The 72,089-nt window shown below is 43.0% G+C and overlaps 4 protein-coding genes across 4 annotated transcripts in view; 1 reads left to right on the forward strand and 3 right to left on the reverse strand.

The window, feature by feature from the left end:
* Positions 1-14,938: 14,938 nt before the first annotated feature.
* LOC133452383 (tripartite motif-containing protein 16-like) lies at positions 14,939-16,743 on the reverse strand. Its single transcript, XM_061731653.1, has one exon. The coding sequence runs from the start codon at positions 16,645-16,647 to the stop codon at positions 14,980-14,982; it is 1,668 nt and encodes a 555-aa protein (XP_061587637.1). The 5' UTR covers positions 16,648-16,743; the 3' UTR covers positions 14,939-14,979.
* A 3,399-nt stretch (positions 16,744-20,142) lies between these two features.
* Positions 20,143-41,048, reverse strand: saga (S-antigen; retina and pineal gland (arrestin) a). The gene is made up of 16 exons (XM_061731654.1): positions 40,966-41,048; positions 37,652-37,734; positions 36,073-36,133; positions 34,424-34,468; positions 34,106-34,305; positions 33,827-33,886; positions 31,701-31,768; positions 31,454-31,589; positions 30,516-30,600; positions 30,358-30,430; positions 24,910-25,047; positions 24,755-24,832; positions 23,671-23,685; positions 22,304-22,356; positions 22,158-22,167; positions 20,143-20,464 (listed from the first exon to the last, which is right to left on the reverse strand). The coding sequence occupies exons 2-16, from the start codon at positions 37,697-37,699 to the stop codon at positions 20,338-20,340; spliced, it is 1,197 nt and encodes a 398-aa protein (XP_061587638.1). The 5' UTR covers positions 37,700-37,734; positions 40,966-41,048; the 3' UTR covers positions 20,143-20,337.
* An 8,912-nt stretch (positions 41,049-49,960) lies between these two features.
* Positions 49,961-61,200, reverse strand: cldn15la (claudin 15-like a). Its single transcript, XM_061730969.1, has 5 exons — positions 60,803-61,200; positions 56,174-56,338; positions 54,507-54,588; positions 51,344-51,457; positions 49,961-50,479 (listed from the first exon to the last, which is right to left on the reverse strand). Exons 1-5 carry the CDS (start codon positions 61,017-61,019, stop codon positions 50,401-50,403), a joined length of 657 nt encoding a protein of 218 aa, XP_061586953.1. The 5' UTR covers positions 61,020-61,200; the 3' UTR covers positions 49,961-50,400.
* A 7,758-nt stretch (positions 61,201-68,958) lies between these two features.
* The window catches only part of LOC133452172 (uncharacterized), a 9,733-nt gene continuing 6,602 nt past the window's right edge, over positions 68,959-72,089 (forward strand). The window contains 2 exon segments of the mRNA XM_061731392.1: positions 68,959-70,668; positions 72,008-72,089. The exon segment at positions 72,008-72,089 is cut by the window's right edge and continues 22 nt beyond it. Coding sequence (XP_061587376.1) covers positions 68,961-70,668; positions 72,008-72,089 — 1,790 coding nt within the window. The 5' untranslated portion in view covers positions 68,959-68,960.

The following is a 72,089-nucleotide window of genomic DNA, read 5'->3' on the forward strand; positions in this document are numbered from 1 at the left end:
TTGGAGGCAGGGGACAAATATTTTGTGGTGGACATGGGCGGTAAACCGGAGCGCCTCTCCATTGTCTGCCTCAAACCAGCTCACTTGGACGTGGGTAAGCCTGTGGAACTCGCCCAACCCCCCACGACGCGGGCGGCCTCCCGCTCGGCCCCCACCCCTTTTTCCCAGCTTCCCACACTGCCTGGCCATGTGTCACGACGTGACCCCTGCCGCAGTCAGCTCCCATCAACCTCCGGTACAGCGCAGCCGCTGTGGACGGTTGATACGCCCCCCTCCCCGGTGACTGATGTGTATTTCTTCAAATATGGTGAATTCTGGGGGGACCTGTGTAGTGAATGTTACGGACATAATTCACCTTATTTATTAAGTGTGGTTCTACACACAGTTCATTATTAAATGCAGCATGTTGTCCTTCATGCAACTATGACGGTTCAGGGATGAGGCCGCTTTAAATGTGGTCATGACGTTGAGCTCCATGCGGTTTTAGCTGCTGGACAGCTCCATTTTGTGTTTTCAGTGTTCTGAGGTTTTCTAATAAACGACACACGTTTTTGAATGGGAAATTGTCTCCGCATTTTCCTGCAGTTCCCACAAGTTCATTATTTTTAGTTTATTTTTCTACTACTTTATTTACACTTATACATACATCACACTCCCTTCTTTACTTTATTCACAGTAACTTATCCAACTGTCATACAGTTGTTATTCATTACTGCTACTGTGATACAGATTACTTATTGTTTACTTTATTCACAGTAATTTATCCTGTCATACAGTTGTTCATTACTGCTACTGTGATACAGATTGCTTATTGTTTATAATAATGTATGGGATAACTGCTGTCACTATGCAAATGCCAAAGTTCAAGAATTTTTCTATTTTCTGAAAGGTTTGTAAATAAAAGTCTGTCTAGTTTTGCACAAATGTCTTTATTTTGAACACACACAAAAACAACTGTACAGGAAAAAATGGAACAAAAAAAAACAATATCAAAATATTTGCAGTAATCCTCATAAAGTTTCCATTCTGCAGAAGACGGCGAAGTGGCGAACCCTGAAACCACTGTACTTCCTCACTTTCTCCGATTCCAACTATGCTTTTACTTCTGTTTTATTATGTGTCTTGATTTTATTCCTTGTTGTTTATTTTGTATCTTTAGCACTTTGAGATTATTTTATGAAAAGTGCTTTACAAATAAAATGTATTAGTGTTATTATTATTATTATTATTATAGCCGAGCCTGGGCTGCCATAAATTGACTGCGGCCCTTCCTGTGATTTGGGGTCTATGCCAAATGAGGGTGCTATTTATCACAAAAGGCTGTAAAGGCAAAGCCTGCTGGGGCTTTGAGTCATTTTGGCGGATCCTTTGTTTCAAACTGTTGAATGGTGCTCTCAGTTATTGTTTATTTGTTTATTTATTGATTATTATAAGTATTTTATGTAATCAGGACATTGACGTCACCTGTCTGAGGGGCGTGGTTAATAAAAGAGTCCTTCTGCTATAAAAGGACGAAAAACGCAGGACAATATCAGACGAACCCTCCATATTACAGAACATAATATATAAATAAACACAATATAAGCGCTGCTCTGATCAGCTTCGATGCTGAAAAAGCATTCGATAGGGTCAGTTGGGCCTTCCTGTATAAAGTATTAAAGAGAATGGGATTCAATGATAAATTAATGAAATGCATAAAGGCATTGTATACTGACCCATCAGCTAGAATTAGGATAAATGGACATCTGACGGACGCTTTTAAATTGTACAGAGGGATTCGACAAGGTTGTTGTGCTAGTCCCGCCCTCTTTGCGATTTTCTTAGAGCCGCTCGCTCAAATAATAAGACAAAATGAGGAATTGAAAGGAATCACGATGGCAAAAGAAGAACACAGGATAGGCTTTTTTTGCTGATGACATAATTACCTTCCTTCTGGACCCAAATAAGATGTTTATCAAATTAGTAAAGACTATGATTATAATTATAATTACATCCGAAGATGCTTCTCCTTCACTCACTTTTAGTGAATGTAGCCTTGACCAGGAGGACTTGATGTCATCAGGTGGTAACCAAGTTCATCGGATGTTTCGACCCTGGACCACAACACCCTCCCATTGGCGGGCCGGCCGTGGTGGCCAAATCACTGCCCATCTCCTCCTCCTGGCTTCCAGCTAAGCTCCTCTCTCCTGCTCCAATACCAGCAAGAGGCTCTCTCTGCTGCCTCCCCCATCCTGCGAGCTGCTGTCTTTCTCTCCCTCCCTGTCATTCCAATGGCTGAGAGCATCCTCCACACCGACTGGGCAGGGAATCCTCTACAGCCGACCTCGACTGGGAACAGCCATGCCTGCCATCCTTTCCCCCTGCAGTCATTCAAGAGATCCTGGTATTTGGCGCTCTTCCTCTCAAACGCCTGCTCACAACCTTCTTCCCATGGGACTGTCAGTTCTAGGAGGATGATCTTCTTTGCCTCTTCAGACCACATTACCACGTCTGGCCTCAGGGGTGTCTGGACAACCTGGGGTCCGTTTCACAAAGCAGGTTCAACAAACTCTGAGTCTAATCCTGAACTCTTAGTTGATCTACTCTGAGATCGGAAACTCTGATTTTTTGGTTCCAGAACAGCGGATTTGAGCTAATTTACTCAACTCTAAGTAGTTTCACCTGGAGTTCAGCGCGTGAACCACAACTACCAAAAGCCAGCATCAGTTGAGCGCTGATACAAGGATTCACCATGGCAACCGGCGACAACAAAAGAGCGACATACTTTTTCTTTTTTTTTTTTAAACTTTATTTAACATTTCAATTTACAAAATCTCTTTGAGGAAACATTACCGGTAGTTTGCATCTGAAGATCCACAGATCCACATACTTCACGCCGAGTCCTTTTTCACCCGAATGGAATTAGAGATTTTAATGCGCGCATACGGCGAATTTGAACATTTTGAACAGTTTTTCGAAAAAAGAGTAATATAAAATGAATTTACTGTAACAGATCTCTACATCATTCACCTGCAATTCTGTGGAACTCCTTTTATGGCTTGGACAGGTTTATGTAGGCTTGCCACCCATCCCTTGAAATACGGAATTGTTCCGTAATTGGGAATTAAAAGTTGCGTTTCGTATTCAACCAATACAGACACATATTATGCTCTTATTTATGTATGTAATAATATACAGGTGGAGGTCGGAAAATGTGAATATATTGCAAAACTTTATTCGTAGTAAATTCAACTTAAGGTGAAACAAATATTATTTCCCACTACATGCAAAGTGAGATATTTCAAGCCTTTATTTGTTATAATTTTGATGATTAGCCTATGGCTCACAGTTTATGAAAACCCCAAATAAAAAATCTCAAAAAATTAGAATATATTATGAAATCATTAAACAATTCAATCATCAAAATTATAACAAATAAAGGATTAACATATATTGCTTTGTCTGTAATGAGACTATGTATAATGTACATGTATTACGTGGTCTGATAACCATCTCCCGACGAATATTTCATTCTCTGCGCATTAATTCTGCACCTTCATCAATTGTTATTCTTCATCAAGGACATGCCATGTTCGTGACAATGGACTTCTAATATATATACTGACTCTGTTTTTAATGACAGACGGCAGAACTTCGCCAAAACTCGCCTGCTGACTGAATGAATGAGGAAATCAAATGTGCGTGCGGCTCTGAAAGAGGCGGAGACGCAGAGAAACGAAAGTTACGCCTGTAACTACGGTTCTATGAGTCCCGGATGACCGCCAGGCGGTGCTGTAAGCACTGGATATCTCCCCCTCGCGCATGCGCATGTCGAGTACAATACCAACAATGTCACGTCACCCGTGACCCCTGCATGACCCCCGGAAGGGTATATCTTCCGGCGTCAGCATGGGATCGGCTCCTAGAATCTTCTCGCGAGAGCACGAGGATTCGGAGTGACCGGCAGGCCTGGCGGTCATCCGGGACTCATAGAACCGTAGTTACAGGCGTAACTTTCGTTCTATTTCGTCCCTACTGACCGCCAGGCGGTGCTGTAAGCACTGGATGACGAATACCAACAATGTCACATAGAATCCCGGTCACATACCTCACTGATCAGGGGCAGAAGGACCCGGGAGTAGAACCACGCCCAATGGTTGGGGAGTGGCGACATTGATCCGGTAAAACCTGGAGAACGTGTCTGGCGACGTCCACGAAGTCGCGGTGCAGATGTCCTCCAGAGGCACCCCCTGCAGGGCAGCCAAGAAGCTGCGACGCTTCTGGCCGAGTGGCACCTCACCCCCACTGGTAAGGGGCGGCCACTGGCCCTGTGGGCGCGCTCGACGGTGTCCACCACCCAGTGGGACGGCGCTGTCCAGAAACAGCACGCCCCCTGTTGGGGCCACCATGGCAGAGAACAAGCTGCTCCGACCGTCGCACAGGCGCGGTAGCATAAGCAGCAAGGGCCCGTACGGGGCACAAAGGGCTCGGCCCACTCTCTGCAGGACCTAGGGCAGGAACGCCACGTTCGGCCACAACATAGCCCCTGAGCTGACTGACAGGGCATGTAACTCATCGACTCGCCGATGTCATGGCGAGGAGAAAAGCTATCTCCGTAGAGAGCCACTTCAGGCCCACCCGGGCCAAGGGCCCAAAAGGGTGGAGAAGAGAGGGCACCTAGCACCATGGGCAGGTCCCACACTGCTCGGGGATTTATATTCATGTTTATGTTCAGGTTCTCTGGAAAGCGTCTAGAGACAACATCTGTTGTATTAGACGCTATATAAAAATCGAATGGAACCGAAAACTGGGGCCTTTGGGCTCCTCGGGGGGGGCAGCCTCAGAGCCCCCCTGAGAAAGAGAAACCAGCCGGTGGCACCCCACGGTGGCATTCTCAACCAGGGCATGTTGCGATGAAATGACCGCCACATACACCCTTAAAATGGACTGAGCACGGCCACCATCCAGGAGGGACCGAAGGGACCCCAGGATCGTGGCCACGGGGCAAAGAACAGGGTCCTCTGCCCCGTCTGCACACCAGGCAGAGAATCTCCCCCACTCGCACTCATACCAGAGGCGGGTGGGAGGCACATGGGCATTCGAGATGCCAGCCCTGACGGGTTCAGGACAGCTTGACAACAATGGGTCGGGCGCCGCAGCGGCCAGACTCAGAGCCAAAAGCGACGGGGTCGGGGTGCAAAACCTGAATCCCCGGCTGGAAAAGACGGTCCCTCTGGGGGGCGTCATGTTGTGTCGCAGCAGAGCCCCCGCAGCAGTGGAAACTATGTTTCCCCGGTCGGAAGGGGGCCACCAAGAGGAGCCCGTGAGCCCTCTGGAGGACCCTCTGCAAAGGCGGCTTGCGCCGGGAGAGGAAGTCCGTCACCCGGTTCCTGTCTCCAGGCAGGAACATCGCCCGAAGGCCGGGCAGGCGAGGAGCTGTCCACTCTAGGAGGCCCCGGGACACCTGCAGCAGCTGTGCAGAGTCGGGGCCCCCTCTGGTGGCCGATCAAGGAACAGTGGACACACTGTCCGACCGACCCGGCACGTGCCTCTTGGCATCCAGGCGGGGCTGTCCAGCCACATTGCAGGGGGCGTAGCGACAGCAGGCCCAAAGGTATAAGAGGGGCAAGGGTTGCCATCACGCACCTGGTGAAAAAAATCCTCGGTGACAGGGAGAGCCCGCACAGGAGCACCCTGAACCGACAACGGTGGCCCCGGTAGGCGAGCCCCCGGAACCACCGGTGACGTGCCGCGACCGGCACGTGAAACAAGCGCCCTGTAGGTCCACAGTCGCAAACCACTTCCTCCTGACCAACGCAGAGCATCTGCTGTGGTCAAGCCTCCGGAAGGGCAGGACCTTCATGTATTCGTCGAGGTCCCTCAAGTCCAAGATGGGACGACGTCCGTCGTCTCACTTGCTGACGAGAAAGTAGCTCAAGTAGAACCCCCAGGCCGCGGCGGGGGGTCCACCGGCATGATGGCGCTCTTGGCCAGTAGGGCGGGCAACACCTGAGCCCAAGCCGGAATGTTTGCCGGGTCTCTGACGATGGTCATCTCAACCCGGCCGGAGATAGGAGGCCGGTGTCGGAACTGCAATACGTACCCCCGGGCTAGGGTGGAAACCACCCGGGCCCCGATGAGCAGGCAGCCCAGTAACCGAGCTGCTGCCGGAAAAGTAGCTGACGACCGGCTCCGTGGCCTTAGCGCCGTCTCCCCCGGGCTCCGGACGTCCCGGGGGGGCGACGGTCGGGATCAACGCCCCGACGCTGGTGGGACGGTCCGCGCACAGGGGGGCGAAAGTCACCAGCAGGCTGACTCACAGACCGCTGAAAGCCGCGCCGGCCGCCGTGGGCAGGCGGCCGGGGGCGAGGCCCGGGGGCCGGTGAAGGGCCTCCCGGTGTACAGGAGGCGGCCGCACCCCTGTGAAGGTACACCAGCCGCTGCCTGGTCTCATCAGCCAGGGCGGTGCGGTTCAGAGCTTCCAGGGCAGTTGCCCCAAACAGCTCCCCCGGTTCTGCCGGTGCCTGACGAAGAACCCTACGAGCAGTCTCCGTCAGGGGTGACTGCGCCAGTCAGACATGACGGCGCGTGTGCACCAGGGTGGACATCAGCCGCCCCAGTTCCCTCGTTTGGGAGGCAAAAAGCCTGTAGGGATATGTCACACATGTCCTGTGTGGAATCATCCACCTGTGCATCCTGCAGGGAGGTGGAGAGAGCCAGTAGCAGATGAAAAAAGGGTGTTCCCCAGCCGGCCGATGCGTGCCGCTGTTTCATAAGCCTTACAAATATGCCCATCAGTAACCCTACTCTGGGTAGAGGGGCACTTGGGATCTGGCTTCAGAGCCTCATCAGGAGCCACTATCAGTGCTGCAATGGAGGGCTCGATGGGGGGGGCATGTGGTGGAGACCAGCCACAGCAGCGTCCTCCATCGCCGTCAGAGCACGGTCATCAGCCGGCTGTGACATCTCTCCAGCATGAGTGCAGCTCCCTCAAAAAACTCCGACAAAGACGGAATGTGAATTCCACCGGAGAAGGATTGCGCCTGTGGAAGGCGCTAGAGGCCACCTCCGCACGCGGTGCATTCGGCTGCAAGTGTGCCAGGGCAGTGCGGATAATGCTCTGCACGGAGGAACAAACCGTCCCCTCCCGAGAGCTCTGGGCAGATGAGTGCGAGGAGAACCCCGAGCGCTGTGAGGCCGGGTCCCCTGACGACACGTTGAAGTGGCTCGCCGAGGCTGCAATGGAGATGGCGTCCTCCGGCAGCGGCGGTGGCGACCCCAGAGCAAACTCTGGCATGGCAGGTTCCACCTGGCCAGTACCAGGTTGCAGATTGAGGAGGGGCGCCGTCATCTGCTCCATGTCGGCAGCCAAGCGATCTACCTTCGAGGAGAGCTGGCTCGTCATCCGCCGTCGTTTGGGGGCCCCCACCACTCTCTTTGCCGATCGCTTCAGAGAAGACCCCGGCTGAGATGAGGGGAGGCTGGCCAACGGCCCCGCTGCTCAGGGCCGAGGCACGACACGCAGAGGTCCTGGTCATCCGCAGGGTCCAGGGCGGCCATGCACCCTGGGCATGAACGCTCCATCACAGCGACCGGTGGGAGAGGGAGGGGACGCGCTGCCGTCGCCACGGATGTGCTGGCAGGAGAGAGGAGCGGACACGCTGCCGTTCACACGAATGTGTCGGTGGGAGCGGTCACGCTGCCGTCACCACGGATGTGCCGGTGGGAGAGGGGAGCGGACGCGCTGCAGTCACCACGTAGGTGTCGGTGGGAGAGGGGAGCGGAAACGCTGCCGTCACCACAGCGAGTACGCCGCCGTCACCACCAATATGCCGGTGGGAGAGGGGAGGGCCACGCTACCGCCAATACGGATGTGTAAGTGGGAGAGGGGAGCGGAAACGCTGCCGTCACCACAGCGAGCACGCTGCCGTCACCACCAATATGCCGGTGGGAGAGGGGAGCGGCCACGCTACCGTCAGCACGGATGTGTCAGTGGGAGAGGGAGCGGACACGCTGCCGTCACCACGGATGTGCTGGTAGGAGAGACGAGCGGACACGCTGCCGTCCACACGAATGTGTCGGTGGGAGCGGTCACGCTGCCGTCCACACGAATGTGTCGGTGGGAGAGGGGAGCGGTCACGCTGCCGTCACCACGGATGTGCCGGTGGGAGAGGGAGCGGACGAGCCGCCATCACCACGTAGGTGTCAGTGGGAGAGGGGAGCGGAAACGCTGCCGTCACCACAGCGAGCACGCTGCCGTCACCACCAATATGAAGGCGGGAGAGGGGAGGGCCACGCTACCGTCAACACAGGTGTGTCAGTGGGAGAGGGGAGCGGAAACGCTGCCGTCACCACAGCGAGCACGCTGCCGTCACCGCCAATATGCAGGCGGGAGAGGGGAGGGCCACGCTGCCGTCACCACGGCTATGAGAAAAGGCAAAAATAGGCGTCTTTACTCAAAAAGAAGAGAACAATCCTCTCTCGTTTCTTTCCTTTTTCTTTTTTTTTTTTTTTCAAAAGAAAAAAATAATCTGCAAGGAAAAAATAATGTCGTCACATTAATAAAGTGGGAGAGGGAGCGAAACGCTGCCGTCACCACAAATGAGCCGGTGGGAGAGGGGCGTGGCCTTCACCACGGCTGTAAGCAAGACCAAAAAAAGGTGTTCGTATTGTTTTTTCAAAAGAAAAAAATAATCCTTTTCCGTCTTCTCTTTTTTTTTTTTTTTTTAAAGAAAAAAAATTATCTACAAGGAAAAAATAATGTCACATTAATAGAGTGGGAGAGGGAGCGAAACGCTGCCGTCACCACAAATGAGCCGGTGGGAGAGGGGCGTGGCCTTCACCACGGCTGTAAGAAAGACCAAAAAAGGTGTTTGTATTGTTTTTTCAAAAGAAAAAAATAATCCTTTTCCGTCTTTTTTTTTTTTTTTTTTTCAAAAGAAAAAAATAATCTGCAAGGAAAAAATAATGTCGTCACATTAATAAGTGGGGAGAGCAAGCGAAACGCTGTCTCCCTGCGCAGATTGTGATCAGGTGTCAGGCGCAGCTTGACAGCTTACCTTCTGTCAGCTGGGCAGGGGGGCGGGGAGGGGAGACGCCGCCGCCACCCGACACCATCAATACCGCGTCGGCCACAGCTCCTCGGAGGACGAAAAAAAAAAAAAATCGTTACTCCTACCTTACGGCACGAAGCTGCACAGGGCCGGCGGGTTTCTTAGGGAGGAAAAAAAGGAGCTTCACAAAGCTCCTATTTCCGTCCTGTACTTCAGACGCGCGATGCGAGAAGAAAAAAGGAGCCGATCCCATGCTGACGCCGGAAGATATACCCTTCCGGGGGTCATGCAGGGGTCACGGGTGACGTGACATTGTTGGTATTGTACTCGACATGCGCATGCGCGAGGGGGAGATATCCAGTGCTTACAGCACCGCCTGGCGGTCAGTAGGGACGAAATAGAACTCCAGGTTTCACGATATAAACCTGGTCCCGACCAGGTTAGGTTCAGAGCGTCTGTTACTACGGTAACTGACCGAGAGCTTAAGTTACCTCTCTTTGTGAAACAGGCTAGAGTTACCTCTCTTTCTCTGGTTTGAGTTACCTCCCTTTGTGAAACGGAAAACTCAGAGTTTCCCTCATTTCAGGGTTAACAGACTCCGAGTTTTCACTAAACCTGCTTTGTGAAACGGACCCCTGGGGGGATTGGAAGAATACGGATTGATGTCAGGCTACAAATTGAATATATCAAAAACTCAGGTATTGACATTTAATTATAAACCAAGTAATGAAATCAAGAAGCAATATAACTTAAATTGGAACACTAAGGGCCTGATTTACTAAAGGTTTGCGTGTGTAAAAACGTGTGCAAACTTGACAGTACCCGCAAACCAAAGTGCCAGGTGATCTACTAACAGCGTGCAAAGAGGACTGCGCCTCTCAAATGTGCAAAATAGCACACGCAATTCATTTAGTACTTTTGCCCTGATGAATAATCAATATGGGGCGTACCCGCCAGAAATCGCTAAATACTGGGAGGGGAAGATGCAAATAGGGTAATTTACCACACGCAATGAGATTTACCAAGCCTGAAAGTAATTGCGCGTATTGTGATTGCGTCTGTATTTAATACGTTCGAAAGGAAGGTGCTAATCTGCTGCTGCTGTTATTGTGGCAAGGAGGCGACATCCAAAATCAAAGAATACGAAGAGAGAGAGTATTTATTCTGCTGCATGCTATTTTAAAAATGGTTGCACAAGTTTTATTAAAGGCCACTTTTTCTTTAGTTCTTCGCCTTATATCTTGCCACCTTCTTTTATTGTGCCCCCCTCCACTCGCCCACAAGCAGGCCAAGCCTTTGTGCCAAACTTTGTATTTTATTGATTACTTATCTTATTGAACGTGAAATCATCCTTCGTAAATTACATTTAATTAAAACCCGTGCTTATTAATCACAAAACACAGGTTAAACATCATGACCAAATCCGCTCCGACCCGGTGTGTCTGTGATCAGTGCAGACAGACTGCAGCTTCACCTGAATTATGGTTCCGCGTTAAATCAACGGCGTAGCCGACGGCGTAGGGTCGCGGTGCGGTGTGCGTCGCCGCGTACCCTACGCCATCGGTTCTGCGTTGGTGTGACGCGGAACCATAAATCAGCCAATCAGGGAGCAAGGGGTTGGGGGAGCTGGGTTGATGTTGATCCGCGGACCAAACTTGTTAAGGAGCATCTAACTCACTCTTATCTACGCGGAAATAACGCTAAAATATAAAGAAGGCTTCCCAAAGTGTGATCTATGGTGAAATAGGAAAATTAAGATGTGCAACTCTTCTAAAGGTGAGACATGCATTTAATTGACTTCATGGCGCCAGCCTTGGCTTTTATTATTACGCAAATGTGGAATGTTTGGGTCTGTCTAATTTCGTCAAATTAAATTTGGAGATTCACCGTTCACATTTTTATGTGTATGCGTTGTATGAGAGAGAGATGGAGAGGGCGAGGGAGGGAGATACGTGGCCTGTACCTCGTTGTTTTTTGTTTTTTTGCAGTTTGGGTGCACAATACACTTGTGTGTGTGTGTATTAAAAAGAGATTTTGCAGTATGTTGTGTAATTGAAACTGGTTTGCTGTGATCGTTGATGGCAAACTCATATTAAGCATTTACATCTCTGGTTATTATGTGCCCCCCAATTAGATCTGTTCTGCCGCCGACTCTGTTTTAACCTCATCTGCCGTTCTTTTTGTCTTATAACTGCATTTATTCTATCGCAGATTTTCTCCGATATTGCGTTTCTTTTGGTAATGTTTAAATTTCTTTGCTGTAGTTCATGAATGTTTTTATTTGCCTCTTCCACTAATATTTCTAACTCCACCGTGTCAAATTTCATTTTGCGCTTGCGACTATATCCTGCTTTCCATCCAGACTCTCCATGGCGCAAAGTTTGCGCCGAAAACCGTAAGACACGCAACAGCTCATTTAAATACTGCTGTTTGCACCTGTTATCAATTGCGCACGCAATCTTAGTTGATCACCCGCAAAACACACAACAACAGCACGTGCAAACTTTTTCAGTGCAGACGCAATTTAGTACTCTTTATTTAGGATCTTAGTAAATCGGGCCCTAGGTCAATAAAATATCTAGGAGTTAAAATAACTAAGGAATTTGACAAAATTTACGAGCTAAACTATAATCATATAAATGATAAAATACAAAGAGATGTAGCAAAGTGGTCAACATTAGTATTAGACTTCAGTTCATTTTGATCAAGTTCAATTGATGTGATCAAGATGAATCTCTTGCCTAGGTTGCTATATCTCTTCCTATCACTCCCAGTTGAAATACCAGATTCACAATTTTTAGCATGGGACAGGCTGATATCAAGATTCATATGGGCAGGAGGCAGACCCAGGATAAGATTTAAAACCCTTCAAATGGACAAAGAAAGTGGAGGATTGGCGTTGCCAAGTCTTAGAGAATACTATTACGCTGCACAGCTACGATACATAGTATATTGGTGCTCCCCGAGTTATCAAGCCAGATTGAAGGACATCGAAAAGAATATGAGCTGGGCCCCCCCACAGTCTAGATTAGGTGGAAAAGAACATGGATTTTAAGGACGAAAATACAATTATGAGAGAAACATTTGAAACATGGTATGTTGTGATCAAGAAATATAAGCTGACTGGAGAGAGTAAGCGGTTGATTTGGCCTTCATACACATCTAGATTCAGTCCAGGAATTTCAGATAGGACCTTTGAAAAGTGGAGAGATAAGGGGATAACAGCTATGTTTACATTTACAGAAAGACAACACTTTAAATCATTTAAACAACTTAAAGATGAATATGGATTAGAAGATCGTGATTTATACAGATATCTGCAATTAAGACACTTCTATGACACAGAAATTAAGACAGAAATTTCATTGGAAGGGAATGATGTGATTGAGGTGTTGACAGGTGCTTATAAGCAAAGTCCTTCAAGAATTGTTTCCAAACTGTATAGAGGTTTAATGAAGCAACATGGGAGAAATACAATGTATATAAAGGCAAAATGGGAAAAGGAATTAAACATTGAGTTGTCAGAGGATGATTGGCACTCCATGAATAAGACCCAACACACGTCAACAAGCTCCAAAGGATGGAGGGAATTTGGTTGGAAGAATTTAATTCGATTTTTTATTACTCCAAAAATTAAAAATAAACAATTGGGTGAACAACAATATTGTTGGAGACAGTGTGGGCAATTGAGTGCCAACCACTCTCACATTTTCTGGACATGTATAAAAATGCAAGCATTTTGGGATGGGATCCTAACAGCCATGGAGAAAACTTTGGGATATAAGATCCCTAAGGATCCACAAGTTATTTACCTTGGACTGATACCAGAGGATGTAATAATGTAATAGGATTGTAATTCTCTTTTTACCTGTTTAAATCAGACCTCTTGAAATCGTCTCCAAACTGTCCAGAATGCAGCAGCCCGGCTTTTAACTAGTAGTAATAAGAGAACACACATCACTCCAATTTTATCCTCTCTTAACTGGCTTCCCATTAAATTTCGCATCCATTTTAAAATACTGGTGCTAACTTTCAGAGCTTTGCATGGCCAAACACCACAATATATCGCTGACCTCCTCCTACCTTATGCGCCAAATCGGGCTCTTAGATCAGCACACCAATCGTTACTGTCTGTCCCTCAAACTCATTATAAATCCAGAGGTGACCGTGCTTTTCAAGCTGTTGGGCCAAAATTATGGAATGCTCTCCCTTCACAACTGTGTTTTCTAGAATCATGTGAAGGCTTTATGAAGCAGCTGAAAACGTTTTTATTCAGACAGGCTTTTGGTTAACCGTTCATTTATTGTGTCTCTGCGTTGCTGCTATGTTTTTAATTGTGCGTTGCGACTATGTTTTTAACATGCCAGCCCAGTGCTGTTTTCTGTACCTTGTTAATTTTATCTAGGTTTTTATATATATGTATACTATTGGTATCTTTTCTTTTTAATCTCTTTTCATTTGTGTGCCTTCTTTTAATGTAAAGCACTTTGTGATTTTATATATGTGAAAGGTGCTATATAAATAAACTTTACTTACTTACTTTACTAATAAGCAAAGAAGACATATACATCGTTAAGATTCTATCTCTTGCGGCTAAGAAAGCCATTACAAGAAATTGGCTGAAAACGGACCCACCTGGCCTGAGACAATGGCGTGATATTGTTGAAGAAATACGATTAATGGAACAAATTACCCACAGTTTACAACTCAAAACAGAGCTATATGCTGTAAGATGGGCAAAATGGTATCAATATGTAAGACAGTAGTGACCCCACCCCCCCACCCGTTTTTGTTGTTGTTGTTTTTCTTGTATCTGTCTGTTGATTTTGTCACCAAGTGAAAAATGGAAAAATAAAGTTAAAAAAAAAAAAAAAAGAGTCCTTCTGCACGCAGCTGAGAGCGGTTGCAGTGCTGAGTGCTATGTGAGGCAAGCTATGTCTACTTTCGTAGAAATCGAGGCTGGCCTCAGAGCTAGATCTCAGATTTAGGCCTCAGAATTGAAAACAAGTCTTCCCATGTTCAACACATGTCTGGTTCTCATGTCCATGGACCAGTTACTCAGCCGTCACATTCCCCCGCCGGTGCGTTGGCTGCTGGTTATTGTTTTGAAAGCACCTCATCTAAAGTAACATTAGTTAGCATGCTAAGCTATGATGCTAACAAAGCTAACTAGCGGTAACTGCACTGAGGGGGGTGGGTTTCAGTCTGGTGCCATGTTTGTAGGGTCACCTGTTGAACCAGGTGAGCTACCGGTACCTGGGTCGAGTTCTTTGTCAGGATCTGCAGTTCTTCAAGTTTATTACAACACAAGTGGTCTCCAGGTGGTCTCCGAGACCAAAACATGACCCACCTCCAGTTATTACAAAATCAGTTGAAAACTCCCGTAAGATTGGAGATCCTGGATCCTGAGTTTCATGGGACCAATGGAGGGTCCGGTTATACTTAAATCCGGTAATATGGTCTGTTGTTAACATAACTTTGGGATGCTTCAGGAGGAAAACTGCCTTAGTTTGACTGGAATATTAGATTCATGTTTTCTCCCTCAGATCTGATTCAAGTCCTGGAAAGAAGACTGAATAAAACACTTTGTTGAGACATCACCAGTTTTATTTCTCACTAAATTTTCAGGTTGTTAAACATGAAACATCCTCAACAGATTTAGACATCAACATCATTAGATCTGCAGATCTGCAGATTTTTCTGTTCAGGTTCATGAAGCTGAAGAAAAATAATTTGATTGAAACATAAATACACATTTAGAGTTTAAGGTTGATCAAATAAAATAGCCTAAAACATCCCATAAATGAACAAAAATAAGAGTGAAACCTGCAAAACACCTGAACAACAATGTTCCTCTACAATCAGGGAATGAGAAGTGGATCTCTGAACGGTGAAAAAACATCACAACAATCAACTCTGACTCATAAACAAGGAGAAGAAAACGTGTCTATCTGAGTGTACAGAACTCAGCTGAGTTTCCAGAACCGTTAACCCAAACTCCAGCGTAGAGCGGCTGAGTGAAGGTGGTCTGGACTCTGTGGAGGAGGGTCATGGTTTCAGAGACGCTGTAGAAGGACAGAACACCCGCTCTGTGATCCAGGTAAACTCCTATTCTGGAGGTCTGAGGACCTGAGATGGAGGTTTGGATGTTGTTGTTGTGACAAAATACATATCTGTCTAAGGAACAACGTAGTGACCAAGATTTGTCATTTAATCCAAATCCACTTTCATACCCTGATCTGCTGATATTCTTGTATGAAACTGCTACAACAACTACATCTGCTTTCTTCTCCACCTCCCAGTAACGACGTCCAGTCTGACTGTCTCTACTCAGGACCTGAAAACGTTCACTGAATCTCTCTGGATGACCAGAATAAGACTGGAGTTGGTCCATAAAAGTCACCTTTCTGTTCTCCTCTGACAGTAACAGCTTTGTGTTTACTGTGTTTGGATCCAGAGTGATTCCACATGAATATTTCAAGAATCCAGCTCTGTTCGTTGGTTCTGGTTGTGGCAGTAAAACATCCACATCAGTGATGGTCAGTGAGATGTTTGTCCACATGTCTCTCAGGATGTCCTGTAGTTGACCTCTGACCTCTGACACAGCTGCTGTCACATCCTCAAAGTATCTGAGAGGACGGATGCTGATGCTGGAGGAGTGTGTGGACTCACTGAGTGGTGACAGTGAGGGGTAGTTGTGGAGAAACTGGTTGTGGTCCTCGGTGTCTGAGAGCTGCTTCATCTCAGCGTCTCTCCTCTTCAGGTCAGTGATCTCCTGCTGCAGCTTCTCCTCAAGCTCTTTGACTCGACTCACTTCAGTTTCTCGCTGGGATCTGATCTGCTGCTTCACATCAGAGCTTCTCTTCTGGAGGAGAGAGATCAGCTCAGTGAAGATCTCCTCACTGTCCTCCACTGTTTTATCAGCAGACTGATTGATGGCCTCCACCTCCTGCTGAAGCAGCTTCACATCTTTCTCTCTGTCCTGGATCTCCTGCTGGATTTGTTGTCGACTCACCTCCACCTCTCTCTGCCTCTCAGTCCTTTCTGCTGCAGCTGTGACTGTGTTGTGGCCTTTATGTTCATCCACAGAGCAGAGATAACAGATACACTTCTGATCAGTACGACAGAACATTTTCATCACCTCACCATGACAGGGGCAGATGTTGTCCTGCAGGTTCTTGGAGGGATCCACCAGCTTGTGTTTCTTGAATGTAGATGAATCATGATGAGGTTGAAGGTGTTTCTTGCAGTAAGAGACCAGACAGACTAAACAGGACTTGGTGGCTTTCAGTTTTCTTCCAGAGCAGACATCACAGGCCACATCTTCAGGTCCAGCATAGCAGTGATCCGCAGGAGCAGCTTGGAGTCCAGTCTTCTTTATCTGCTCCACTAAAGCTGCTAACATGGTGTTTTTCACCAGCTCAGGTCTCGGTATGAACATCCGTCTACATTGAGGACAGCTGGGGAGTTTCTTCTCTCCTTCATCCCAGAAGTTGTTAATACAGTTCATACAGTAACTGTGTCCACAGGGAATAGTCACCGGGTCCTTCAAAACCTCCAAACAGATCGAACAAGAAAAGGTTTCCTGGTCCAACTGATCTCCTTTCTGCGCCATTTCTCCTCTCGATAACTGAGACTGAGACAGTTTTACTTCTTCAAAGGTGAAAATAGTCTGAGCTCTGATCTACAAATCAGGTGTGCAGAGAATGGAATCTGTCAGCTCTGTGTTCAGCTTGTGTTGTTCAGACCCGTCTTATAGCTGCATATCTGCAGGGGAGGGAACCAGAAAACCTGCTCAGACTGGATCTGCCGGTTCATGACGCCCAGAGTTCTGCAGAAGAAGATGTCTGAGATAAAAACTCTTTCAGAACAGGAAACGTTCCTGTTTCAAACTACTATTAGTGTTCCAGGTTTCCATGTTGTTTTAACGCCAGTTTCTCAACAATTAAGACAGTCAAAGGAGATGTAGAGCTGGAAGTGACACGTTCAGGGGTTCTTTCCCGTAGCTGACTCCACCAATGAGATCCAGGTGTAAAGAACACCCCCCTTTTTCAGTATAAAATAGATTAGATTGATGACGACAGGGTGCATTCCTCTCCTGCCTATGTGGTTTGAGAGAAGTGTACCTCCGGCTGGAAAACATTGTGCTTGACATTAAAAAGTTGTATTAACCTGTGATTCTATTCCACTAGTTTTCTTTTGGTTCACCAGACAAACAAACAGTAATCTTTCAGATTCATACTAAAAGTGTACATGCGCTCAAAAGCCGTAAATGGCGTGCACACAAAAAAATCCTGATTTATGAACCGTGTGCACGCACATCTGCACACAATGTTCTCTTTATAAATCACAGTCCACCTGTAAGGTTGCGCAGGTGAATTCGCCTCAGATCCCGCTCTCTACACGCCCACTTTCTACCATGAATGGTAATGCAAAGTACTTCGTGACTGTATTTGCATATAAATGAGCCTGCTGATCATGCGCAGCGATTGCCTGCAGTCTGTTTCTGCTGTGCGTCAGGATGAATGAGACATGTCGAGCCAACGTGCCACTAAATTTCACGGAGACCGAGATGTTGTGGATGAGGTGGAGGCCAGGATAAAAACATTATTTGGTGGTCACAGTAGTGGCATCTCTAACAAAAAGAAAGCGAGTGAGTGGCAGCACGTTGTTGCTGCGCTGTAAACGCCGTGAGTGCAACGGACAGATCTGTGGCAGAAATAAAAAAGAAGTGGTGCGATCTGAAGGTGGAGGCCAAAAGAGGGTGGCCCGGCACTTATTTGTTATGTCCTCAGCAGCAGCACCAAGGTGTCCCAAGCACATGGCGCAGCTGGAAGTGGCCGTGTCCTGACTGACGCTGTGCTTCAAACACAGAGGGACACGATCAGCGCTATTATATTATAAGTCTGATATGCGATGAAATTAAAAGTATGACATGAATCTGGCTTCATTTCACCACCTCACCGTCTGCGTCGCCAGTTCCCCAAATCTTCAAAATGTTTGTGCGCTAGGATCAAAGTTTGCGTAGAGAGATATGCACGTTTTCCCGTTACGTTTTTTTTTTTTAAATCCCAACCTTACCGTAGACCGTAGAAGGTGGCGTGCGCATCTTTCAAGCCCTGTTTTGTACGCACGCAAGCTTTATAAATGAGGCTCCTGCCTCTTATCAGAAAGTCACTTGTTCTATTCCCTGGGTGTCCCCCAGGGGTCAGTGTTGGGTCCGCTTCTTTTCACCATCTACCTCCTACCCCTGGGCTCAATCCTCCCTCACCATGGGGTCCATTTTCACTGCTACGCCGATGACACAGATCTTTTTTTTTGTTTTTGTTTTTATATGTGCATTGTTAATATATTTATCTAATTAATATATATATACATATATATATATATACGCATACATACGCATACACACATATATGTACAGACATACAAATCCATTTTTTTTTGGTTTTGTTTTTAGGGAAGGGCGGGGGTGACATCCACTGCCAATCACAATGTGAGCTAAACTACCGCGATTAACTAACCCCCAAAACTACAGAACAAGCATTCAAGTGAACAAGCCCGTGTATCTGTCTATGTGTGTGTGTGTGTGTGTTTGTGTGTGTGTGTCTGTGTGGCTACGTGTGTGTATATGTCTGTGTGGCTATGTGTGTGTGTGTGTGTGTGTGTGTGTGTGTGTGTGTGTGTGTCTGTGTGGCTATGTGTGTGTATATGTCTGTGTGGCTATGTGTGTGTGTGTGTGTGTGTGTGTGTGTGTGTGTGTGTGTGTGTGTGTGTGTGTGTGTGTGTGTGTGTGTGTGTGTGTGTGTGTGTGTGAAAACTCGGCGAAGAGCTCTCTGCCCCCACCACCTCCAAAATTAATCCGGCGCCGCCCATCCTGACCTGCTGGGGTCTGTTGCTTAGAAAGTGAAGTTGCTCAGTTTGGTTTAGTTTCTATTTGAGTATATCTGGTCTTGTCATTCCCTTGTTCCCTGTCGGTCCATACTGTTTTGTCTTCCATGTGTCATGTCATGTTTTAGTATTTTTGATCTCATGGTCCAAGTTTTTGATTCTGCCAAGCAGCGCTTTGTTTTTTACTTCTTTGGAATAAATTCTTGTTTTTTGCCAACTCCTGCCTCCTGCCTCCTGCTCTCCTGCGTTTGGGTCCACACCATACTCCAGTTGTGACAGAACGGACCGACCGAAAATGGACCCAGCGGAAGAGTGGATTTCCCTCTGGATTTCCCTCTGGAAAAATAGGAGGTGGTTGGAGGAGCAGGAGTCCCCCTTCTGGAGAACACCCCTGGCTCGGGGTGGGCCAGGCATCGACGCCAGCCCCAGCTGGCCGCTGTTCCGGCGGTGGTCTTGGGCGCGTCGTCGGTGGTGGTCCCGGACGCATCAGCCCCTGCTCCGGTGATGGTCCCGGATGCCCCGCAGCCAGTGCCACGGACCCGGGCTCCCCCACAGCCAGTGCCACGGACCCGGGCTCCCCCGCAGCCAGCGCCACGGACCCGGGCTCCCCCGCAGCCAGCGCCATGGACCCGGGTACCCCCGCAGCCAGCGCCCCGGACCCGGGCACCCCCGCAGCCAGCGCCCCGGACCCGGGCACCCCCGCAGCCAGCGCCCCGGACTCTCATGGTCCAAGTTTTTGATCCTGCCAAGCAGCGCTTTGTTTTTGCCTTCTTTGGAATAAATCCTTGTTTTTTGCCAACTCATGCCTCCTGCTCTCCTGCGTTTGGGTCCACACCATACACCAGTCGTGACAGATATCTTTCAGAGAAGGTGTTACTGACGTCTCAGAGGATTTGTCGAGTTAACTTACAGATTCAATGGTTTTAAGATACAGAACCAATACATGCCCCATCACTGTGCTGGACATCACATGATCTCTGGACCAATCCCTGATCTGGATCACAAATCACACAGGAAAATATCAGAGAAACCTCAGGTGTTTCAAAGAAACTTTATTTTCTCATAGATGAAACAGACAAATACATCTTAAGTCAAATAAAGTCTCGCCGTCTACAGGAATCAGAAACTGAGCATCAGCTGCCGAACGCAGAAGCAGGTCAAAGGTTATCCACGTTTCACTAGGTCAGTCATTACCTGCTTGTAGAAAACAGACACACAGCTGTTCGGTTGAACCTGAAAGCATCAAGCTTCTAACTGGCACTAAACATCCAACAGCACTTAAAATAATAATGAAAGAATGTTAAAGGGATAATCTTGAGTTAATTTGTGGAGCGTCCCTGCAGAAAATTCTTTTGATTCAATAATCCAACGATCTGTTTACTCCAGCTGCCGTCGCTTCCGCCGACACCTTCCTCTACTTCTCTTTGGGCGCCATGTCGTCGCCGCCGGAGACGTTGCCTTCCTCGTCTTCGTCGTCGCCGATGACTCCCTTCAGGTAGGAGCGCTTGAATTCCTGAAACACCATTTCATCCTCCATCTCACTGTAAACAGACGAGGCGAAGACAGGGTCAAGGGTCACTACAAGCATCCGCTGGGGAACGAACGGGGCTCTCTTCCAACCACATCCTGATCGGTAATAAACCATCGCATAACCTGGCTTTTGGATTAGCTGCTGATAACAGCCTGGTTGTTCTCTAAGAACTGAGTACCAGTTTCTGATCTGGTCCGATGACTCGACATATCACAACACACGCAACGGTCCGTGCAAACGCCTCCGAGTCCAGAGATGTCAACGCTCACCTCTGGACAAGGACGGCATAATACTTTTCTTCTGCAGCGTAAATGTTTACGTGTCATTTGTGAATGCAGATTTGCAAACTAGTGATTGACGGAGGTTTCCCTCCGTCTGTTGGTGACCAACGGTTCCTGCAGTCTGAGGTGTCCAGGATGGAATCATGGGTACCGGCTCTCACCTGTCACCTTTAACTTGAACGAGTTGCAGATATGAGTTGCAAGAGTGGGTGTGTACGTAGAAATGAAAGGAATTTGTCGAGAAAACATTCATGGAATGTCTTGGTTTCATATCGGGACTCCTATCATCATCATCAGCCAGTCGGGCTGAGGTCTTTTGTCACTCGGTCGGTGTTGTGCATGAACGAGTTCAAATGAACACGTTCATTGAACACGTTCATTGAACACGTTCATTTCTGTGAGAACGTTGAACTGAACGCAACATATTTGCAAATAAAGAACTTGAACTTGTTCATTCTGCAGATCACCAACTGGAATTTGAACTGTTCAGATTATGTGAGTTTCAGCTTCACTGTTTAGGTCCAATTATTACGGAATAATCCTCCTCATTTCACCAGCGGTCAGCGATGACTTCACACTACATTACCCACAATGCATTGCACACTAGCATAACAACGGGCCCCAGCTCCATGGCAACGGTGGCCCGAGCCTGGTGCAGTCTTTACATGACCAGTGAAGAGAGAGACATCAACTCGTCAACTTCATATTTGAAACGTCATGTGGAGTTAAAGCATCCGTCCAGTGTGAGAAAATATCTGCAAGTCCTTGACGATCAAACAAAGTGATCAGGAAAGACCAAGAAGACCCAACAGCCCCAAACGACCCCAGTCACTGCTGCACTTTCAGGGGTTTGATTTCCCAGCAACAGGTAGACAAACTGATAATGGACTACATTGTTGGAGATTTACAGCCTCTGAGTAAAGTTGAAAAGCCACTAGGACAATACATGATTGTATACAGTGATTGTAGGGGGGGCGTTTCATTCGTACTTCTCACCTAAAAATAATGAAATGAACTGAATTTGAACTAGTTCAAAATGAAAATGGTAAACTATGAAGGTGAACTATTCATTTTTAAACTATATGAACTGAACTTTGAACTAGTTCATGAGAAGTAGGAACTTGCACAACTCTGCACTCGGTGGACATAAAGACATAAAGACACAGGACGTCAGCAATCAGGAAAAGCTGATACTGCCGACGGTGACGAGAGGACACGAGCAGGAGCCGTCAGAGGAATGATGGCCTCAGAAAGAGCTGATGCAGTGATAGAAGATGCTAAAATGTAATACTGTCCCCAGACAAAGTGGACAAAAGCAACACCGGGAACAAAAATATCCAGTCTCAGCAAATCTGCCATCGACCTGTCCTCAAAGCTCCGTCTCATGCATTCAGTCAGACCATGCAGCCAGAGTATATTTACCTGTCCTTCACTGTCGGCAGCAGAAAGAGAGAAGATGGATGTGTGAGTAGGCTTTAATGGAGGGGTAAGTGCATGATGGGTAAAAGAAAAGCTCAGAAACATGAATATGATCAGAGGGAGCCTCGACGGAGAAAATAACCTCCTACCTGCGTCAGGTTTGGGGTGCATCAGTCTGAAGGGAACCTCCAGGCCCACCTCGCTGAAACGCACAAACAAACACGTTCAGAAGCATCTTTCATGGGGTAACCGTGGTTTTACGCTTCAAGAGAGCGAAATGGATCTGTCTTTGTTCCCAGGAGACTTATATTCCTGAACTCTGGATTTACATTACAGGACTGTCTCAGAAAATTAGAATATTGTGATTTTCTGTAATGCAATTACAGAAAAAATGTCATACATTCTGGATTCATTACAAATCTACTGAAATATTGCAAGCCTTTTATTATTTTTATATTGCTGATCATGGCTTACAGCAGGGGTCATCAACCCTGGTCCTCGAGGGCCGGTGTCCTGCATGTTTTAGATGTTTCTCTGCTTTAACACACCTGATTCTAATTAATCATCGTCACCAGCTTGTCATCAAAGTCTGGATAGTTCTGTTGATGACACAATCACTTGTATCATGGTGCAATGAAGCAGGGAAACATCTAAAACCTGCAGGGACACCGGCCCTCGAGGACCAGGGTTGGTGACCCCTGGCTTACAGCTTAAGAAAACTCAAATATCCTATCTAAAAAAATTAGAATATTCTGTGAATCTTAATCTTAAACTGTAAGCCATAATCAGCAATATTAAAATAATAAAAAGGCTTGCAATATTTCAGTTGATTTGTAATGAATCCAGAATGTATGACATTTTTGTTTTTTTAATTGCATTACAGAAAATAAAGAACTTTATCACAATATTCTAATTTTCTGAGACAGGCCTGTATAGCACAACTCATAAAACTACACAAGAGTGGGGTAATAAAAGCTTATTGTTCTTAACTACCATATAATTACACCAGCCTGAGATTAGCCAGGGAGCTAAAGTGTTTTAGAGTAAATTTGTAGACTAGATAAACAGTAGCATTGTAGTAGATACTGTAAAATAATATAAAAGGGACGGTCCTGCTGTGATGTCCTGCAGTTCACCATAAATCACAATCAGCACTCTTTAAAATAATAATAAATGACTGTATTTTACTGTATAATTTTAACAGGTAGTAAGAAACAGAAGGGGGAGGGGGTAAATAACGATTCCAATGTTGATCAGTTGGCAATAATACTTTATAAAAGGATTGCAACGTTTTCTTTTCTATTGTTTTCAAGTTTTCTGATAGTACTGAAGAACAGAATTGTTGGACTTGTAATGTATTACAAATATTACAGAAACTGCAGTTTTTTCATCATAAACATAAAAGAACTGTTTTTCCTTTAAAAAAGTTTTCAGTCAAAGTAGATTGTTCTACATGAAATGAAAAAGTTGTTCTCCAAAGTGATGACAGTCATGGAAGTATTGGATGTAAACTCACCTGGAGCCCATCATCCTGCAGGCATGTAGGAGACAAACATGGAGGTCAGATCGTGGATAATTAAAGAACAATTATCAAACTAAATCAGAGGACAGTTCAACTCATGTGTTCTTGTTTTAGTTCTTTTGTTTTGTTTCCTTAGTTGTGTTATTTTCTTTGTGTGGCTGGTTCTGATCTGACTTCCAGGAAATCGGACCAGACTTTACTTTCAAACTATCTTTAAAAAGGTTGTGGGAAGTTTTCAAAGTCACAATTTACGAAGATATTTTTTAACGTAGAAATATGTTTAATAAATAGTTATTTTTATTAAGACTTTACATTTAAGTTTTAACATTTAACACATTTAAAATTCAGATTTAACCATCAAACATATTTCTAAGTTTGAACCTAAATGTGATCAAATGTTTATTTTCAGCACACTTACTTAACTTTTATATATATATATATATATATATATATATATATATATATATATATATATATATATATATATATATATATATATATATATATATATTCCCAATACCTATTTGGGAATAAAATAACCTCTGAACATGAATATAGTTTTAGTTTAGTTTAGTTTAAGTTTATTTCACTCATATATACAACAACAAGGAACAACAAGGAAGAGACAGTTTTTTTTTTCAATTTGACTGAAAAAGGCTCAATATGACTCCCAGCAACAGTGTTTATAACTTTATATGATGTTTCTGTGCCCAATCCATCATCTTAATAACCACAAACTTTAAGTTACAGGAACAATTTTTGAAAAGATTTTAAAACTACACATAAAGGTTTTTACTTCCTGTTCTTAACCATTACTTCCACCGGCTGAGGTGAAATGCATTCTGGGGGCGAGTCTCATGGTGATGGTTCAAATAATGAAAGATCATCATCCCGTGATGCGACTGCAATCATCATCTGGAGAAAGTAATCAGTAACTTTCTGTTTTAGGAGTCGGTTTCCATGACAACGGGATGATAAACGGTCCTTACTGAGGGCTGATGTCACTTATATCACACATTAGTTGGGTTCAACTCTCAGGACGAGACAAGTTCACACACAGATGCACCCTGATACTGACCCGCCGATGATGAGCTTCACCATGACTCTGTACGAGACGATGATTCCCATCACCTCCTTCAGGACGCCCTCCTTGATCCTGAGAGAGAAGACAAAGCGTGAACATCGAGAACCCGGAGGGTTTCAGGAGGTTCCATCGGCTGACAGGCTGCTCACATGCTCGACGACGCCAGGTTGGTGTCCTCGTGCTTCAGTTTTCCATCCAGAACGATGCCCCGCCTCTCCCTGTTGTTGGCCAGCAGGGGCAGCAGCTTGTAGACCTTCTCCAGCGACGCCCCGGGCGACACCGAGTCCCTGAGAGGGACATGCAAACCCGGATCAGAGGCCCGGCCCCCATCTTTATCTCCACACACATTTCATGGAGTTATCCTAACCATTTACAGCTTATTAACCATCAATTATATTAGTGCTGTCAGGCGATTAAATAAATGAATCTAATTAATTACAGGATTTATAATTAATTAATCTAATTAATCACAGTTTTATCTCATATCTGCTAAAGGTTCCCAAATAAAGAATTCGAATTCTAGGACATTGCAAAATTACAGTGCATGACTAATCAATTGAATACACTAAGAAGATAATTTTTATTGGTGAAGTGTGTTTCATAAATGAAATTCAAAAGAAAAAATCTCAAGCACATTAGCAAACCAATTAGGCCAGGGGCATTATTCAAAAATGCAATACAAACACAGTTAAATAAATAAAATTCAGAAATAAAATAAGGCTGAGTCTCAAAAAGGCACTTAAAAAAAAAAAGGCGGACTCTCAATTCAAAATTAAGACTCAATACAGCAATTCACGTTCTAGTACCTGTAACGTTTACAGTGGAACTTGTCCGGACATTTTTAGCCTTTAAATGATAAATCAGGCTGGAGCAGCTCTGGTGATAGGAAAATTCTTTTTTACAAAATGTAATGCAAAGATTTGCTGGCCTCGCTCCCCTGAGTCGCGTCCACGTAGGTCACCCTACTTTGTTAGTTTGCCTAGCAGCAGGAGGGAAGTGACCTGCCACTGCCAAGTGGCCTACGGGTCCCTCAATGGGCCAAATTTCAAATGCTTGCGCATTTTGCCACTCAATTAATTCCATTAATTTTCATAACGCGTTAATTAGCAGTGTAATTAATTAATCTAATTAACGCTCTAAACTGACAGCCCTAAATTATATATATTATTCCCTTAAATAAGAATGAGGAATGAGCTCAGAGCCGGTTTCATCCTTTTGCTTCGTTCTTGGTCACTGGAATTTGTTTGGTCAGTTATCGCTGACAGCTGATTGGCATCTCCACCGTAACACGCCTAGCTCAGACACGCCCACTGGACACATCTGAGACTAGTTCCTGAAACTGAATCTGTTTAGTAAAGCCTATTTTTAGTGTAAACTCTAGTGTTTTAGGGCCAGTTCTACCAGACTAGAGCAGCTGGTCTGAACCAAAGCTTCATCCTGGATATGCTGCTATAGAGCTGCGCTGCAGGGGGGCACCAACATGATCCACTGAGCGGTGCCCATCACCCCTCCCTTTTCTTTCCTTTCTCAGTTATTAATTATAAGTATCTCATAACCATCATTGTTCCCCATTGTTCTTGTAGTTGCCCCCCCCCTTCCTTTTCTCTTTTGTGCATGTTTGCAGGCCAGAGCTTCAAGAGCTGCATGCTGACCTGCAGTCCCCCCTGATCATCCCACTACTGCACCAGCTAGCCATTGTGTCTGTGTCTCTCCATTCTCTGTTCTTCATTCTCTCTGTCTGTTCTCTCTTTTCCTGCTCTGCCCAGCTGGCCTCCGGCAGGAGGGCCCCCGCTTATGATCCAGGTCCTGGTCCAGGTTTCTTCCCTCCAAAAGTTTTTTCTTGCCAGTGTTTGGCTTAAGGTTTTTCACTTCTGTTGTAAAAGACGCTTTATAAATAAAACTGAATTGAATTGAAATCTACGCTGCAAACGCTCATTTCTAAGAAAGGACGGAGAAAACTTGTTTCAAGGAAATTAGATGATAGTTATAGGAACTCTAGTCAAGGGGCGTGTTCTTGAACAATAGCAAATACTTCCTCCACCTTTAACGCCCGGCACTTTGGGGGAATCCCGCCGTACCTGCTGTCAGGCACGGAGGCGGAGGCACCATGATGTGGGACTGTTCAGCTGAAACGAGCACAAGCTCTTCCATCTGCCAGAATATTCTAGTCAGCTGAAACCGGGTCGGGCACCAGGACAGTGATCGAAACCTGGCAGCAAATCCTCATCAGCGAGAATCCCGCTCATAAATCAAAGCCAAAACTAATAATAAAAGAATCCCCAGCATGTGACACGCTGATCAAGTCATACAGGAAACACTTCAAGACATTTCTGCGGTTTTTCCGAGAAGCTATTTAAAGGCTGGGTTGGAGGAGCTTACGGGAAACCCCTCCTCCTTCAGTCCTGCTTAAATGACACGCCTCCAAAGCCCGGGAAGAGAAGATAAAATGTCATAACAAAAGCACCGGCGACCCGATATTTTTCTGTTTAGGACATGTAGGACATAACCCTGGCACACCGGACACTGCAGATCGACTTGAGACCGGCAGGCCATCTTCTCTCTGAAGGTTTATTTTCAAGTTCAGCTGTCGTCCTTCGACAGTGGAAGAGCTGAATGCTGCTGTCTGACGATGATCAAGGAACTAAGAGCGGCATGAAGGCATGGTGTCTGGTAATCCCCGAGGGCGGGGCCTCATGAAACCAGCAGGTTCCTTCTCATTCCAGCGCCATGATCACGAACCCAGAGGAAGTTTCGCCGTGACTAGATAAACAATGATAACCAATCAAATAATCTAAAATAAATTCCTTTGATCCCTGAAGGTTTTATGAGTATTGAGACTCTGATTAAGTAACCTCCACGTGGAGGCTGATGTTAGTGGGGCAGTCCGGTCGGAGGGTTCAAAGGTCACACTTACCAAGCCTACTTGTTATTGGGTGTGTTTGGGTTGGGGTTGATGAGACTTATGTGCACCTTCCTGCTCTCCATGATCATAGGGGATTATGAGTGATGGTGGGTTGGCATATCCTGTGGACCTCAGTGGATCGGATCATATTTCTGTTGTGTTTATGTAAAAACCTGTGGAGACTAAAGTGGAGCATCTTATAAAGTGTTGAGGTTCGAATAATAAAAGGAACAAAGGTTTCCTTCAGTGTTTCGTCCTCCACGGCTGGTTTAATATTTAACCAAGATTGTAATACTTTGTTTTAAGAAGTTCAAACTATCGCTCCCCTTCAGATGCACAATTGATTTGATTTGATTTTGATTTGATATGTTTATTTGGTCACGTTGTAGAAGTTAGTAATCAATACAAAGTTTTTGCATGTAGATCAAGCAAGGACCAAAAGGTGTAGACTGAAGCCAAAGCTTATTTTGTCTACTAAAACAAAATAAATAAATATACATATATATATATATGAGAGAAAGAAAGAAAAAAGTAAATAAATAAGAAAAAGATAAATGTTGCTCAAACTGGCCTATCTCGGCTTAACAGCATCAACAATTGACCCTTTGTCAAGCCCCGCCCCCGTTGCTAGGTCGCCCCTGTTGCTAGGTCGGACAAAACTGTCATCTCTCCCCTCCACTTCCACTGTAAAAACAGGGTTTTACATCACTTTACTTTCAATTATTGTACCAAAGAAAATCAACAGCAACTACATATAAATAAAAAGGACTTTTTCTGCAAAAACAAAATCTTTTGATGAGTTTATCTGATAACACGGTGGAAGGTGCGGCCGTCCACGTAGATTTATCCAAATTTACTGTTGGTTTTAGGATGAAATGTATTACTGTGATTCTCTCTGGGTAGCGGGTGTCACTTTTACAAGCGCCCCAAGCACACCGCTTAACCAGTTGAAGATAAATAAATAAATAAATAAAAGGCTTTCACGGTTGTAGCTACGGGTTGTAGCTGCTGCAGAGCCGACTTTGTTTTGAGTACGGATCGGATTTCTGCCAGTTTGGGGATAAAAAATACGCTGCTCCCTCGCTGCACTGCAAGTGTACCTTTTTACTAATACAAAGTTTTAAGAAAATGATCCGGTGATTAAAATGTTGATATCCAGAAATGCCAGTAAAAACTAGGCTTTTTCCATTGATATGAACGAGAGAGACGGCTGTTTGGTCCAACCGGATATTCTGACCTGGATGCAGCAATGGAGAATTATGTTTCTGATTGGTCAGTCAGGGACCAATCAGAAGGCGGACAAAGGGTCAATTAGACAGGTTTAGATGCCAGACCACTGAATTATGGAAATAACGGAGCAGTATTCTTTTCTTAAATTATATTATACATTTGAATGATCTGTATCTGTGCAGTCATAATCATGGAGATCCAGGTTTTCCCACCCATCAGTCTGTGATAGCGGAAGACTTATGTCGCACCTCTGGAAGGTGGTAACAGAGATGTAGCAGAGGCCAGTACAGGTAACAGAGGCGCAACAACGACCGATGGAATCGTTCAGGTAGTTGCAGGAATGGAGAGGCGTGGCCCGTTGTCAGTACGGATAGAGAAATGTCTAACCAAGTGGCAAGCGAGCTACAGACTATTGTTATACCTTTCACAGTAATACAATGTTAGGCAATGACAAGAAAAGGAAATATCACGATGGAATATGGGAAAAATGCACAGTGTCTTTGTTTTCATACGCTCATATGCACAAGGCGGAAAAAGCATGGCGGCGACAGAAAATGATAAGGGCGAAAGCGGATCGTTGAATGAAACAAATGAACCAGAAAAATGGTGCGACTTCAGTGGTGCGGAGGTGGTTTGGTTTTTGCCAGTCAGATACCCAACAATTTTTTGTAGAACATGCAAGGAAGAAACACCACAGATCTATTTCATTATATGAAGCAAAAGTTGAAGTACAACAAAGCTGTTAAAGCACGAGAAGAGGCGTCCACCTCAACTAGCGCGGTGGTGAGACCAGAGAAGCTGACTCACCGAACAATCGGCGTAGCTTTGAATAGCTGCACGCCTTATGAGAAAAATTAGAAAACGCTGGGGGGAACTAATTAATGCAGTGACACGTTGTTTAGCCAGGGATGTGATGCCCATTCGGATTGTGGAAAGACTGCATTTTATCTTGCAAAGCAACTCTTTTTAGGTTTTGTGGATGTTATCTGGTTCATGCTCAGGATATGTCGGCCCATTTCCACTGGAAATGCCTCTTGGTTAAACTGTCAGCGAGGAATTTGCATTTGCACTGTTAAATTGTTGGGATTTGGAGTTGTACTTTGTCTCGCGTCAATTATAACGTCAGTTATATCGTTAACTCAAATTTTCAAATATATATCATGATAGATATTTTGGGCCATATTGCCCTGCCCTACTGCAGACCCCGCATAAACAAATACCGCTAGGTTCGGTCGGTGTGGCCGAGACATCGCAGCCCTGGACCATGGACAGTGTTCGGTCCGAGACTCAAAAGCCTTGTTTTAACTTTAGTCTGCAAAGACGAGGACCTGGGGGTCTTCTTGGGGTTACGGCTGGAAAATGCAGCCAGTTTAGAGTCATCGATCAACTCGACTTGCAGGTTTTGGACTGTGGGAGGAGAGACTTCATAAACTAGAAAGTTGTGTTGGCGTGTGCTGAAACTTACCCAGACTCCTCCAAGTCCACACATTTCACATAGTTGTCATTGGAGTACAACACGACGTTGGCGACTTGGTCAACTGGAGGAGACAAGACGGTGAGACACTGATGAGCCCCCTCTGAGATGGGTTTGTTCGTGGCTCCACGGGTCAGCATCGTACCTACCTGATACGACGATGTTCTTGATGTTTTTGTTGGAGTTGTTCTCAACATTAACGTGAACAACGATGGTTTCCCCGTGGTAGTAAAGCTGAAAGAAATAACGTTTAATTATAAAAGGTTATTAGTAGGGTTGTCCCGTCAGGATTTTTTAGTTCCCGATCCGAATCCCGATCACTTGAGTTTGAGTATCAGTCGACCCCGATTTTTCCCGATCCGATCACTATTTTTGGCTCCTGATACAATTCCGATACTTTTTCCCGATCAGATACATTTTGGCAATGTATTAAGTAAAAAAAAGTTTATTTTATTGTCCGTAGGAACCAATTGTGGTTGTTCAGAGACGGACCCTTTAGACGGTAACACCAGCCCGCAAAATGGCAGTCCGTCATCCCTGTGTTGTGTTGTCACCGAGAGTCAATAAAGTGGACCAAAAGATGATTAATGAGTGACGGATAATCATTTACATAACACTACAGTCACTTTTCTCCAAAAGCTTTTCTTTCCTTTTAAAACTTTCAGACATTTTCTCCGTTTATCTGAGGGTAGGCTAGCTGCTGTTAGCTTTCTGTTAGCCAGGCTTCTTTCCCCCTCCAGGAAAAAGGTCACTTCCAGCCGCTAGTGGAAAAGCAATATCCAAAAGCAATATCTTGTAATAAACACACAACTGTCTGTATTGTTAATACAATTATAAAACGATTTAATAATTAATATATATATATATATATATATATATATATATATATATATATATATATATATATATATATATATATATATATTTGTCTTTTTTGGTGGATACCGATGTTTTGAAAATGAAGTGATTGGACCCGATTGGGACTACACTAGTTATTAGTGTCACATGGTTCAGCTTTGTAGAGTTCCATCCAGCAAGATCAAACAACACCGAATCGGGACGCATCTTCCCACCTCTTCCGACTCACCTCTTTGTCCAGACTGGCCTTGACGTGCAGCGGTTTGTCCGACATGACGAAGTCCTTGGTGAGTTCAACAGAGGGCGGCGTTCCTTGGTCCTCCGTGGCGTACTGAACCTTCCTGAGCATCAGCTTCACCGTGCTCCTGTAGGACGAACCAGAGAACACAAATGCAGCGGTTATCAAAAAAAAATCTGACTCGTTTTCCGCCTCGATGCAAACTTTCAGGCATCAATAAGGGACGGCTGAGACTCACCGCTTGCGGACTTTTGCGTCTTGGCTCTCAGCGCTGAACGCTTTGATCTCGAACTCCACAGCACATTGCTGCAGAAGAAGAATGAAGATCATCATGAACAGACTAGGGTTTAGGAGCATGTCCAGTTTTGTCTCATTGTTTCAGCTGCAGCTCTGGAGATGCTTAATCGTCCCGAAACATTGAAAGATCAGCATGATACATGCCGAACTAAGCAGATTTCCATCACAAGTTACCATGGTAACAATGTGCTCTGGTGAAGCACTTTTAAGCCGTCACACAGTCACACAGTTAAACCTGAAGTTGACATGTTTGGCCTCTAGCTGCCACTAGTTGCCTCTAGCTGCCTCTAGTTGCCTATAGCTGCCTGTAGTTGACTCTAGCTGCCTATAGTTTACTCTAGTTGACTCTAGTTTCCTCTCACTGCCTCTAGTTGCTTCCATCTTCCTCTAGTTTACTCTAGCTGCCTCTAGTTTCCTTTAGCTGCCTCTAGCGACCTCTAGCTTCCTATAGTTGTCTCTAGTTTCATCTAGCTGCCTCCAGCTGCCTCTAGCTGACTCTAGCTACCTCTAGTTGCCTCTAGTTGCTCTAGTTGACTCTAGCTGACTCTAGCTACCTCTAGTTTCTTCTAGTTGCCTCTAGCTGCCTGTAGTTTACTGTAGTTTCCTCTAGTTGCTCTAGTTGACTCTAGCTGTCTCTAGCTGCACCTAGTTTCCTCTAGCTACCTGTAATTTGTTCTAGTTACCTCTAGTTGACTCTAGCTGCCTGTAGTTGACCCTAGCTGCACCTAGTTTCCTCTAGCTACCTGTAATTTGTTCTAGTTACCTCTAGTTGACTCTAGCTGCCTGTAGTTGACCCTAGCTGCACCTAGTTTCCTCTAGCTACCTGTAATTTGTTCTAGTTACCTCTAGTTGACTCTAGCTGCCTCTAGTTGCCTCTAGCTGCACCTAGTTTCCTCTAGCTGCCTGTAATTGACTCTAGCTGCCTCTAGTTGACTCTAGCTGCACCTAGTTGACTCTAGCTGCCTCTAGTTGACTCTAGCTGCACCTAGTTTCCCCTAGCTGCCTGTAATTGACTCTAGCTGCCTCTAGTTGCCTCTAGCTGCCTCTAGTTGACTCTAGCTGCCTCTAGTTTCCCCTAGCTGCCTGTAATTGACTCTAGCTGCCTATAGTTGACTCTAGCTGCACCTAGTTTCCCCTAGCTGCCTGTAATTGACTCTAGCTGCCTCTAGTTGCCTCTAGCTGCCTCTAGTTGACTCTAGCTGCACCTAGTTTCCCCTAGCTGCCTCTAGTTGCCTCTAGCTGCCTCTAGTTGACTCTAGCTGCACCTAGTTTCCCCTAGCTGCCTGTAATTGACTCTAGCTGCCTCTAGTTGCCTCTAGCTGCCTCTAGTTGACTCTAGCTGCACCTAGTTTCCCCTAGCTGCCTCTAGTTGCCTCTAGCTGCCTATAGTTGACTCTAGCTGCACCTAGTTTCCCCTAGCTGCCTGTAATTGACTCTAGCTGCCTCTAGCTGCCTCTAGTTGCCTCTAGCTGCACCTAGTTTCCTCTAGCTGCCTGTAATTGACTCTAGTTGACTCTAGCTGCACCTAGTTTCCCTTAGCTGCCTGTAATTGACTCTAGCTGCCTCTAGTTGACTCTAGCTGCCTCTAGTTTACTCTAGCTGCACCTAGTTTCCCCTAGCTGCCTCTAGTTGACTCTAGCTGCCTCTAGTTGCCTCTAGCTGCACCTAGTTTCCTCTAGCTGCCTGTAATTGACTCTAGTTGACTCTAGCTGCACCTAGTTTCCCCTAGCTGCCTGTAATTGACTCTAGCTGCCTGTAATTGACTCTAGCTGCCTGTAGTTGACTCTAGCTGCCTCTAGTTTCCTGTAGTTGACTCTAGTTTCCTCTCACTGCCTGTAGTTGCTTCCATCTTCCTCCAGCTACCTCCAGCTGCCTCTAGCTGACTCTAGCTACCTGTAGTTTCCTCTAGTTGACTCTTGGTGCCTCTAGTTTCCTCTAGCTGCCTCTAGTTGCCCCTAGTTTCCTCTAGCTGCCTCTAGCTACCTGTAGTTTCCTCTAGCTGCCTCTAGTTGCCTCTAGCTGCCTTTAGCTCCAACACCACAGTGGATTCATCTCTCAGGATCTCACCTTGCCCTCATCGTGGGTCGCTGGCTGGAGTGCCACAGAGCAAGGCAGGTTGTCGGGAAACTAGCGAAGGGAAGGAGGGACAAAAGAAAAAAAGTTTAGGGCAATTTTTGCAAAGAAAAACAATGTACATGTTTTCTCTTTCCGAACTAATGTTTTCTTAGGTTAAATCATTTTCTGTAGCTTTTCTACATGTTATTGTGGAATAAACATGTTCCCTCTCTTTCTGTCCATTTCCCTTCAGTAACCGCAGAACTGATCAGCCGCCCTGCCGCGATTCACCTCGAAGAAGAACGGGTAGGCGTTATTTCCCAGCTTGCGCAGGAGCTTGGCCTGGATCCTGGTGTGGACGCCCTTCTCCCGGTCCTGCAGAGGCGGGTACACCTGCCGGGTGGACAGGAACAGCTCCCGACGGAAGGCGATTCCCATCACGTCCATGTCGTCTCGGCCGTAGCGGAAGATGCAGGACAAGGTGACGAACACTGCAGGATAGAGAAGACAGTTTTCTTATTTTAAAAACGTTACTTTAGTCAGTTGGTTAGCTTGTTTTCAGTGAAACCCTTCTGGGGACCAGTCAGGTTGATGTGTTTTGGTACTGACCTTTCCTTCCCGCCAAAGCCTCAGGATCAACGAGGACGACGCCATCTAGTGGCGAACAAAAACATGAGCCTTTAGTTTAAACGTTTCTGCACGCAGAACCGAAACAAGTCACTAATCAGACCCTGGAGGTCCAGCTTGAGCCTCAGACAGAGTCAAACACTGACCTGGACACAAAAAAATGGGTGACCGAACTCCTCACCCTATCTCTAAGGGAGCGTCGAGTCACCCTGCGGAGGAAAATCATCTCGGCCGCTTGTATCCGCGATCTTGTCCTTTCGGTCACTACCCAAAGTTCATGACCATAGGTGAGGGTAGGTGGGTAGATTGACCGGTAAATCGAGAGCTTCTTCTTTCGACTCAGCTCCTTCTTCACCACGACGGTCCAGTACATCGACCGCATAACTGCGGACGCTGCACCGATCCGTCTGTCAATCTCACGCTCCATCGTTCCCTCACTCGTGAACAAGATCCTGAGATACTTGAACTCCTCCACCTGAGGCAGGACTTCTCCACCCACCTGGAGAAGGCACACCACCCTTTCCCGGTGGAGAACCATGGCCTCGGTCTTGGAGGTGCTGATTCTCATCCCTGACTCGGCCTCAAACCGCCCCAGCACATGCTGAAGGTCCCGGTCCGATGAAGCCAACAGGACAACGTCATCCGCAAAAAGCAGAGACGAAATCCTGTGGTTCCCAAACCGGATCCCCTCTTGCCCCTGGCTGCGCCTAGAAATCCTGTCCATAAAAATAATGAACAGAACCGGTGACAAAGGGCAGCCCTGCCGGAGTCCAACATGCACCGGGAACAAGTCTGATCTACTGCCGGCAATGCGAGCCAAACTCCTGCTCCGATCATACAGAGACCGGACAGCCCTTAATAGAGGGCCCCGGACTCCATACTCACCGAGCACCACCCACATTTTAAACATTTTAAACCAAAAATAAAATTATTTGAAATAAACAATGCACGGTCCTCAGACTGTCAACTTGTCTGCTGTGTGTTTAGACCGTCTGGTTTTGCCTGGTTTCTGCCAGTCCACCTCTCACTTTGCATCTTCACTCTCTGATATTCTTTCTTTCTTGCCAGAATTGTCAAATTGGTTTAATTCACTGTACGAATTGTTACAGATTACTTTTGTAATAATGTGTTTAAACCGGTCTTTGTACGTTTTGACCGTATAGAAACGTAATTCTTGCCATTGTAAGAATGAGATGTACCTGCTGTACTCTACTGCCCTTACTATTTAACAACTTGTGCTTTTTATTATTTTACCTCTTTTCTTATCATGTTATCTCATTTTATTTGTTATTTACTGTTTAATTGTGTCTTGCCACTTTTAATGTTGATGTAAAGCACTTTGAATTACCTTGTGTTGAATTTTCCTATACAAATAAACTTGCCTTGCCTCCTTTCTGTTTCGGTGGGTCTTTGGTTTCTTTCTGGTCTTGGTTTTGGTTAAATTATTCAAAGTTTCAGGTTTCTGTTTCTGTTTCTCTGAATCTTTGTCTGATCCACACTCATCAGCACTGTAAATATACCGTTATGCCCCACCTAGTTTCAAGTTTATAGTCTTACATGGCTTTTTCCCCAAAGCCAATGAATTGGTCAGAGTCCACCGGTCCTGATGCTGCAGCGTTTCTGAAACTCACCCACTGGATCCACAGAGTCCACGTTATCCACAAAGTCTCTCTTCCCCATAAACACTCCGACCTGCAGCACAACAGAGATGCCGTTAAACGCCGAGAGAGACATGCAGCTTCAGGTTGAACATTCTTTCACAGCCTGAACAGAACCGAACTCATGACCCAGACCTTCCCAGGAAAAGCCCAGCGGCCTCGACCTGAGCTTGGATATTCAGAACATTAGCAGACGGGAGTCGCTGACCTTTCAGGATCAGTCAGAAAATACAGTTAAACATCTACCGTATTGGCCCGAATATAAGACAGTGTTTTCTGCATTGAAATAAGAAAAAAGTGGGGGTCGTCTTCCATTCGGGGTCTAGACATTATACCCATTCACAACGCTAGATGGCGCCAGATATCTTTAAATGCTGAATTTAACTCCCCAGGCCAAAGCCAACCCCCATCACGAAGAAGAAAAATAAAAATAGCGGTAAGAAAGAAAAGATAAGAAAATAAGAGAAGAGATAACAGAAAAGGGAGAAACGTAGCGACAATCTGGAGAAAAGTGGGTGGAAGATCGGCAGGTAAACCGGCAGCTGAGGAGAAGTTATGACGCAAACTTCAAGATGATGATTTGAATGAGACAAAATAACATGCTTTTTCTCTCAAATATATTGTTATAATAATTTTTTTCAGATGTACTGTAATTATTTTCTGTATAAAAATTTAATTTGCCATTTTTCAAACTTAAGTCTTGAAAAAGAGGGGGTCGGCTTATAAACAGGGTCGTCTTATATTCGGGCCGATACGGTATTAGGACGTTTTATCTGACATACAATCTCTGTGCAGAGCTCTGCACAGAGACGAGCCGTCAGGCGACCATTCTCCTTCCACTTTTTCTGTGTAAAAGCTGCTGAAGTCTCGGATCAGTACTTTTCTCAGGGAATCGAGAAATAGCTTGTCCGACCAGTTTGTTGTTGATGACACAAAAATGTGTTGGCGATTTCCCCCCCAGAAATATTTATCTGAGCTTTGAGGGAGCATGAATGAGCAAATTGGAAAACCTTCAGAATCAAGATATTTAAATTCCCCTCCAACCCTGCTCATGTGTAAAATAATAACAATGATACAGACCTGCAGGTCCACTACTGACCACTAGAGTCTTAAACCAGACCTACAGTTCTACTACCGACCACTAGGGTCTGGATCCATACCTGCAGTGCCTCTACTGACCACTAGGCTCCAGATGCAGACCTGCAGTTCTACTAATGACCACTAGGGTCTGGATCCAACAGTGTGTTAACTTTCAGGATAAAATGTTCAGCTTTACAGCAGAAATAAACATATTAACAGTCTGGCGTTACAAACAAACAAGACGTTTTGGACGTGATGTCTAGATATTCAACTGAGTCTGGTATCATGTGCTTCGGTAGTTTGGTCTCTAATTTAATGACAATGACGGAGCAGGTGAATGAAAAAGCTTTCATCATAATGATTCACCAGTGTTTTAAAACCACGTTTTACCGCCCTGAATGTGAACATGTGAAGGGTTCAGAGGTCACAGCGGGACGCCACATCTGTGCGTCGTCGGAGAGGAATCACTCACCGACTTGTCTTTGCATGTCTTCTTGAAAATGACGTTTTTCGGGCTCATGCTGAAGTTGATTGGAGGACGCTGCTCAGAGGTGCCTGAGGAGAAGAACGAGACAAAAATAAACACCTCATCATCTCAGTTTCTGACCAATGAGGAAAGAGCTGTCGTTAGTAGCTGCAGGAGCGCCGAGGTCAGCCGGCGATGGTTCTATATGTGGCAGGAAGCAGCCTCTTATCTTACATCCGTAACGGCGTTTGAAGCAGGACAAAATGTGTCTTTGTCTCCTGTAGGCCTGGAGGTTCAGTGGCTTTAGTTGGCCCGGTCTTCCCCATCATTAGTTCTGGGGTCTCCATGACGACGGCGAAATGCACCGGTCATGAACTCTAGGTTTGGCTGCACTCGGTCTCAGGAGGAAAAGGGGAACCGGTGTCAGCGAATAGAGGGAATGTGCATGACGTCACACATGCGACTTTACAGTGGGTTTCGCCCACTGAGTGGCAGAAAAAAAGATAAGCTTAAGAGAGACAAATGGATCGCTGCAATTCTAAGAAACAACTGGATTCCAGGCACCGAAACGTGGATTTGCGGTTCCCATTTTGTATCAGGTAATGTTGGATTTTTGGGTAGCTAACGTTAAACGGTCAAATCATAAAGTTGGGTATCCTCATCACTTTAATTTCACCAACAAATCCTGCCTTGAAGTCGGACCAAGCGTCAAGACTTTTGTAAGCCTTCAAGCTTTGCTTCGTGTATTTCCCCGGCGTAGAAATTAAATACATATAAATATCAGGAAACTGGATTTGTGGCCAAATATTAATGTCCATGGACCACTGGTTCTTGGTAACTGTACCAAATATTAATGTCCATGGACCACTGGTTCTTGGTAACTGTACCAAATATTAATGTCCATGGACCACTGGTTCTTGGGGTAACTGTACCAAATATTAATGTCCATGGACCACTGGTTCTTGGTAACTGTACCAAATATTAATGTCCATGGACCACTGGTTCTTGGGGTAACTGTACCAAATATTAATGTCCATGGACCACTGGTTCTTGGGGTAACTGTACCAAATATTAATGTCCATGGACCACTGGTTCTTGGTAACTGTACCAAATATTAATGTCCATGGACCACTGGTTCTTGGGGTAACTGTACCAAATATTAATGTCCATGGACCACTGGTTCTTGGGGTAACTGTACCAAATATTAATGTCCATGGACCACTGGTTCTTGGTAACTGTACCAAATATTAATGTCCATGAACCACTGGTTCTTGGTAACTGTACCAAATATTAATGTCCATGGACCACTGGTTCTTGGGGTAACTGTACCAAATATTAATGTCCATGGACCACTGGTTCTTGGTAACTGTACCAAATATTAATATCCATGGACCACTGGTTCTTGGTAACTGTACCAAATATTAATGTCCATGGACCACTGGTTCTTGGGGTAACTGTACCAAATATTAATGTCCATGGACCACTGGTTCTTGGGGTAACTGTACCAAATATTAATATCCATGGACCACTGGTTCTTGGTAACTGTACCAAATATTAATATCCATGGACCACTGGTTCTTGGTAACTGTACCAAATATTTATGTCCATGGACCACTGGTTCTTGGGGGTAACTGTACCAAATATTAATGTCCATGGACCACTGGTTCTTGGGGTAACTGTACCAAATATTAATGTCCATGGACCACTGGTTCTTGGGGTAACTGTACGGGTCACTGTCAAGTCCAACTGCCTTTAATTTAAGCCGATAATTGGCTGTTATCACGTCTTCTCCACTAGTTGCAGCCGTTTTTGCTGATGTTTTGCCACTCAGTGTGAGTAAGGGGGCTGGTCCAGTGGGGAAGTGACGTCAATGCAGACCCTCTATGCTGCCGGGATGACGGACCCTGCTGGACCTGCTGGAGTCTCCGAGTCTCTCCGGAGACAATGATGATGCTGCTGGGTGGATGAGCTACAACCCTGACGGCCGTCGTGCACCAGTACTCCCACTCTTCTGGAGATGCTCCTCGTCCGTTGGTCCCGCCTCCTGGAAGTGGAGGTCGCATGCAGAGGAACCAGATATAAATCAGGACGTGAGAGGACTTGACTGGAGGTCCGAGGCCTCAACGGTGTTTTGTGCCTCATTTATACGCCAAAGATGCTGAAAAGCTTTTCTCAAAGGACTCTGGGAGTCCTGGCTCTTCGTTCGTCCTGCAGGGGAACTGTCTGGACGTCAGGAGATCAGGAAGGATCTGAACCTCACACATGATGTAACATGAAGGTGGATGAGTTTCCATGGTGATGCTCTCGGTTGACATGAATGAGCTGAGGAGGAGGAGGGCAGGTGAACTCAGCAAAGCTCTGAGTCTGAGTCTGTGGGAGGGAAACCAGTTCACAGTGTTTCATGAACTAGCTCTGGCGCCCTCTAGTGGCCCGTGACGGCACTGCTCCACTAAACAGTATACATTAACAAAAATACTTTATCTGTAATAAAAAAATCAAGTCCTGGTAACAGTTACAGAATCAGAGCAGTGCCGACAGTCCTTTTACTTCCACTCGTTTACTTTCTTGAGATGACAAACAGATTTAAACGGACTGAGCTTCTTAATCTGGTTAAAACCCTCCTAGATGCTTTTCAGCTCTCCTCAGGAGACGCAACGCCGACTAACGTCTGCAAAATCTCTCCATTAAGACAATCTCAATAACACCAGGCATAAATACTCACAATGATCTGAAATGTTGAAAACGTTTCACTGACAAAGCAATTTATTACACGATGCACAATTTGTAATCTAGTGGATTCTCTAGTTTTATTTATATTTCTCACTAGTAACGGATAAATGACAAAATGAAGTTAATTCTTGACTTGCAGGTGAACTTCTCCTTTTATAACCCAAGATATCCTATTATTATCCTATTAAGCTACGTCATACTGTGCAATATTCTTTCTGCCATCCATGTGCAATATTCTCCACTCATTTATGTGCAATATTCTCTCATTCATTCATTTCCATAGTGTATATATATTTATATTTCCTGTTTCTTATTTTGTTTTTTACATAGTCGTTAAATGTGTGCACTTTTATGGAGCTGTTCCCTAATCTCATTATAGCATTATAATGATAATAGAGGCTTTCTATTCTATTCTATTCTATTCTATTCTATTCTATTCTATTCTATTCTATTCTATTCTATTCTATTCTATTCTATTCTATTCTATCAGTTTAAATAACTGTCTTTATTCTTGACTCCCGGCCTTCGAGTGCCGTTGATTTCAGACCAGCAGAAGCCGGTATGGAGTGTGTATGAGCTCAGTTACTCACCTGTGCCGCAGGTGTGATGCTGCTGAGTCGGAGGAGGAGACGGCCGCCGCTCTGAGAAGCTCTATATGTAAACACCTGCTGTCCGTCACGGGCCCCGGCCGCCCCGGGAGCCAATCAGGGGACTCGTGCGTGACCTCTGACCAGCCCTCCTCTCCGGGCATCAGGCTAACGGATGCAGACTTCCTGGGAGTGAGAGGATTGGAGCTGGTTCCACCTCCGTCAGCACAATGGAGTCAGATTAGGCATGAGACACACGAGGGGGACGTCGGTGGGGGGACGTGGGTTTGAGCCCTCACGTTATCCTCACGACCTGCCGGCTCTGCATCCTTCAGCAGGGTTGTGTCTGAGCGGGTTTCATAGCTCGAGTTCTCTGCTGCGGAAATTATTCAAAAATATTAGTTAAAAAAAAAAACCAATACTGTCAGGAAATTAAGATAAAAACAATCTGAAAACCTGGGGGGGTTGGATAATTACTTTACAGCTGTACAAAATAATTACATTGAAGAGTAAAGAAATGAAAGTTACATTCATGTACATTTTTTTACTATTTTTAATTTTCTATTATTATTATTATTATTATTATTATTATTATTATTATTATTATTATTATTATTATTATTATTATTATTATTATGTTATTATTTATGTATCATTATTGGTATTATTTATTATTACTATGTTATTATTATTATTATTATTATTATTATTATTATTATTATTATTATTATTATTATTATTATTATTATATCGATGCTAATAATATATATATAATATTATATATAATAAATACAATAATAATAATAATAATTATTATTATTATTATTATTATTATTATTATTATTATTATTATGTTATTATTTATGTATCATTATTGGTATTATTTATTATTACTATGTTATTATTATTATCATTATTATTATTATTATTATTACTATTATTATTATTATTATTATTATTATTATTATTATTATTATTATTATTATTATTATTATTATTATATCGATGCTAATAATATATACAATATTATATATAATAATAATAATAATAATAATAATAATAATAATAATAATAATAATAATAATAATAATAATAATAATAATAATAATAATAATATGGGTTGTTCCTACCTGTGGCACACAGAACTGCTAATCAGAAATGACCTTGTAGACCTTTCCAGAGGGGCAGCAAATATAGCCTCTAATAGCCTCTAAAATACCTTTGCTGATTTCTTTGCTCCTTGGAGGTGTGTTAAACACCTCAAGTTTGCTTTTGTAGAGGTGTGTAAGCTGCTGATAGCTACTTAATCAAGTGTAGCTGATTGGAAGCACATAGCTGCAACTGACCCTCCTATAGAAGCAGGAAGGCACCAAATACAATTATTTGCTTTGCACTTCTACATAATAAATAAAGGTTGGTGCCTCTTTGCTTTTCTGCATGTGACCTCTGTGAGAAGGCTCTTCTAAAACCCTTAAAACCACATTTATATGAAAGAGTTTGCTCGGTCTGTGCAGACTTTGGTGGAGTCTGAAGGTTGAGGTCTGAGCCAGTCTGCAGGATCCACGTGCAGGTTACAGATAAACCCTGATGGCGCGCAGATTTAATCCGGCGTCCTGCCTGTCAGCAGGTAGAGACACAGGTGGATTACCGCCTGCACTCCATTAATCATCTTTATCACACCGGAGATGAACACGATGAAATCACAGACGCAGATCACGTGGAAGAGCAAACAGTCTCAGGTGAACCTACCTAGGAGAAGTAAAACAACCACAAACTAACTAAGGACCTCAACTTGTGACAAAGTACATTAAACAAAGCGCATTCCAAATGTATTAAATGGCCTATTTTGCCTAAAGTTAAAGAAGTAAATTTTAAAATTATGAATAAGGTCTATCCTGTGGCAGAATTTTTTTTTTTTAAATTTAAATTTGAGGTAGATCAATGTTCCTTCTGCAAAAAGGATGAAGAAGCACTGGATCGTTTGTTTTATCAATGTCCTTTGTTTCATTGTTTCTAGACAGACATACACAATTGGATATCTTTTAAAATTAATAATGTTCCACCTTTTGAATTAAGCCATATTATTTTCTTCATGGATAATTTGGAATTTTCTGTTTCTGATATTATTAATATCATTTTTTTACTGGCTAAGAACCATATTCATTGTGCCAAATGGAGAAATTGTAAACCCTCCTTCCGGGGTTTTATTAATGATTTTCAGATTTTTTTCACATGTCTCAAAAGAGTAGAAAACAAAAATGCAAGTAAAATAAGTCTAGACTTTGCTCGTTATTTGTTATTCTAATTTAATAATTCCTCTCCTTTTCTATGCTCCATTATATGAATTTAAATGCTTAAATTATTTTGTTATTCATATGAACCTTTTAATTCTTAGAGCGCCTTGTTTTTGTATTCCTTACAAGAATCCCCACTTTTTATTTTTATTTCTTTTCATATTGCATTTAAATTGATATTTGTCCATTATCCTCTTTGAGAGTTTGTATATTTTCAATAAAGTTTTGTCTAAAAAATAAAATAAAATAAAAGTCAAAATTTCGAGATTAATGTTGAAGTACAATTTCGAGAAAAAAGTCGAAATGTTGAGAAAAAAGTCAAAATTTCGTGAATAAAGTTGAAATGTTGAGAAAAAAGGTGAAATTTCTGCTTTATTCTCGAAATTTGGACTTTATTATTGAAATTGTATTTCAACATTAATCTCGACATGTCGACTTTTTTCTCGAAGTGCACCATAAAAAAAAAATCTTCCCCTCTTAAATATTTTTTCTCCTGCATGGCCCTAATACTCTTCCGTAACAGTTTAAAACATCTAAGTGAAACATGCTCAACATTATCTGCATTCAAAAGAAAGCTGAAAAAAAGTTTATAGATTTTTAATATATCTGTGTTGCTCATTCACCATTATTCAAATATATTTCTAAGCTATTTAATTCTATTCTGAAGTATTGTATAACTGAGTTATCGGTTATACTATATAGGCCTATGTATTGTGCTTATATGGTTTTTAGAATTATTGTTTTTTATTTTTTCTTGTTTTTAGGAGGGGGGAGTCGCTTATAAGCCCTTTGGGTTTTTTATGACCTCTCTGCACATCTTTTCTTAACTTTTTTCTCTGTGTAATGTTCCTTTTTACGAGTGCAAACAATAAAACAAAACAAACAAACTTAAGCCACAGACTCTCTACACAAAAAAATTGGATCTACAAATGAACAAAAACAGATCAAATATCTGAAATAAGCATGAAAATACGAAAATACCACAGAAATGTGAGAGGGACGGCAACAAGAGTCAAGAAAGAAACGGACGACGACCAAAACAACCACATAGCATTAAATTCAACAAAGAGATGCATAAAAGTCAGTTATTGATGATGAAAAGATACAAAATTAAAAAGATGCTGAAAAACATCAAACGAGTAGAACAAGGTCCAGGTCAGATTTATTTAGATGGAACATTTTAATACAAGGTTGACCAAAGACTCCAGATTCTTTGTTTGTCATTTAGCCAGCTTCCCGGTATATGAAGTTTCAGTCCAGCAAAGCCGTCCCAAGACAACAAACAAACAGACAACATGAGTTGGCAGACCGAGCCGTGGGTCGGCGCCACCTTTCATTAGCTGAGAAAAGGATGACACGAGGAAAAAGGAGGGAAATAAACACCTCAGCACAACAGAACTGGGAGTTTAACTGAATCAGGCTGTGAAAACAAAACCTGGTGAAAATGTCTCCAGACAAGTTGAAGAAGAACCTGCAGAGGAGAGAAGCACCGCAGGAGACAAAAATGTTCAGTCTAAATGACCCCGAAGTTCCTCAACCGGTCTGAAGGCAAGGCAAGTTTATTTGTATAGCACAATTCAACACAAGGTAATTCAAAGTGCTTTACATCAACATTAAAAGCGGCAAGACAAAATTAAACAGTAAATAACAAATAAAATGAAATAAAATTATAAGAAAAGAGGTAAAATAATAAAAAGCACAAGCTGTTAAAAATAAGGGCAGTAGAGTACAGCAGGTAAGTTTTTAATTTAAGAGTACGCTTCAGTAAACAGTAATGTTTTTAGGCCCGATTTAAAGCAGCACCATGTAACTTTCAGCTTTTGTTGAGTTTGGCGGCTCCTTTGGATAAAAGCGGTAGTGCTTTAACAGAAAGAACACTACGTTTCCCATGAGCACCAGAGCGTACTGCCGGAAAGATCCTGTCCCCGTCGCTGCATTTGTTTTGATGAGAGAAGACGGGACGGACTTTCAAAACTACTTTTCTGTTTTCAGCGATCGTTTGCAGGATGGATAACGAAGAGGTAATGTATCTATTTTTGGCTAAACAATATAATATGACGATGTTGAAAAACACTAAGTTAAACTTGGTTTTATTAAGTTGTTTTAGCGAGATAATGTGCCCTACAAACTCATACGCTCTGCACCTTTTTCCTGTCACGTTTTTTAGAGGGACTTCGTTATAAATTAGTAGTCCAACATACTTACAGACAAAATAAAAAAATACTTTATAACCTGTGAATAACTGAATGCCCATTCCTTATATTTTGCAGATCAGCCCTGCACAATTCTACAGTTCTCAGGAAAAATACTAGAACCCAAGACGAATCCCTTGGATGTGAAAACATTCTAATTTAGATTTTTATTGAACATAGAACTCTACATTTACATTTGTATCATAACTGTCTCTCGTTTTATCCCCATAAATCCCCATCGGTCGGACATCCCTCCTCGTCTTTCAGCTCACGCCAGCGAGTGAACGCCGGGCCAATGTTTATTCTTGTCCGGGCATTTTATTTTTTTATTTTTTTTTATTTTTTTGTCCGGGCATTTAGCTTGTTACTTTCCCGCTTTCTTTTTTCGCCTCCTCCGATTTTATTTTTATTTTTTTTATTTTTTTTTTTACTTTTATTTTCTTGGGTTTTTTCGCTGCTTCGGCCATGACACCAGCTTCTGCTGAGCTCTGCACTCCAGGCCCCGCCCAGCTTTGTATCCACTACGAATCGGGAAAGAGGGGGAAGTGACGTATGCCGTAAAGCAGTCAAAGCCGTAAAAATGTGTAGTTTTTTAGTGTGGAAGGGTTCCTACCATGCTCCTCAAAGTTACATAGTGCCAGTGAAGGAGATACAGACCCCTCAGACCATGACAGAGGTTCATTAAACCTGTTGGAAGGTCTTTTTCTGGGTGGTTTGGGAGCTGGGTCCTCGGAGGTCTGTCCCAGGTCAGACCAGCTTCACCCTCAAAGATTTTCAGTCAAATCTGTCGGTTTGATCCCCGGTAACGGGCGATGCGCCGCGGATGCGCTCCGGAGCCGATCTGTGCGCCGGCCGTGGCGTTGCGGCGCCAGCGCGCAGAATCCGCCGGGCAGATCCGGCTGAAATTCCGCTGGTCGGTCCCCGGGAGTCCCTGCTACCAGTCCAGGCGGGTTCCTGCGGCCCCGGCCGGTCGGAACCGGTCAGATTCCCTGGTTAAAGCTGCAGTGATGCGCGCTGCTCCAGCCTACTTTCTGGTTTCCAAAGCGGGGTTTCCGACTAAATTGTCCAGGTTCCCAGCCGCTTTGGGAGCAGGGATTTCTGGGGTACGTCCCAGGCTGGACCAGCTTCACCCTCCGAGATTTTCAGCGAAATCTGTCGGTTTGATCACCGGTAACGGGCGCCCCGGAGCCATGCTGGGCGCCCGGCGTGGCTCCGGGGCCAGCGTTCAGCATCCGCCGGGCAGATCCGGCTGAAATAGTGCATAAATGTTATTTATATACAACTCATATTTAATTTTTTTAACAATAAAGTTGCCATCTGTGAAAATTCAGTGTTGTGATTTATTTACAGGCTCGGGCTGCTCTGGCGGAGCGAGGTTTATTCTCCTCCCCTGCTTCACGTCATTCAGGGAGCCAATCAGCACAGAGCCTCATTATCATACCCCCCCCTTCCCTTAGAATGGAGCACAGAAAAAGAGGTTAGAAGCGGTAAAACTAGTGACAGGGCCCACAGGCTGGATTTCTGATTTATGTAGAAAAAACAAGCTTTAGATTGTTTTTAAGACATTCAAGGCCTGTTTAAAATATACATTAAATGCCATAATAGGTCTCCTTTAAGGTGGAAAAGTTACATAGTGCTGCTTTAAAGGAGCTGACAGTTGGAGCAGACCTCAGGTCTACAGGAAGTTTGTTCCACCGGTGAGGAGCAGAATAACTGAACGCTGCCTCACCTTGCTTGGTTCTGGTTCTGGAACCACAACAATCAGATCCAGATGAACCTCAGGGGTCTGGGAGCTTCATAGGAACTAACAGATCCAGCAGGGATTTTGGTCCAAGACCATTCAGTGCTTTGTAGACCAGCAGTAAGATTTTAAACTCTATCCCTTCACTCACTGAAGTCAGTGTAGTGATTTCATGACCGGTGTAATGTGGTCCAGTTTCCTGGTGTTTGTAAGGACTCTCCAGCGTTCTAGATCAGCTGCAGCTGCCTGATAGATTTCTTGTTAAGGCCTGTAAAGATGCCATTGCAATAATCCAACCTACTGAAAATGAATGCATGAATACGTTTTTCCATGTCTTGTTTAGACAGAAACCTCTTAATTCTAGCAATGTTTTTTAGGTGGTAATAGGAAGATGTAGTGATAAACTTTAGATGGCTGTTGAAGTTCAGGTCTGAGTCAATAATTTCACCCAGATTTCTGGCTTGATTCGTAGCTGTAGCTTTTATCTCAACCCGTTTGGACTACTGTAATGCCCTCTATACTGGCGTCAACCAGACCTCCCTTGCTCGCTTACAGTTAGTCCAAAACGCGGCTGCTCGTCTTTTAACAGGAACCCGCAAGCATGATCACATCACCCCCGTTCTGGCCTCCCTTCACTGGCTCCCTGTCTCTTTTAGAATTAATTTAAAAATACTATTGTTTGTTTTTGAGTCATTAAATGGGTTGGCACCAAAATACATCTCAGACCTCCTACACGTTTACACTCCCTCGAGGTCTTTGAGGTTTCTCTGCTCAGTCACGTCTTGTCGTTCCCAAAACCAGGCAAAAAACCAAGGGCGACCGTGCCTTTTCAGCAATAGCCCCTAAACTTTGGAACGAGCTACTTCTCCACATCAAAATGGCCCCCACACTAGAAATTTTTAAATCTCGTCTTAAAACTTATTTTTATTCTTTGGCTTTTACTCCAGCATGAGAGTTGTGTGGTCTCCGTTTTGTCTTTTATGTTTCTGAATCACTGGTTGTGTCTGTTTGGTGTGTTTTTATTTCGTGCTTTTATGTGCTCTTATCTATTTTACTTTTTAGTTTTTACTATTTTATTATGTCTTGCTTTACTCATTGTGCAGCACTTTGGTAACCTTGTTGTTTTTTAAAATGTGCTATATAAATAAAGTGGATTGGATTGGATTGAGAAAAACCAGAACCATTCACATCCTCTCAGGCCTTTCACAGCTCTGAGAAAAAACCTTAAGAATGGAATGTGTGAATTAACTTAACAAACCTTCAATGTGATTTCCCATTCTTTAAAATTATTCTTGGATCATTGATCTGTCCTGAGTTTGTTAGAATATTTACCTCGTGGATTCTGACCAATATTGCTCTGAGACGTCTGAGGGACATTTGAAGGACGTCTTAAGGACGTCTTAAGGACGTCTGAGGGAGTAACCCTAACCCACAGGCACAAACCCCTCCTGATGATCATGTTTAATCATGTGACTTGTAGATGTGAAAAAATGATCTAATTTCCATTTCTCAAGAAATCATTTTCTTTTTTTCCACTGACAAACGTATGAGGACGCACGGGATATTCTGTAAACGAGGCATATTTTCTGTTCTCGGTTCCAGTTCGAAGAAAATGTTGCCGATGTGCGTTCATGAACAAATAAGAAAAACAAAAACTAGGAAAAGCCTTCAAGAAGCCTGGATTTCTCAGAAGAGACAAAAAAAAAAAAAAACAACAAACGCACATGACAGCTATTGAGAATTTGGGCCAATCCCAATACACCCCCTACTTTCTACCACTAGCCCTCCCTCACTACCACTACCCCTAAAAAAGAAGCCACAGATTTTAGGGCACTTGTAATCTTCCCAGGGCCCTGTCCCAATACTCCCCCTACCCCTACTTTCAGCACCACCCCTAAATTTTGCTACGTCACTGCGTGGTTTACGTTCGGGTACGTAAGCGACTGCGTAGTTACGTTTGCACATACGTCGCACCATATCAGGAAGCCCAGAGATAAAAGCTGTTTTAATTTCAGCTGTAGCGCTGTTAATATGCCACTTTATTAAGTTTTAATATTTTTTCAGGTGTAAAAGTAACCGTTAAGATCCCCAACCTGGGCTCAGTTTATCCAAATAATGCCTGTTAAGAAATTTGATACAATGTTTTCGGAGAAGAGCCGCCGGCTGGGAGCAGCAGCAGCTCACGGCCGGGTCAACCTGCGCCGTCGTCCCGGGGAGAAACCTGCAGCTCTGTGGAGAATTACCTCTGGCTGAAATAAATCATTTAGGAAGATAAATGTTGGTTTAATAGATGAAATCTAACAGTTGTAGCTACGCCTGTTAAGAAATTTGCTCCAAAAAAACTTCGAGATGAGTTCAGCCGGCTGCCGGCTCGGGAGCTGATTTATGGGTCCGCGTTAAATCGACACAGAGCCTACGGCGTAGGGTACGCAATTTAGTCCATTCAGTCAATTGATTCAGTCCGCAAATGATGACGAAAAGCATTCTGGGAAATTTTTCTGGCCCTGGATAAAACTGGTGTGCATCGGAAAACCCTCGATCCGTAGGGATAGATTCATATCCACTACCCTCGTTTTCAGCACTCCCCCTAGGTGGAAAGAGGAATTGGGACACCACTATCCTCACGGGAACGCACAAAATTTAGGGGTGGTGCTGAAAAGTAGAGGTAGGGGGGGATTGGGACAGGGCCTTTGACGTAATTTGATCTTAAAATGCATGTGATCACTTTATCTTCAAAAAAATGAAAATTAATGAAAGATTAAAAAAAGTCATTTGTTGAGTAATATAAAGTTTATTAAGCAAAAACAAACAGGTTAATTACAACCACCAGCAATGATCAACAATCCTTCAGTATTCATAAGATTTCAAGTGAAAAACGTCAAAAACATGTAAGCTACACGGGGACAGGAGACAGGAGACAGGAGACAGCTCGGTTGGTCTGTGTGGGACCGGGACATAGAGAGGACTGGAGGACCCTGCAGGGACGTCCTCCAGCCGAACACTCAGAAGACTATCGTCTTTTATTCAAAACAGAAAAAGCTTCAAGTTCAAGTGAGCCTTCAGGAAGTGGACGAGGTGTGTGTGTGTGTGTGTGTGTGTGTGTGTGTGTGTGTGTGTGTGTGTGTGTGTGTGTGTGTGTGTGTGTGTGTGTGTGTGTGTGTGTGTGTGTGTGTGTGTGTGTGTGTGTGTGTGTGTGTGTGTGTGTGTGTGTTTAGACGTAGGCTCTGGACGACTCCCGGTCAGACTTGGCTGTAGCGGTGTAAACCTTCTGGGGGGGGTTGGAATAGTAGCTGAAAAACAACAAACAAACGTTTAAGATGTTTGTCATCACAAATATGTTCATCTCAAAGACACAAAGACACAGAGACACAGAGACAAAAAAACACAGACACAAAAAAACACAGACACAAAGACAAACCCACAGAGACACTGACTGCGTTTCCATGCATCAATAACCCTTTTAAAACCCCAATATTGGCAATGACCCGAATTTGCACGGCCATGTAAACACCAATAACCCCTTTGAATAACCCGAATTTGCTCATATTCCGGTTTTTAAAAACCGGAATATGAGCCCTGGGTTACTCCTTTTAAAACCTGAATATTGGGTCATGTAAACGCCTAACGGGATATCCCCATCAAACGGAACATGAATTTGTTTTTTGCACATGCTCTGTTCACAAGGAATCCTGGTTTTTTGAGTCCAGGAAGTTCTTATAAACACGGAGAAACACAAGACCAGGAGGAGACGAATCACTTCTTAAATGTAATGAAGGATATGAACATTTCTGCATTTGTAGATGGTAGAAAGTACCGGGATAGAAGATTTACAAGAAGGTGAGAGAAAAGTTGCGCGAAGCAGCATTTGTTTTGAATTTGGATACAGGAAGAAAAAGTGGAAATGACGGTAATTGCGTCATCACGTTCTCTGTGCGTCGCTGGTTTGATCCAGATATCCCGAATGATGAATTACCATGTAAACAGAATATTCAGAATGTTTCAGTAACCGGAATATTAGCAATAACCCGAATTTTGACTGCATGTAAACGTAGTCACAGACACACAAAGACACACAAACACAAAGATACAGACACAAAAAGACAAAGACACAGAGAGACACAGACTCAGAAGTCCATGCTCGGTGCTGTAGTTACCCTTTCTTGCCACCAGGCGTCGCCCTCTTACAGGCGGTGCAGAGCATGGCCCCGCCCAGGATAGACAGGGAGGCCCCGGCCCAGCCCAGGTAGAGCCCGGTGCCCAGCTCAAACCTGCACACACAGGAGAAGGAGGTCACATGACAAGAGCAGGGATCACATGGGTCCTCAACCCTTCTGTCTTCATCATAGTTCATGCTACAGATAATAACACTCTCACATGCTGAGGGTGGAAACCTGGTTATGTTGTTTTAAAAGTCTTAATGAACACATGCTGCCACGATTAGTTGTAAACTTAAATGTAGGATACTTTTAAGCCTCTTCATGTTCTTTCTTTCTTTCTTTCTTTCTTTCTTTCTTTCTTTCTTTCTTTCTTTCTTTCTTTCTTTCTTTCTTTCTTTCTTTCTTTCTTTCTTTCTTTCTTTCTTTCTTTCTTTCTTTCTTTCTTTCTTTATCCTTTATTGCATACATTAAAAGAAAAACTAACAGTTCAATATAATTACAACAAATCTCTTTCCTTGAATGAAAGGAAACAGAAAGAAGACTAAGCTTATTTTATCTGTCCCTTTTTCCTAAGAAATCAAATTTCAATTAATGTAATAATAAAAAAAACTAATTACAAATTACGCTATTAACAAAAAACTAATTTCCAATAAATGTAATTAAAAAAAAAACAACAAACAAACAAAAAAAAACTAAACCAAAACTACAACAAAGTTATAAAATCAAACAAAATAGCTGTCGTCAAACACAGATGGTAAAAAATATGACAATGGTGCTAAAAAGAGACAGAGAAAAAAAAGAAAACCCACCTAACTTAACAATTATCATGATATTTCTTCATCAAACTGGCTTTTATTATTCTTTTAAATGTAATGTTTGATTTGCCTTCTTTGGCTTCTGTATCCAGATTGTTCCATAAACTGATACATTTTACAGAAACACAACGTTCCATTAATTTTGTCCTGAATTTTTGTCCACCCTTTTGCAGAATAAATGTACAGTATATGAGCCCTAGTTCCTAAATGAAGTGAGAGTAAAGTCGTAGTACTACTACTACTAGTAGTAGTACTACTACTACTACTACTAGAGTAAAGTCCAGATTTCCACACGTTGTAGTTAGATAGTTGAAATAAATCGGTCTTATATTGGATTAATTTAGAGGCAAAAGTTAAAATAAAATGAAAATATGAGTATTTTTACATCCAGGTGAGACTGACTCACGTTTAAAGCCCCCTCTAGTGGTCATCTGAGGAACTGCAGCCTCGCTTGAATTACAAAGCGATATCTTACATCCAAGGACGGATTATCATGACCACGGGCCCTGGACACAAACTCGCTATGGGCCCCTATCTACAATAATATCCTACGTGCACGGTGCCTGTGGATGGCGGAGTGGCGGAGCGTGGGTCTCAGTACAGAGGGGGCGGAGCATTCTCCATGGGCCCTTATGATAGTAATTTTAACGTTCAACAACATCATCCTACCCATCAAACTACATTTATTCTCACTTTTATTGAGCTAAGCAAGCTTATAGGCCTATGCAGAGTAAAGTAAAGTAAAGTAAAGTCCCAGAGTAAAGTCACAAACTTGTTCAGAAGCACGCACGCACGCACACACGCACATGCACACGCACACACACACACACACACACACACACACACACACACACACACACACACACACACACACACACACACACACACACACACACACACACACACACACACACACACACACACACACACCTGACAGCTGTCAATCACACGGCGCTGAAAACTCAGTCACGGACTGACTCAGTTCCATCTTTCATTCAGCTTAAATACACAAAAAAAACATTACACAATCTATTTAGATAGATATAGACACAGCGGTCTATAACATCATTTCTGAGCTCTAACAGAGAATATACTCGGCGGTCTCGTTGACAACAACACGAACTCATTCAAATAGGCAGGTGGTCAAAGCTACCACAACATTCTGATAAAGAGATTATTTATGAAGGTTACACTAACTCACCAATGGTAGTTGACTCTTCCATAAAACTTTGTACATGCTTAGGCCTCTTTTAAAGTTTAGCGCCCATCTCCTTCATGTCTGCAAATTTGCCGAGTCGGCAAATTGGTTCTAACTGTTAAGGCTGATTTACGGTTCCGCGTTAAACCAACGCAGAGCCTACGGCGTAGGGTACGCGGCGTTGCGCGGAGGCTCTGCGTCGATTTAACGCGGAACCATAAATCAGGCTTTCCAGCCAATCAGCGTTGGCTCACGGCCCTGATGCGTTCAGGACAGTTGTAAAGTAGGAATTAGTCTACACTGGCCGCAAAATGCACATTTTATCGTAATTATAGCCTACAATTTACGATTATATATGAACGTATCACACAAAACGGGGCCCTATCATTGGGCCCTATGAGTTTGTAAATTTATTTTAATTTACACATAAAAAAAAAAAAAATGTTTGAAAGCCGAGGGCCCCCATTTGCTCCAGGGCCCTGGGCACACGCCCACTTTGCCCATGCGGTAATCCGTCTATGCTTACATCACATCTGTACGGAAGAGTATTAGGGCCAGGCAGGAGAAAATCAAAAATAATATTTTAGAGGAAGATTTTTTTTTCATTATGCACTTTGAGAAAAAAGTTGAAATGTCGAGATTATTTTTGAAGTACAATTTTGAGAAAAAAGTCGAAATGTTGAGAAAAAAGTCAAAATTTTGTGAATAAAGTTGAAATGTTGAGAAAAAATTCGAAATGTTGAGAATAATGTTGAAATAAAATTTTGAGAAAAAAGTCAAAATGTTGAGAAAAAGTAAAAATTTCGTGAATAAAGTTCAAATGTTGAGAAAAAGGCGAAATTTCGACTTTATTCACGAAATTTCGACTTTTTTCTCGAAATTGTATTTCAACATTAATCTCGACATTTCAACTTTTTTCTTGACATTTCGACTTTTTTCTCAAAGTGCACATTAAAAAAAAATCTTCCCCTCTCAAATATTTTTTCTCCTGCATGGCCCTAATACTCTTACATCCGTCTCCAGATTTATGTCGTTTGGAAAACATCTGACTGATGGAAGTCTAGCCTGCCGGTTCATCCAGCACCAGTATTGTTGTCGTCGTGTTTATTACTCAGCGATGATGCTGCTTGAGCTGCCGGTAACTCACCTCACTCCCCCGTTGAACGGGTTGTGGAAATCCTCCACGACCTGGAACCCGTACCAGGAACAGGCCGTCATGCAGCACAGACCTGCCCACACAAAACAGCGAACATGAACACGGATCTTCAGATCTTCAGATCTTCAGAAGACTCCACCAACTCCAGCAGACTAAACCAACGTCCCACTGCTTCAGGAAGCTGTCATCTTTTCACATTGACAAAAAGCTGCTCACCATGTTCTATAGATGCTGTATCTAATCTTTTATCTCTCAACTTAGATAACTCAACATAGAGCCTCTTTAATGGGCAGCTACACAGACTAGCTGAGTCCATCTCACATGATGCATTTATTTATCTATTGTATTGCTTATTCAATCTGGAGCATTAGTTTTGTTTGTCCGTCAATGTTTTGTTCTGTTATTCTCCTGTTTGTCTCGTGTCTCTGTCACTGTACTGTATGGTTGTTGTAAGTTTCTACTTTTTACCTGCAAACAAATCTACCTTCAGGTATCAATAAAGTTACCTTACCTTAGCTCAGGCGAGATCATAGCATGTCCGAGACATAACGCACTGCAAACCTATTTAATTATTATTAAATAAATATTATTATTAAATAAATAAATACTGTAGATATGGGTATGTGTACATATATATGTGTATTTATATGAATATATATATATATATATATATATATATATATATATATATATATATATATATATATATATATATATGTGTGAAAATAAAATAAAATAAAATATATATGTGTGAAAATAAAATAAAAATATATATATATGTGTGTGTACAGGACTGTCTCAGAAAATTAGAATATTGTGATAAAGTTCTTTATTTTGTGTAATGCAATAAAAAAAAAAAATGTCATACATTCTGGATTCATTACATATCAACTGAAATATTGCAAGCCTTTTATTATTTTAATATTGCTGATCATGGTTTACAGTTTAAGATTAAGATTTCCAGAATATTCAAATTTTTTGAGATAGAATATTTGAGTTTTCTTAAACTGTAAGCCATGATCAGCAATATTAAAAAATAAATAATAAATAATTTTCTGAGACAGTCCTGTGTTTATATATATATATATATATATATATATATATATATATATATATATATATATATATATATATATATATATATATATATATGAATATATATGAACTTGTTGATGTTATAAAATGTATGAATGTGTATTGTTTTTATTTATATCATTATATCATATTTATATATGTTAAACGGAATTACTTTTTATTTTTTATTTTTTTCCTTTTTGAATTGAATTGAATTGAAATTTTATTTCAAACATGAAACAGTAGTGAATACAAAACAAAACAATAATAATCAATAATAAATAAATGTAAATAAGAAAACAAAATAAACAAAAATACAAATAAAAAACACTTTTTTATATGCTACCTCTTTAGGTTTGCTTTAAATGTTTTGTTGTAATGTACTGTGTATTATGTGTCGGACCCCAGGAAGAATAGCTGCAGTTTTACTGTAGCTGATGGGGATCCAAATAAAACTATAAAACTATAAAACTATAAAACTATAAACTGGTCTTTCACTCAGTCTGAATTCAAATGTGTTGGAAATGACGCTCATAACCTTCACTTCACATTTACTGCTGCACCAAAGCCTGATGGGACCGTACCTCCCAGGATGCTCAGGATCCCCCCGATGGTGGCGATCTTGGCCTTGGACTCCTCGGCGGTGGAGCCGATCTTGATGCACTTGAGGCCGAGCAGAGACACGATGAGGCAGCCGAGGCCCAGCAGCAGGGAGATGATCATGAGAGCGCGGCAGGCCTGGACGTGACCTGCAGACGGGAGGGGAGGAGGCCGGTGAGCAGGGGAACGTCACCAGGTTCTGGCCAGAGTTGAGACTGCTATTAAAGGTTATTTGTAGAAGAAAATGTGTTTGGACACACCGGCCCAAACCTCCATGGGGCCCTAAGCAAAATGTGATTTTGGGGCACTCTATTACTGCCAATAATACTGATTATTGATCATTCACACACCCACTATCAACTTATTTCATGTTCTTCCCTGTCTTTACAAATACACTTGTAAAACTACAGTAGATGTAAGAACTTTTCGTTATAGTTAGATTGTAATCCACAGGGATTAAGACCATGGAAGCTACAACAGATTAACAAATTTGCAGAAAAATCTTTCAATTAATATTTAGCAAAGTCAGCAACTACTGGCCACACAGAGAAGCAACGGATAAAAGGTCAGAGAGCTGCACAGTTGCAGCAGAGATGTTTCCATCATCCTACTGTCAGCCTGGCATGTTTTTACCCATCTATGGTTTTTAATCTGAAATGGAGCAAATTCAGCTACAAGAGCGGCCTGGGGTTGATTTACACTTAATATTTAAAGTGATGTAGTACCAAGTGTGATACTGAGTGTCATCTACAGTGTAGACCTACTAAAAGAAACAAAATAATCAAATAGATCATTTATAAACCATTTACTGTAAACACGTTATCTACTTTATTTTTGGTTTTAAATAAACTGCAACAGAAATGTGCAACAACAAAGTACTACAAAACTAGAACTATAATTAAACTGACTCAACTGAGATAAACAGTACCTCGTCAATATGTGTATTTATGTCAAAATCATTTTATTATTTTTTTAACTCTTGGGAGCCCCCTAGTGGCCACAGGGCCCTAAGCAGCTGCTTAGTTCGCTTATGCCTTGGGCCGGCTCTGTGGACGCATCACGAACTGAGAGGCAGTTTTTATTCAGAGATGATTTATAAAACCGGCTGATTCAATTGATAACTGAATCCCAGTTGGATCAAACTGAATTTAGTAAATGTTTCAATAAAAAACGGGTTGAGAGGACTTTAATCATAAACTATAAAAGAACAGGGGTCACATGACTAGAGCCGGGGTCACATGACTAGAGCCGGGGTCAAAATGTCGAGAATAATGTTGAAGTACAATTTCAAGAAAAAAGTCGAAATGTCAAGAAAAAAGTCAAAATGTCGAAAAAAAGTCGAAATCTGAGAAAAAAGGCAAAATTTCAACTTTATTCACGAAATTTCGATATTATTCTTGAAATTGTGTTTCAACATTAATCTCAGCATTTCAACTTTTTTCTCAAAATTGTATTGCAACATTATTCTCGACATTTCGACTTTTTTATAAAAGAAAATGGACTTTAATCATAAACTGGATGGATGGATGGATGGACGTTTTGAATCGATGACCTAAGTTGGTTAATTTCATAAATTCAAACATAAATGTAGAAGTAAAAAACAAACAGAAGAACAACTTCAATAACGCTGTTCCCTGAGTGTTTGGTTTAGAGTTGGTGTTGATGGTTCTGGTTTCATGGGTTCTCTTCGTCCCCGGGTTCTGCTGCTCGGCGTTCAGGTTCTGTTACTTCTCTGGGTTTTTCTATTAAGTCTCAGATCTGAGTTCATCTTTGACGTCCTCCTAGAGGTGTCAAGTAACAAAGTACAAATACTTCGTTAGCTTACTTAAGGTTATTTATACTTCACTGGAGTAATTATTGTTCAGACGACTTTTTACTTTTACTCCTTACATTTTCACGCAATTATCTGTATCTTTTTTTTCAGATGTTCTTGTCCAGTTTTGTTCTTACATCCGTTCCCTCAGATTCCTGCAACTAAACTTGGATGTACATTCCAATAAAGGTTAGGATAAATGATAACATGAACATGAAGTTTGACTTTTTGCAGTGTCTTGAGTTGATACTTCAACTTCTACAGGAGTATTTTTAAACTCTAGTATCTATACTTCTACCTGAGTAATGAATGTGAATACTGAAGACACCTCTGGTCTCTAAGTCCTCCTCTGTCTAAGTTCTCCTGTGTCTCTTAAACCTCCTTTGTGCCTCTGGACGTCTTTCCTCGTCTCTCTGCTCTTGTGTCCTCTTCCTGTCCGTCATCTTGCTGTCAATCATTGTCTTTATTCCTTGTTTTGCCCGTCAACTCGATTATTCATCTGATCCAAGGGCGTAGGTTTGCATAGGGACGGTAGGGACATAACACTACCAACTTTTCAGGAGGCTCAAATTGTCCCCACCAACTTTTAAGCAACCTTATTTGCATTATATAATGAGTTCAGATAAATAGGTCATTTAGATTGTCTTCCCAAATGTTGTAAGGATAGAACTGACCCTACCATTATTAAGTGAATTATTTTCATTATGTTCAGACTTACATTTACTCCTTTTCATTGGCTGAATTTGCCGGTACATTTTTTTCCCTCAAACGCACGTTTGATTGGCTGATGACTTGACCATTTTTTCATGATGCTCAACCCACTGATGCATTTTAGAGATGACAATGAGGGAAAAGAAGGTGAAAGAGACAACCAATTAAAGCAATGTATTACTCTTGTGGTGAAGGACAATGTAGGCTAACATGTAGTTCCTTAAGTAGTAGTAAAGAGATTATTAATAAGTTTGTATTTATTGTGTATGTTAATATAATTTAAGTTATGTTCAAATATTGCAATTTAAATCGCTAATAAAATCCACGAATATTCTGGAAGTTTTCAAAATGTTTCTTTAGTAGTTTTTGAAAACAAAGGTTTGAATGGAACTGTGTATCAGGTGAACCAATACATATGAAAGTTAGTATTAGTCGATACAGATTTATTTTGCATTGATCATTTAGCCTATCAATTAATTAAGTTCATATTCGTGACAAATGTAGCCCTGACACCCGTTCACCCAATCTGTTTGGTCTTATTAATGTCCCGTCTCCAGCAAAAAGTGAACATGCAGGTTATGCCGTTATATATCGTCCCTACCAATGTTGAGACCAAACCTACGCCCTTGATCTGATCTATTTGTTTATGTCTTTATTATCGATGATTTCTGCCTCCAAGTTCCTGATTTGACAAAAAGCGAAGTACAGTATACAGAAAAGATGAAGCAAAGCTGAGAATAAAAACTTCACCGACTTCTGTTTTTTCAGATGTTTTTGTCAGTTTTCTATAAACACATTTATTTGATCCTCTTTCCAGGATGAGAGAGTGACGTAATGATCGGATCCAACGGCTGGATTTAAACAAGACGAGTGTCCAACTTCAGTAATCACGTAAACCCGTGGAGGGAAATGATAACCGGGCGTGTCCTTCCCCGTCGCCGCGGTAATTCATTAACACGATGGACTCTGCTGATTGTAAAAACCTGCCACACCCATTTATGAGTTTCAGCAGAGGCGACGGCCGAGCTGGCTACAGGAAGTCCCCCAGGTCAAAGTTCACCGTGCCAACGAATCAGACCTGTGGCCACAATATTCCTGCCTCACTCCGGGAGAAACCATCTCACTAAACGCTGAACTGTAGAGCTGTAAATAAACCAGGTTTCAAGCTGAGAGGTTTCTGATATCAGAGAGAAAACGCTTGTAAATTACGTCCCTGGAAAAGGAAGAGTTTGGTTGATTAGAGGCGTTTAAACCGTAAAACACATTTCAGGGAAATCCCACACAGCCGAGAGCTCGTTATCTCTGATGCCTTTAATAAAGTACATCAGTAACCTGAGGAAGAAGCTGCTTCCTCTTCAGAACCGCTTCAGAACCGTTTCCTACCAAGACAACGGGCCCAAACACAACCCTCAGATGAATTAATTCATGTCATTTGGATAAAGTCTGCCGGGGCTTCGGCCTGGCGGTTATCTGGCGGTTTTAGGCGGGAAACGTCTGAGATCCAACCTTTGGACCGCCAGTTCAAAAACGGTGCCAGATAACACACGGGCCGAAGTTCTGGTGCAGCGGTTCTAACGGGCTTTCAAAGAAATTTGACAAAAACACTCTTGTTGAAGGTCGAAATCTCCTTTTAGACATTAGCCAACTTCCTGTCTGACATCGTCTACGAAGAACTTGACTTCCTCTCAACCCCTCCAGTCTCTTCATTAACTTTCACAAAAAGTGAATAAATCATCACAGATGTTATTGATTATTGAATATCTAGATGAAGACATTGATAGCTGCCTGATAACCAAACTCCGTTTAGACATTAGCCGACTTCCTGTCTGACATCGTCTACGAATAACTTGACCTCATTATTTCCTCTCAACCCCTCCAGTCTCTTCATTAACTTTAACAAAAAGTGATTAAATCATCACAGATGTTATTGATTATTGAATATCTAGATGAAGACGTTGATAGCTGCCTGATAACCGAACGTTCAGCGTTTTTGAGCGGCCTCCTCCCGCCGACCGTCTCTACCCTCGAGCTTCAGATTTAGACGGACTGAACGACGGGTCTACTTAAGGTCGTGGTGTTCTGGTCTCACCGGGAAGGGCGAGCATCGATTCAAAGTCCCGACACTCGGCGATGCCGCCGCTGTTCTCGGCACAGGAGTGCCACAGGTTCTCGAACTGCCTCTGGGAGATGATGACGCTGCCGGACACGGTGGAGATCTTCCAGTAGTCGTTGACCAGCGCCGCCCCGGTGACCAGCCAGCTGACGATGCACATGATGAACCCGGTTGCCTCCACAGCCGTCGACATGGTTGCGATGAGTCCAAAAAAACCAGATCACACGAAAAAAACAGGGAAATGTGGAGGAGGAACTGGAATAAAACGAATATCCAGCCGGTGGACGTCCTGCGATGAGCGTCGGTAGCTGAACTCAGGCTGACAGGGTGTCTTTGTCTCTGCTCCTGTTACGACTCGTTAATCTGATGTCCGCGGCTGCAGTAGGAGGACTTTACACCCTACTAGGGGCCATAAACCACGGGGCCACTCCCTGCAGCTCCCCCCCCCACGTCCTCCCAGGAACTGATGATGAAGACGATGACAGAAAGTGTGCAGCCACACCTCAGGTACGCTAACCTGACTGCAGCAGGGGGGGCGGCGTGAGGGTCAGAGGGAGGCTCGCCCCACTTAGCTCAAAACATATGGGCGGTATCGGCCCATATTGGTCCGTATCTGCCCGTATTGGCCCCTATCGGCCCCTATTGGCCCATATTGGACCCTATCTGCCCGTATCTGCCCATATCGGCCCCTATCGACCCGCATCTGCCCGTATCGGCCCATATCGGCCCGCATTGGCCTGTATTGGCCCGTATTGGCCCCTATCGGCCCATATTGGTCCGTATCGGCCCGCATTGGCCCGTATATGCCCACATCGGCCCGTATCGGCCCGTATCGGCCTGTATTGGACCGTATCAGCCCGTATCGGCCCATATCGGCCGTATTGGCCTGTATTGACCTGTATCAGCTTGTATCGGCCCGTTTCGGCCCATATTGGCCGGTATCCACCCGTATCGGCCCGTATCGGACGAAACAACCTTTCATTAACTGTATTTGGCCTTCAATAAATTTTTGGCAGGGAAAAAGACCCATTTTCAGGGGAGAAATCAGATTCTGGCATGCAATCACTTTTTGGCACGACACCAGCACGGCGTGTCCTGCACCGCGGACATGCTGCATTTGACGGGTTTTTTTCTTCCACCATAGCGTTGTACACATAGATCTATGTGAAGCACTTTCTGACTTCCTGCTTTTAAATCGTCCATTTGCATGAAAAAGCCTTTGAAAGAAACTGAGATAAAAGAAACAGGGATGGTACGGTAGTATTTTCTGTCGAGGTCTGACACCTCGGCAGAACACCGGCTTGGGTGTACATGGATCTATAAGTCTGATATGTGATGACATTAAAAGTATGACATGAATCTGGCTTCATTTCATCACCTCACCGCCTGCGTCACCAGTTCCCCAGATCTTCAAAATGTTTGTGCGCGAGGGTCAGGGTTGGCGTAAAGATACACACATTTTTCGGTTAATATTTTCTTTTTAAATCCCAACCTTTGCATAGAAGGTGGCTTGCGCATCTTTCAAGCCCTGTTTTGTGCGCAAGCAAGCTTTATAAATAAGGCCCCTGATCGCTGTTCAGATGTTTGTTCTGTTTGGGTTTTTGGCATTGAGGAGGGACAGAATGTTCCATATGGACCCTGAAGGAGAAACCGGGTCTTGGGAGGCGGGAAAGTACCAGCAGTGGGGGGGGATGTTAATAAAATGTATTTCTTTTGGCTGGAAGTCTCTTATCAGATATTTTATTACACCTGCTCAGAGTTGTCACCACTCAGGCTCCTCCAGCTCTGGAGGTTACGTGGCTCCCAGGAGGCGAAACCACTACCATTTGTTTTGGTCCAAAAGTAAATGCTTTCTGGCATTCAGTTTGTTTAACTGGGACAAACTTTTTTTGGATTTGCGCACTCTGTATCTATGATTGTGGAATCAAGATACCTGTTTGGTTTGATAAGTGTAGCTGCGCGAAAAGCTATTACCAAGAAGAGGCTTAAGCCAGATGCTCCTTCATTAGATGATTGGTACGACATAATTTACCATATCTTTGTAATGGAGAGGATAACGTTCTCTATGAGGCTGCAACAATTCAAATTTGAAGCAATCTGGGAAGATTGGAAAAGTTATATTTCCCTGAGACGCCTTGCTTTTGTTTGAGATGTATTTCATTTACCCATTTGTCTTTACATAAAGTTTTTTTTTCTCTTGATCTTAATGAAAACACCCCTTGTTTATGTTTTTATTCTTTTTTCTGTTTGCAAGGAAAAGAAAAATGGATCGCAGTAGAGATATAACATGGGTGTGCTTTTTTTATACTGCTGTAAAGCTTGTGTGATTCCGAATAATAAAAAAGTAGGAGACAGATTTATCTGACTGTAAAACCGGTTCGGTTTTGGGTGAAACAGAAACTGAACTGATGCTGCACATGTTTTCCATATTGAATCCATAAAGTGTAATAAAGGAAGAGGTGAACAAACATCCAGGTTTCTAAACTCGTGATGCGAGTCAGGAGCAGCGCCGCCTCCTGAACCTCATTTATTACCCATGATGTCACATCTCTGGGAGTTCAGGTGAAACTGGAGCCGACTGGCCCAGTTACTAGTATTATTTCTAAATGTACTGATGTTGATGATTCCTGTACTTTTTGTAATCATAATGTGCATTGTGCATACTACAGACAAGAGCAATGAGAATTATACACATCGCAGGTTACCAGGATCACAATAATCAATTATTTCTACAATCAGAATCACTAAAATTTCTGGATCTTGTCAGTTTCAATACAGCACAAAAAAATGTTCAAAGCAAAGAATAATTCATTACCAGGACAAATACAGGGGATATTTTTTGAAAGAGAGGGAGGCTACAACCTCAGGGGTGAGTTTAATTTTTTTTTTTTTTTTTTTTTTTTTTTTTTACCTTGTCTGCACACATATTATTGATTGATACCATGACGGTAGAAACCAAAAGTGTATATATGTGCATTATTACTATATTTAATATATACATATATATACGCACACATATCTCCTTTTTTCCTCTTTCCCTCCGTGAGTTTAATTTTTAAGTTCTCAACAGACGCACAAACACTGAAGAGCTTCTGTATGATACATGTATACTGTATATATTATTATATATTATATATGTCGACCTGCGGATGAAACTGTGGAACAGCCTGAACATGGAGCTAAAACAAAGTCAAAACATGTCACAATTTAAAAAAAGATACAAAGAAACATTCTATTCAAAATACAGATGCGAATAAACATGTAGATATGTACATTTATTAATATATGTAGACATATAGACGTATATTATGGATATAGATATGTTTTATGTAGGAACAGTACTGTCTCAGAAAATTAGAATATTGTGATAAAGTTCTTTATTTTCTGTAATGCAATTAAAAAAACAGAAAAGTCATACATTCTGGATTCATTACAAATCAACTGAAATATTGCAAGCCTTTTATTATTTTAATATTGCTGATTATGGTTTACAGTTTAAGATTAAGATTCCCAGAATATTCAAATTTTTTGAGATAGGATATTTGAGTTTTTCTTAAACTGTAAGCCATGATCAGCAATATTAAAATAATAAAAGGCTTGCAATATTTCAGTTGATTTGTAATGAATCCAGAATGTATGACATTTTTGTTTTTGTAATTGCATTACAGAAAATCACAATATTGTAATTTTCTGAGACAGTCCTGTATGTAGACATATAGACGTATATTATGGATATAGATATGTTATATGTAGGTATGTATATGGATATATTGAGTTGTATTATTTGTAGTAGTATTTGTGTATCTATATCTCTATTAATATAAAGTGATTTATAGTTATAAGTAGATATGTCGATATATAGATTTATAGTCATTTTTATGTATATAATAGGAGGTAAATATATGAACCAGTATATATAGCATATCTACTCTTATATAGTTATTCAAGTATATTGTTATATCATTGCTGTCTATTGTTCTCTATTATATCTTTGTGCTGGTTCTGCTGGTCCTGGTTTTCAGGTGAACCCAGAAACTAAACGGTTGGATGTGTGAGTTTTATAGCTTTATGGCTGCAGGAGGTTAATGTTCCATCATTACGACGGTCCAAAGTCCTCGCTGCCTTTTCTGCCTCTGATGAAGCGGCTGGACGGAGGGAAATGACCAAACCGGCTCCGAGGCGCGAAGACCAGGTCCCGCCTTCGGGAAGCTTACAAACGTTTCTGGAGATAAAATCTGGAGTCCCTCCCACATTCACTCTAAAATATTACCATATTTATACCGGCTGGTCGACAGCCCTGAACCGTCATCGATCCAGTTTGAAAAGAGTCAGATTTTCTTGAAAATGTTCTTAATGAAACTACGAAACCCTGAAGGAACAAACGTGATGATGATGATGATGATGATGATGATGATGATGATGATGATGATGATGATGACGATGACGATGACGATGATGGTGAATGGCGGCCTTAAATATGGGGAAGTGAGGAGGCTGAGGCAGAAATCAAGTTAACTCTTGTGGGGGCATTTATTACAAACACAGTAATACAGACCACTGACAACCACCCTTCACCACCTCTTATATTGAGCTTATTGAGCTCTTATATACCCTCCCCACAGGGATTGGACAAGACCACATACCAGCGTAGGGATACAGTTTACACACACACACATAATACACATCACCTGGCCAAGAGCATCTACGTAATAGAGGGAATGTGCATGACGTCACAGATGCAACTTCACAGCGGGTTACGCCCACTGAGTGTCAGAAAGACTGAGTGGCAGAAAGACTGAGTGTCAGAAAGACTGAGTGGCAGCGTAAACTTTCAGTTTGAGCAACTGGAAAACATCTAAAATGGTAAAGAGCTGTTGTGCGATCGACTGAACTCATAGATTTATCAAGAAATCTGAGTTATCGTTTTACAGACTGCCGAAAAATAAGCTTAAGAGAGACAAATGCATCTCTGCCATTCACAGAAACAACTGGATTCCAGGCACCGAAACGTGGATTTTCAGTTCCCATTTTGTATCAGGTAATGTTGGATTTTTGGGTAGCTAACGTTAAACGGTCAAATCATAAAGTTCGGTGTCCTCATCACTTTAATTTCTACAACAAATCCAGCCTTGAAGTCGGACCAAGCATCAAGGCTTTTGTAAGCCTTCAAGTTTTGCTTCGTGTATTTCCCCGGCGTAGAAATTAAGTACATATAAATATCAGGAAACTGGATTCGTGGCCAAATATTAATGTCCATGGACCACTGGTTCTTGGGGTAACTGTACCAAATATTAATGTCCATGAACCACTGGTTCTTGGGGTAACTGTACAGGTCACTGTCAAGTCCAGTGGAAGTGACATCAATGCATACCCTCTATTGACAACATCATCTTCTTTACTATAATTATACTATATATTGGCCGACATCTGATCTCTGTGTGGCTCCATCAACACAAGTTGCAGACCATCACACCTTGCAAACATGTTAGCAGTGCTTAGAGTAGCAACAAACAACTGTGTGTGGTACTGCCCCCCCTGCTGGTTTATGTACCAGGCTTTGTGTAGGACTAACTTCCATAGCTGCCAAGAACTGCAGGCCAATGAATCCTCCTAAATTACACAATCACAAACATGAATACACATAGCATGACATTTAACCATGTGGCATGGAGGGATGGAAAACCTCCATCACAATGATGATGATGATGATGATGATGATGATGATGATGATGATGATGATGATGATGATGATGATGATGATGATGATGATGATGATGATTTCAGTTTTTATATTTTAAATCTGTTAGATTTCAAATGTTTAACTTGAACATAACAGGAAGTTTGTTAGCGGGTTTCATGAACATGTGCGCACACACACACACGCACGCGCACGCACACAAACATGCATGTACACACACACACATGCTCGTACACACACACATACATGTACACACACACGTGCACACACATGCATGTACACACACACACACACACACACACACACACACACACACACACACGCACACGCACACGCACACGCACACGCACACGCACACTATGAAGTTCCATGCGAGTCATAATGCGTGCGCAGCTGTCGACTGAGCGTGTCACTAGCGCGTGCTTTGACGCCTGTGCAGCAAAGCAACGGGTAACATGTAATGTAGTTTCCCCATTGATTTATAACGGTCACGCGTGTACGCGCACGTTCATGCGTAATGACTGCTGCACACGCGTGATCACAGTACGCGTAGTGACTACGTGTAACATTTACACGTTTTTTGCGAACGCACGCATGAACGCACGCATGAAGTTGATAGAACATTTTTGTGAGACGTGCGTGCGTGTGTGCATTGTTACGTACGCAGACTACATCACGCGTAACAAAAAGCTGCATACTACACTAACAGCGTGTGCATGTCTGTCTGTCACTGTTAGAAGATTTATTTTACGCGATCACACACACGTGCGTCCGCATTCTCTGACTGTTCGCAACCGGAAGTAAATTTCCTCGGTGCGCAGCAGACGCATCACTTAAGCGTGTCGTGTAGTTTCTCTGTGTTCCATTTTCAACCAGTATATGGTGCTATCGAGTCAATAATAGGCAAAACTGTCCTTAAATGAATAAAGAAAGAAAGTAAGACAGCTTCCTTTGCTGGGCTAGAGAAGCTTAGGTAGCGTGCAGTAGCACATGGCTACTTAATATGCAGAATGACATCATTCTGCATTCTGCACTGCGGGAAGTAGGGGTGCTGGGGGTGCGGCAGCACCCCCTCCTCTTGGTACCGCACCCCCTCCCCCAGCTCCCGCCCCCCCCCCCCTCCAGACAGGAGGGAGGGATGATGGAAAAATAAAATAAAATAAAACCTGTCACATTATTCAAATAAATAAAAGGTTGGCGTAGGCTACTGTATTTTATAGTTATGACGGGCTGTTATGACGGGCTGCTGTGCCAGTGTGCCACTGTATAGGCCTAGCCAGGGCTTAATTTGAGGGGGAGCAAGCCGGAGCGCGCTCCGGCAAACCTGTAGCAAATAAATATATACTTTTACGCACCGCTGCGCGCTCATATCAATTCCAAAAACACAATAAACAGCACAACGGCATAATGGTAAACGTTATACAAGTAGTACATCTATGTGGCTTAAAAAGGACAGTTGGGTTGCTTAATGTGTCTCACACAGCGCATCAGCCTTTACAATAATACAATGGGCGCATTGCGTCATTGGACAGAAAGCTTTAAACATCCTTCTTCCCTTTGCCACTTCATATCTCTGCGAGAGGCTTTTCAGCTGCTGCTTCTCTAAAAACTAAGTACAGATCCCAGCTCAACATTGAGCATGATTTGAGAGTGGCAGTTTCCAGCCTGCAACCTCGTTTTGAAAGGATGTTCAGTGCAAAACAGGCAACACTGCAGCCACTAATGCAGGGAAAGTTCTCTTGTTTGTGTTTTTTCAAATAAAGTTATGATAGCACAACTGCACTTTTATTTTCTCTTTTTGAACTTTGTGTTATTTGTTGTTTTTGATTTTGATTCAGTATTAAATATGACTAATATACCTGGTGCTAGTAATTTCAATACATTTAAAATAATTTTTCAGTAATTCGTCAAGATTTTTGTCGGGGCGACGGGGGCAAGTGGGGCTTGAAAATCCCCACTTGTTCAAAGTGGGGAATGATGAAAAAAGTTTGAGAACCACTGTACTAACTGAACCAGCACTCCCTTTGTTGCACAGCACTGTGATGCGTTAAAGTCCTGCGTGTTTCAGTCTGAACAAATGACTTTCATGTGATCGTTAAATGTAAATGTAGACTTTCATGAAAATCCCAGAGTTCATCTGGTTTCATCTGTAAACGCTACATTAAGTCTGTTCATGTGAAATGTAAAAGAATTATGAAATATAAAGTAATTAATCTGTCTGAAATTAAACCTAAATTACATTTATTAATATTATTATTTCTGAATACGAGTTGAGGTAAAAAGTTGTTTACTTCTAAGTGATGTCTGATATAAAAGGGTTAAATCCAGAGTCCGTCCTCTTCCTGTAATCTGATACTGATGAACCTCCCTCTTCTTCCTGCTCTCAAACAGCAGATTCAGTCTGATCACGTGTTTCCTGGTTCTCAGCCTAGTTTCATGTTTGAGGAAGTAAAACTGTCTCAGTCTCAGTTATCGAGAGGAGAAATGGCACAGAAAGGAGTTCAGCTGGACCAGGAAACCTTTTCTTGTTCCATCTGTTTGGAGGTTTTAAAGGATCCGGTGACTATTCCCTGTGGACACAGTTACTGTATGAACTGTATTAACAACTACTGGGATGAAGGAGAGAAGAAACTCCCCAGCTGTCCTCAGTGTAGAAAGACATTTATACCGAAGCCTGTGCTGGTGAAAAGCACCATTTTAGCTGATTTAGTGGAGCAGATGAAGAAGACTGGACTCCAAGCTGCTCCTGCTGATCACTGCTATGCTGGACCTGAAGATGTGGCCTGTGATTTCTGCTCTGGAAGAAAACTGAAAGCTGTCAAGTCCTGTTTGGTCTGTCTGGCCTCTTACTGCGAGAATCACCTTCAACCTCATCATGATTCATCTACATTCAAGAAACACAAGCTGGTGGATCCGTCCAAGAACCTGCAGGACAACATCTGCCCCCGTCATGATGAGGTGATGAAGATGTTCTGTCGTACTGATCAGAAGTGTATCTGTTATCTCTGCTCTGTGGATGAACATAAAGGCCACGACACAGTCACAGCTGCAGCAGAAAGGACTGAGAGGCAGAGAGAGATGGAGGTGAGTCGACAACAAATCCAGCAGGAGATCCAGGACAGAGAGAAAGATGTGAAGCTGCTTCAGCAGGAGGTGGAGGCCATCAATCAGTCTGCTGATAAAACAGTGGAGGACAGTGAGGAGATCTTCACTGAGCTGATCTCTCTCCTCCAGAAAAGAAGCTCTGATGTGAAGCAGCAGATCAGATCCCAGCAGGAAAGTGAAGTGAGGAGAGTCAGAGAGCTGGAGGAGAAGCTGCAGCAGGAGATCACTGACCTGAAGAGGAGAGACGCTGAGGTGAAGCAGCTCTCAGACATCAAGGACAATAACCAGTTTCTCCACAACTACCCCTCACTGTCACCACTCAGTGAGTCCACACACTCCTCCAGCATCAGCATCCGTCCTCTCAGATACTTTCAGGATGTGACAGCAGCTGTGTCAGAGGTCAGAGGTCAACTACAGGACATCCTGAGAGACATGTGGACAAACATCTCTCTGACCATCACTGATGTGGATGTTTTACTGTCAGATTCACAATCAGAACCAAAGAGCAGAGCTGGATTCTTGAAATATTCATGTGAAATCACTCTGGATCCAAACACAGTAAAAACATCACTGTTACTGTCAGAGGAGAACAGAAAGGTGACTTATATGGAGAAATGTCAGTCTTATTCTGATCATCCAGACAGATTCACTACATGTTCTCAGGTCCTGAGTAGAGAGAGTCTGACTGGACGTCATTACTGGGAGGTGGAGAAGAAAGCAGGTGGAGTTGAGGTAGCAGTTTCATACAAGAATATCAGCAGATCAGGGGATGAAAGTGGATTTGGATTTAATGACAAATCTTGGTCACTAGGTTGTTCCTCAGACAGTTATGTATTTTGGTACAACACCATCCAAACCTCCATCTCAGGTCCTCAGAGCTCCAGAATAGGAGTTTACCTGGATCACAGAGCAGGTGTTCTGTCCTTCTACAGCGTCTCTGAAACCATGACCCTCCTCCACAGAGTCCAGACCACCTTCACTCAGCCGCTACACGCTGGAGTTTGGGTTGGTTTAACTGATGGAGCCTCAGCTGAGTTCTGTAAACACAGATAGACTTATTTACTCTTCATGTTTTCATCTCAGTTTTTATTGATTTTCTTTTCTTCTCAGAGATGAACGTCTCAAACTCTGATCAATGGAGGGACGGAATATTCATATTATTAACATATTTTATTTCAGTATAAAAACGTGCCTGTGTTGTAATGGTTGTTAACTGTTAGTTTTGATGTGTGTTGTCTATGTTGTATTTCTCTTTTCTTCCACTTCATGGACTCCAACAAAGTGTTTTATTCAGTCTGCATTCAATGATTTGACTCAGATGTGAGGGAGAAAACACAAATCTAATATTTAAGTCAAACTGAGGCAGTTTTCTTCCTGAAACATCCCAAAGTCCAGAGTTCATGTTCACAACAGATCATATTTCAGGATTTAAATGTGTCTTTACTGGTTTTACTGCTCTTGTTCTGGCCAGACTTCACTCAGAAAAGAGGCCTGAAACCTCCACAGTCCTGTTTCCCTGACTTCCACTCTCCAGCGGTGCAGTGTCAGGTTTTCCTTCAGCATTCATCCAGACAGACTTCTGTTCACATTTGAGCATCTACAGTATTTATGTTTTACTTCTTATTTTAAGGATTCTGCTCTTTCTGTAACTTTCTGTCCTGAACATTGTATCCTGGTTCACGTCTGCAACCTCAGGACCTGGAAACAGTGAAGATCAGGAGTCTGGGGAGTGACGTCACACCGCCCCCTACAGGAAGATGATTGCATGACACGTAAAGAGGTTTCTAAAGAGGAAAGAAGTCACGTGTTTAAACACTTTTCCTGCAGTCTGGGTTTCATGTTGTATTTGTTGAATCATGAAAATCCCCCAAAATGTCTCGTCATTTACAATTTAGGAAAAGGTTTTTGAGGAAAAGGATGTTATTAAAAACTTTTGTTGTTGCTGGATATGAAAGTTAATATTATTAGGGATGCAGAATGTAAAATAATTGAATGTTATTTTCAAAACACTTAAAATAAAATGATTACTCAATAGTTTACCTGTCTGACATGTGTCTTATTATTATAAAGTCTTAAATATGTGGATCCAGACTTCAGCAGATATTCAAATGTAAACTCAGACGTCCCAACTGGAGCCTGGTGTTAGTTTCAGTGTTTTAAAGTTACTCCATGTAATACCGCTGCAGGCCACATGTGGGAAGATTGACCTGCTGTGTTGATAAAAGATTCTCTGGAGATGCTGTGCTGATGAGTGGGGACGGTCTACCAACATCTTTAACACCACTTTGTTCCACAGATACGTAAAGAGGTGAACTTACCCGTGATGAGCTGCCACCATTCATTCAATTAAAAATACCTTATTAATCCCCGAGGACCAGTTCAGCCACAGATCAACCCCCACAAGCTGCAGGCCCTGATGGAGTCCTGCAGTCCTGCCAAGCATCACACCAACAAAGACTG

Source organism: Cololabis saira, chromosome 10 (genome assembly GCF_033807715.1).
Source record: "Cololabis saira isolate AMF1-May2022 chromosome 10, fColSai1.1, whole genome shotgun sequence".
Classification (NCBI taxonomy): Eukaryota; Metazoa; Chordata; class Actinopteri; order Beloniformes; family Belonidae; genus Cololabis; species Cololabis saira.

Excerpts from the sequence above, each read along its gene's own strand:
- LOC133452383 (XM_061731653.1), bottom strand. The coding sequence starts at position 16,647 with ATGGCGCAGAAAGGAGATCAGTTGGACCAGGAAACCTTTTCTTGTTCG.
- saga (XM_061731654.1), bottom strand. The coding sequence starts at position 37,699 with ATGAGCCCGAAAAACGTCATTTTCAAGAAGACATGCAAAGACAAGTCG. Across the intron at positions 36,134-37,651 it reads AGACATGCAAAGACAAGTCG|GTCGGAGTGTTTATGGGGAA; the intron begins GTGAGTGATTCC and ends GTTGTGCTGCAG. Across the intron at positions 31,769-33,826 it reads CGACCCACGATGAGGGCAAG|CAATGTGCTGTGGAGTTCGA; the intron begins GTGAGATCCTGA and ends CTTCTTCTGCAG.
- cldn15la (XM_061730969.1), bottom strand. The coding sequence starts at position 61,019 with ATGTCGACGGCTGTGGAGGCAACCGGGTTCATCATGTGCATCGTCAGC. Across the intron at positions 56,339-60,802 it reads ATCGATGCTCGCCCTTCCCG|GTCACGTCCAGGCCTGCCGC; the intron begins GTGAGACCAGAA and ends TCCCGTCTGCAG. Across the intron at positions 54,589-56,173 it reads GATCCTGAGCATCCTGGGAG|GTCTGTGCTGCATGACGGCC; the intron begins GTACGGTCCCAT and ends TTGTGTGGGCAG.